Below are 72,089 nucleotides of genomic sequence, written 5' to 3'. Positions count from 1 at the left end.
CATAACAACTTGCCCAATCACTATCTGCGAATGCATGCAAATCCCGTGAAGACTAATCACTATAGAACAGCCCCAAATGCTGCTTGGCCTTGAAGTAACGGAAGGCACACTTCATTACTCGCCAATGCTATGTGCTGGGCTTGTGCATGTACCTGCTTAACTGGGAAATGGCATATTGCAAATCAGGCCGGGTGTGACATAAGTAAATAAGGCAGCCCACAGCCTGCTGAAAAAAAGTGGCATCAAATGGGGCACTCCCATCTTCGAAGGAGAAATGGAAGCTAGGTTCCAATGAAGTAGAAACCGGCTTGGGATCCTCGAATTGGAAGCGCTGCAAGATCTGTCCAATATATTTGGATTGACTCATCATTATGCCCCCTTGAACATTAGCAAAATGGATGCCCAAATCGTAGTGCAACCAGGCCCATATCTGAAATTGCAAATGATTTCTGCAAATCTGCCTTGAAATCTGCAATTTTTTGTGTCTTGCCCAATGATAAGCATGTCATCCACATAAAGACCTAAAATCAGAAATTCTGATTCACTCTTCCGAACATAAAGAGTGGCCTCTATAAGGCTGTTTTGAAATACAAGGCATAGTAAAAAGGAATGTATCTTAGCATACCATGCCCACGGTGCCCGCTTCAAATCATAGAGGGCCTTTCTCAGCCTGTGCACTTGTGTAAACTACTCGGTGCTTTCTATCAATTCAGACAACGGATTTTGCAGAGGCGTTTGATGATTGCGAGTTGCCAAACACATATACTTGAACTTAAGAGTTTGCAATTAAGCTGGAATTAAGACTTATACAGCTTAAACACAAAGTGACATCATTGGAAATTGCAATATGATTGAGGGGCCAAGACACCCCCCCTCCCCTTATCCAAGCTCACTTTATTCTTGAAAATGGAGATACAAGACCAAGGTGCAATGCACCTTCTAAACTGATGAACTCAGTGAAAGCCTAGGACCTAGATACAAGACTCGAGCATATGTACAAGGTAGACAACAAAAAGGAGGACTCCAAGCTCAAGTTTCAACTCTTGGCTTGCCCAATCACAAGGAAGAAGCCTGCAACAATCACCACTTACATCCAACATTAGAGGCAAGCACTAGTTTCTAGAAAGATAGTAGAAACAACATGAAATAATGCTGTAAATGAGATAAACTTGACAATACAAGCTCCCTTCGTGACTTGACCCTTTTGTAGATGAAGTCCTTGATGCCTCTGAAGCTACCTTGGGGGAGGAGAGTGTGGAAATGGGGCTGGAATGAGAACAGCTTTAAAAAAAACAGCTCGTAGGCTAGAGAGAGAAAGCCTTTATGGAGTGATAGCTGTAGAGAGAGAGTGCCAATGCTGATCCCAAGGGAGGGGATGTAAGAGAGGGGCTGCTGCTGTTCCAGAGGTGCACAGAAAGGCAGATTTCTGCAAGGGGAGTGGGCTGGAACAGTAGAGATAGAAATTCTGCATTAGAGAGGGAAAGACTGCAGCAGGAGAGAGAGAAAGAAAGAAAGAAAGAAAGTGTATTATTGTCCACTAAAGGCCAAAATGGGCCCATGGGACATCAAGAACTACAAGATAGCACAAAATCAACGTGCCACAAAGAAGAGGCATCGTCGAATATCATCTAAGTGAGGAGAGAGAGAGAGAGAGAGGCTGATCGGGTGAGGGAGGCTGATCAGGTGAGGGAGGCTGAGCAAAGGGGCTAGCGGGTGAGGGAGGCTGAGGTGGAGAGGCTGAGTGGAGGGGCTAGCGCAAGAGGACTCGCGGGCCTATGAGACACAAGCCAAAAAGTAACTCATACAAACCATAGAGGGCTGAAGCAAAGGGTTTACTAAGACCCTTGCTGAAACATAAGTGCTAAACTAGTGAATCAAGTGTCCAAATACTAGAGTAGCAAAAGAGAAGTATCAGGTGCTCAGAGCTAGCACTCCTAGTACATGCTCAGGTTCCGTATATCTAGGTAACCTAGTGGCTCTCTGATGAGATGTGAGGAGCTCTTGTATCTGTGTCTATCGAGCTGTCTCTCGACGTGGGGGAGGGTGTGGTCTCCTCGATCTTTATATCCGGTGGGCTACGTCAAGGGTGATACCTCATCTCTAGCGGTCAACTCTGAGGAGGGCTGAGATAGACCGAACCTGGATCGTGCGTACTCTGATCCCTCTCAACATCGTACGTGGGGTGTGTGTCCTTGTTTGGCAGCATCGTGGTGGACACTCCCATTGCTCGTCAAGCTCCTCTCCCTCAGTCTCACTGGCGGCGGCTGACTTAGATGCATAGAAGTCTGTAACAAAAGTCTATGATTTGTCAATCTCGGTGACCTGTGGCATCAGTCCCTGCTGCTCTCTGGTCTGTCACATCAATGTGTCTCTCCGTCGTCGCATCTCAATCAGATAGAGGCCAACACAAACCTGATCGTGAAAATGGATCAGCCGTGTAAGTGGACCAAATCCATGTCCCTCCTTAAAGAGATAGTGATATCATCCTCGAATCTCATAATAGACTGGGCAGACACATAGAAAATGCTCCTCCGACTCAATCTCCTCCATCTAGCATAGTGTGCAAGTCCTTTGCTTTCTGGGTATGCCTGCAGCTCTCCTTGCCTCAATCCGTAGCCGATGTGATGAGACTCACAACTCACCGATGGCAACCCTCAGTGCATGTGAGACTCTCCTTTCCTCGAGATACTGAGGTCTGATGACAAGACCGTGCTCTGAGACCCTCAGGAAGTGGTCATGCTAGAACTAGATCTTGGTGGAGAACTCCTCTCCCCCCCAAGCCCTAGATGTATGGAGCTGGAGGAGGTCCAACCGTGTGATACGGTTGATCTCATCTCGTGGGATCATCTCGGGTGGTGCATCCAAACTGTATTGAAAGGGGGAAAGTTTGTCCATCTAAATGTTGACTACCAAACCACGTGGATATCCGTGCATACCATGCCATTTCAACACCACTCTCTGCTAGTCGCCTGGAGGACTCAAACCTTGGTAATCTCCACTGGGGTAAGGCCCAAACTCTATGGAGGAACGTCACTGTCTGAAAGATGGCATCAACCTGGAGAGGGGTCATGGTGAACTCTGCCTGTATAATATGATGGGGGACTGAGGGTTTACTCCAAATCATCTTGGATCCCATAGTCACCTGTAGCCTCTCAAATCTCCGCCACTTTGTCGCTGAAATATCACTCTCCCAGAAAGGTGCTAGATACATGGCAGTTGGTCTCACCAGTGTGTCCAAAAGCCAACCCTTTGTCGGAGGGCCCCAGAAGTGTACCTGGAAGCATCGCCTCTCTAGTCGGGCCAGAGTACCCCGTCCTTGTGTGAGTCGTGCCGTACCTGCATGGATAATCATGAAACCTGGTCCGGTGAACACTATCCCCAAATATGTGTAAGACTGCACTATCTCCACAAGCTCGTCACAGTATGTGAAGCTCTGGCAACAGGGGACTGCTTGCGAGGTATTGAAGATCATAACCTTGGTTTTCCCAAGGTTAACTATCAAGTCTCTCTCTCTGCAAAACATCTCCAGAGCCTCTAGATGTTTCTGCAGTCCCTCTGCTAAGGATGATATGAGGACTATGTCATCGGTGTACAACAACATCTCCACCATCAGGTCAGTTAGAAGCAAACCCTCTCCACCTAGGCGATTGACAAAAGAGGTGATCTCATCGATATAGAGCCCGAAAAGAGTCAGTGATAGGGGGCAACCTTGCTTTACTCCGATAGTGCTCTCAACCTAATCTGATAGGCCTCCTGGGGCATGTACCCTCCCTGTGACGGACTCATACAGACTCATTAGCCCCCAAATCATGATCTTTGGGAGCTGCAACTCCTGTAACCTCTTGATCAGGCGAGAGCATGGGATGGTATCAAATGCCTTACGAAAGTCTATGAAGCAAGTGTAGACTTTCTGATCCTCGACTTCACCAATAATAGCCCTTAGGGTGAAAATGTGTGGTCCAAGGTGGACTGTTGTCTTCGAAAACCTGCCTGCCCAAGTGCCCGCTACCTGTGACCCTCTGTGTGGCTGTTGATCTCCCTCTCTAGTACAGACCCATATATCTTAGCCGAAGTGTGGCCAATCATAAGAGTGCGGTAGTTCCTAGTGTCCATGGGACCACCTAACTTGTGTATCGGTACTATCGTGGTGGCGCTCCAGGTACGTGGGAAGACATGGCATACGGCATGGCTGAATAGATGTGCTAGGATCGGGGTCAAGATCTCTTGCCCATGCGCAAAATGCTCAATGTGTAGTCCCTCATGATCTGGTGATCTCCAGTTATGAAGCGGGAGAAGGGCAGCTCATACATTCCATGCACTAAACAAATGACATGTAATGGGTCTGGGCATAGAGGACATATCAGGTGGTGCCTGACCTGGGACATCATATAGAGAGCATGCATATGTATGCCACACTGCTGGATCTATGATGGAGATGGGCAATTTCCCCTTCGACAAGAGCCCCCATCCTGTAGTAGGGTCTCCTCCGCGAAAGGAGCTGATCACCTCATCCATTCCGTGCATGAAGAAAGCCCGCTTCTTATGCCGTGTCACTCGGCATGAGGTCCGTTGTGTCTTTGGTGAAGTCAAGTGTCCTAGTACTCGCTCACGTGTAAGGTGGGCTCTCATCTCTCTGCACTCATCATCGAACCAGGGGTTTTGGGGTATCTTTCTATCTCGAACACGGTGTCGTGGGAAAGGATCGGGTGGCAACATCCTGTATCACTTAGAGAGAGAGACAGACAGACAGAGAGACAGAGAGAGAGAGAGAGAGAGAGAGAGAGAGAGAGAGAGAGATTATTCTTATTTTTTGGAAGATTTTGTCTCTTGATTTGCTTGTTTATTTTTGCTTAGTCACCTTCTTCCTTTCTTCTTTATTTCTTTACTTTCTCTTTTGTTTATTTGATGTATTTTAGTAGGCACTTGGGTTTGCCCAAGAGACTCCGCGGGTCTTTAGAAACCCAATATAGCTGCTTATGCTTGGGCATTGATGATGACATAAGTGTTGCTTTGCTTGCTAAGTATGTCTTCCAATTTGAAAAAATGCCCATATCCCAGACTAATGCTTGAAGCATGCAAACAGTAGCCACTCCCACCCAAACTTCATCCTACATTGGGTCAGCTCTCGTCTTCATCCATCGCCTGTACTTTGAATGCAAGGGGTCAAACAACAAGCTGAGAAAATGAGAGTACTTGCAAATTGATAATGATAAAGTATATAACTGGTGGCCGATATAGCCCCATAGTCAACCACAAGTGTTGACCAATGAAGTCAACCTGAGGGTCGACTGATCGTCGTCGTAACTAACCTACAAGGCCATACCAAGGCTAAGTGCTAACAAAATTGAAGCCAAAGATGAAGCCGAGAGCCCCAATCAAAGGACAAAGTCTCGAAGGACGAAGGGCGAAGTGGCCAATTGATGCTTCCACCTCACAACTTCTTGGAATGAGTGGCTACATGATCTAGTGAATGTACCAGCATGATGAACCATCCCATCAACTTCACCTTCAAGATCCCAGTCAGGTAGAAATAAAGACACTAGATGGTGGGATGGACGAAATTCTGCACGACGGTGGTATGTCAGAGCTAAGTAAAGGGGCCTGACGCAATAGATGGGCAAATATCAGATTCTTGAACTCATGTAAGGTGGTGGGTAGTCATGGAACAACAAGGAATCAACAAATGAAGCAAAAGAGAGTTGTTTATTCAAGAGTGGAGAGGTCCTTATAAGGGCAACTGATACAATGCATGGGTCCCAAAGGAGAGCATCTCTAGATCCACAAATCACTCCAGTGATTTCTCAATCAGCTCCATGAATATCTCAATCACACCTAATAGAACCTTCTAGAACCAAACTTGGTCACACTAACCACCATGTGGTGACATGCAAACCTTGTACCCCTAGGTACACCCCATTACATCAATTTGTCCTTCATTCCCTCCCACAAATTGATCACCTCATCCTTCAGCAGTAGTATATGGGATGCTCCATGGCTTGCCCACCATCATGTGGCAACACACATGGCCCTAACCTGCGACTCACTCCTAGGACTCTTGGTTTACAACTGGAGGATTGGACAATGACTATGTATGGAAATCCCCATGGGTCCAACAAGGTAAAACCTCAAACAAAGGACTAACAATCATTTAAGGATGGACTATCCATGGCAGAGAACCATTATTGACCACACACACAAACAACTTAGAAAACATATGGGTCATCACCCTTGTCAAGATTGACTTGGGTGGTGAAAGCAGTGAGAACTTTAACATCCTCTGGTTCTTCTTCTTCTTCTGTCTCTGCTTCTTCCACAAGATTTGCTGAACATTTCTTCTTTGCATAGCACTCTTTCTCAAAATGTCCAGGTTTTCCACAAAAGTTGCACTTCATCTTGCTCTTGCTGGTGGATCCCTTGAAGTTGCTTTTGGCCAAATATGCCCCATGTTCTTTGTAGTCACCATGTTCTTTGCAGTCATTCCTCTGTTTGATTTTCCTTTTCTCTTCCAAGAGAGATGTCTCAATTTCCACCAAACTAATCTCTGGTATATTGGTGAGAGTAGTGACAATAGTGCCATATTCCTCAGTTAGGCTTTTGAGTAAAATAGCTATTACAATGTCATTATCAAGATTAAACTTGATGCTAGCTAACTGAGTCAGTATGCTCTTCATGGAGTTTAAATGTGAAGAGATGAATTCTCCTTTATCCAATTTCAGATCAAAAAATTTGATGAGCAAGATAAACTTGGAACACTTCCCCTGTGCTCCAAAGACAAGCTCAAGATGACTCCATGCAGCATGAGCAGTCTCATAGCCATCAATGTGGTGGATAAAAGAATCACTCAATCCAAGTGCAATTATGGCTAGTGCCTTTTCATCCTTAGGGAGCCATAAAGCTTCTCCTTCCCTAGTGGTTGGTTTCTTTTCTTCTCCATTAGCCACATTCCAAATCCCCTTTTTCATGAGAATAAATTTCAGTTTGGTCTACCAAGTATGAAAACCCTCTCCCTCAAACTTATCTATCTTGGTTTTGGAGGCCATAGGGAAGGTCTTACCCCTGATGTAGCAGTGTCTAGTTCCTTATAAAGATAGCATTTAATTTAAAATATATCATAAAAGCATCATGAGCTTTCAAAAAACTGTCAAATTCAGGACAGTGCTCCAAAGGTGAGGCTGAAAAATGCTTTAGATCACTTCAAATGAGCAAGCATCCAAAAGCCCAAAGATTACTGACATAATAATGAAACTTTCTAGCACTTAACCATGTTCAATGGTGTTGGAATATGGAAGCAAGAACTAGAACTAGAAACTGGAAATGAAATAACAAGACTGAAAGACTAGAAATACCTTGAGAAGAGTGTAGACAAGACACAAGCTAGACTGATAGAGTACAATGATGTGACCCATTGAATATATGGGCCAAAATACAAGACATAAAGCAAGAGTGCTTATGGGATAATTATAGGAGTGCCACATGGCACACACTCAAGACATAAAGACTAGACTTAGACTTAGACTTAGACTTAGACAAATGTAGACTAGGAAATAGTACACTTAGTGTGCACTTATCTCCAACACCCTCCTTAAGTGGACACTAGGAGTAAGACAGAAAGACAAGACTAGAAGACAGACGGACAGACTGAGAGACAAGATAGAAAATATGACAGTCAAAAGATCTTGAGACACCCCTCCTCATGTGATATCCTCATATGGGTCCACAAGGGTAGGGACAAGATGGATCTAAAACACAGTCAGATTGATAGATAAATAGACAGACAGACAAGACTAGATAGACAGAAGACTGACTGTAGACAAATAGAAAGACCAAAACACTAGAACCCCTTGACCTACATCATCGGTGGTCAAGGTGGTGGACAAGACATCAGAAAGCCCACTTCTCATCATGTGAGGAAGGAACAGCAGGATCAGCTGATGGAGATGTTGCAGCAACATGGGCTGAGGTAGATGCAGGAGCTGATGTAGAGGTTTTGGAGTAGCAGTCCCTCTCCCGGTGATTATCACGGCCACAAATGGTGCATGGATGAGCCTTGAAACAGTCCTTCTCCACATGATTAGTTTTGCCACAATGGGTGCAAGGCTTTCTTACCTTAGAACTTCCTTTCTTTGCTAAAAATGCAGTGTCAGTTACCTTTCGTTGTTGAGTTCTTTCTTCCTCTTGGAGAGCATTGATGATACCCTCAAGAGAAGGATTATTATGATACTTGAAGGCAGTGACAAGAGCAGCATAGGAGTCAGGTAAGCTTTTGAGAAGCACAGCAATAGCAATATCTTCGGAGATGGGAGACTTGACTGACGCAAGCTGAACCATAAGACTGCGAAGATAATTGACATGAGAGGCTATAGTAGCTCCTTCCTGCATATGTAGATCAAAGAATGAGATCATAAGTGCAATCTTAGAGTTTTTAGATCGGGCTCCAAAAAGAGTGTCCAAAGTGATCCATGCTTGAGAAGCAGACTGTATGTCGGAGATGTGATGAATGTAATCATCTCCAAGGCCAAGCAATATGATAGCATAGGCTTTGTCGTTCTTGGAAGCGACAACTTGCTCAGATGGACCTTCGGGAGCATCGCGGTGAACAATGTCCCAAAGGCCTTCTTTCATAAGATGGCACTTGATTTTGATCTGCCAAGTATGAAAGTTGGACCCATTGAATTTGTCGATAGATATGAGAGAATGAGAGGAAGATGCCATGTGGGAAGGTCTTACCTCTTGCTAGGATGCAAGGGCAGTGTCTATTCCCTTACAATATTGCAGAAAATAAATGAGAAGAAGAGATCCCAGAAGCCGGTTCTCTCACCACTTTGTCAGGGCCATAGCATATGATAGCCCATCGAAGCAGGAGGAACCAGCAAAAAAAGGGGAGACTGTTCAGCAAACTGAAAGAGGCAAAGCTTAGTACCTTAATCCCGGGCAGAAGTAGAAGTGTAAAAAGGATGTAGATCTCCGTGAAGATGAAGCTGAAGAAGTCGTCAGCTTGTGCAAGTACGGATTCCGTACAGTCGTACGGACAGCTGTACGGACTACGTACGGACGACGACGAGCAGAGTACGGGCGACGTACGATCGACGGTGCAGAGCTGTACAGACGACGTACGAAATACGGGCGGTGTACGGACAGCGGACGACGTACGGATAGCAGGACTGTGCAGATCTGGTGTTCAGATCTGTGGCTGAACTGCGCAGATCTGGAGCGCAGATCTGGCGCAGATCTGAAGCAGGATACACACAGATCTGGCGTACACACAGATCTGGAATACACACAGATCTGGCGCAGATCTGGAGCGCAATGACGGGGCAGAAAGAGGGGAAAATGTGAAGAGGGAGAAATCTGAGAAGAGGGCAGATCTGCAGCGGGGAAGAGATCTGAGAAGAGGCAGACTGAGGGGAGAGAAGATGGATCAACCTAGCTCTGATACCATGTTGGAATATGGAAGCAAGAACTAGAACTAGAAACTGGAAATGAAATAACAAGACTGAAAGACTAGAAATACCTTGAGAAGAGTGTAGACAAGACACAAGCTAGACTGATAGATTACAATGATGTGACCCATTGAATATATGGGCCAAAATACAAGACATAAAGCAAGAGTGCTTATGGGATAACTGTAGAAGTGCCACATGGCACACACTCAAGACATAAAGACTAGACTTAGACTTAGACTTAGACTTAGACAAATGTAGACTAGGAAATAGTACACTTAGTGTGCACTTATCTCCAACAAATGGTTCACAGTAGGAGCAAAGATCACTGTTACCCCCAAATTGAACAGTTTGAAGTTGGAGGCCTCAATTGAAGACTTGAAGAGCAGCAAACAAAGGGCTTTCTGGTGGAATGGAAGCCCTGACTGTGGAGAGTATCCAGCATGAAGCAGAGGCGCATTTTCATGCAGCGTTGTCTGTGGGAGTGTTGTCAATTCCGATTGTTTTTTTGCTAAATGCTCAGCAACCACTAGACCAATTGAGCTCAAATTTAAACACAACACTCCTCTAGTAGTTGCCCAGCTTCAGCTCAAAGCATTTGTCGAGATATGGCTCCAGCAGGCGGAATTACGCGAAACTTCGGCTACTGGAAAGCGTGTGAGCATAGGCAAACAATGCAAACATTTGTCAATTCCTCCTAGCCAGGGATTCGCCCCAACACAAGGAAGCTTGGGCTCAGAGGGCACGAAATACTTCAGAGATGGAGGAGAACAAGCCTGAGCAAAATTTGTGGATACCACATGATGGAACAACAGCAAGGAATCAACAAATGAAGCAAAAGAGAGTTGTTTATTCAAGAGTGGAGAGGCCCTTATAAGGGCAATTGATACAATGCATGTGCCCCAAAGGAGAGCATCTCCAGATCCACAAATCACTCCACTGATTTCTCAATCAGCCCCATAATCTCTCGATCACACCTAATAGAACCTTCTACAACCAAACGTGGTCACACTAACCACCATGTGGTGACACACAAACCTTGTACCCCTAAGTACACCCCATTACATCAATTTGTCCTTCAGGTAGTACTCGTTGCCTGTGTCGAATTCACGATTGAGCAAACTCAAGCAACGAGGATGGACTGGTGCAAATTGAAGTAACAAAGATACCGGACTCATGTGCCTTCAAACTCACAACATGCGTGTTGTGAGTAATCTCGATGCAACCGTTTTGTCATCCAGGTGGCTAAGTGTTTAAAGTCCAATGATCTATCATTCGATATTTGTGTTGAATCCCTTTGCAATGAGACCATGTCAACAAACAACATGAGTCTGCCTTCTCCTCCTTTTCATTGTGTATGGTGATCGTGATCATTCAGCTTGCTTATCTTAATTTGTCAGCATCAAGGTCTAAAGGTGCCTAAAGTGTGGTTTTGTATGCTCGCCTAGGGCCCTAGGCTAGTGTCGAATTAACGGGGAGGAGTAGTGTTAAAGGTGGTTGGGAAAGGAATGAAACATGTGATGGAGACCGTGGGTAGCTCAGTGTTTTTCTCGGTGTGCATCTCGATGACCCAACGTGCACCGTGGTCATTGAATGAAACAGACATACAATTGTAAGGTTCAGTTTAAAAATTTTGTGAGGTCAATGTATTGACTGTTTGTGTTCTTGAGAATATAGGGTGTTGCTTTGAGTAATGCATAAAAGAGACTTTTGATGAAAATGTATGCCCCTGATTGTGGGCCATGCTTTGGGCAGTGTTCCCTGTAGGCAGATGAGCTGAAAGGAGCATCGTGCAATCGGTGAAGCATTACAAAGTTGCGTGGTTAGGTCATCTGTAGAGTTGTCTAAGATGGTTTGATTCTTTGTTTCTTTTTTTTTTGGTGAGAAGGCCATGGTTGTTGAATTAATGCCTATCTGATCGAGAGGCCCACAATGTGAATATACTAGTGGGTAATTGTTAGCACTTAGCCCTAGTATGGCCTTGTAGGCTAGTTTGGACTTCGGTCAACCCTCAAGTTGACTTCATTGTCAACTATTTGGTTGAATTTGGGGCCTATATAAGCTACCACATGTGCTTTCCTCATTATACATTTGCAGTACTTTCAGTTCCTTCATTTGTTGCTGCTCCCTTACATTCCACTTGCATTCCATTGCTAACTAGCACCCAATAGTGGCATCATAACAGGTTCTTGCTCCTACCTACCCAACCCCCCCCCCATGCACATATGCTATGGGTTGTTCCTATTCAGCACAATTCTCTTGCAGCTCACAAGCTGCAACAGATTGCTTTATTCGTACAATTGCTCACAGGCGTATCAAGCACCACACACACCTTGCGTTGCATTGCATTATTCATACAATTGCTCATAGGCATATCAGCACCGTACACACCTTGCATTGCATTTGTCGTTTCACATGTCAACCGCCGTACAGAAGCGTCATACAACTAGCGCCATCAGTTTGGAACCTGTCCGTACAATCATCACTAGCCACACAAATCTTATGGACTTTTCCGTACGTTCTATGCCAAGCTTCATTGTACACTCAGTACATAGAGTCTGCTTACAATCATCGTACACAGCCTGCATTAGCATCGTACAATTTTTTGTCAAATTGCACATCTGTATGGATTCCGTCTGTATGACTGTATATAATTCATATGTACGATTTTTTCAAGTCATCCGTATGGCTGTCACAAATCTACCATGCACCTCCTGCACTCATTAGTACAACCTGGAAATATGTTTATATGGCCATCCAAATCCGCCGTACAACTTGAAGAAATTGGCCGGCACAGCTTCCGTACAACTGTAAGTAAATTTTGCACCTGTTTGCAGCATGCATTTTCAGGTGCCATTTTCCTTAAGAAATCGGTTATTTTGAGTACATTGACAGAAATTGCCAATTTGCAAACAATTTTTGGGGCTTTTCCTCAATTTTCCCTTTTTTGTTGTAATTGCCCTTAAGAAACTGAGGCTTTTCACATCGGTCTTCAATTTTACAAAGGATAAGGCTTTTGGCAAATTTGCAGGCACCTTGCCACTCAATTTGAGTAAGATTGCAGACATTTGTTATATTTAGCATTCTAACTTTGGTAGATTTTGGGAATTCTTGAGGCCAGGGGCCGTTTATTGTCAACATCGCATGCATTAACATTGGCTAAAAATTGCAGCACATTGAGTCACATTTGCAAAATTGTAGCACAATGTGGGCCTTGTTCTCATTTGCCTCTTTTTGGCATATTTGCCCTCTTAGCATTTGGGGCTTTTGCCAAATTTGGTGTCAATTGCAGTGACATATGCTTGGTACAGCTCAATTTGGGATTTTCTTGCACTTGCTCTTTGATTTGGGTAATTTGTCCTTGAAATTTTAGGGCTTTTGTATCATGTGCTCCCCATTTGGCACTCTTGCCTTGGGGATTGCTTTACAAGAACATCTAGCCACTATTTGTGGACAGATTGACCTCAGATTTGCATTGGACAGTTTTGCAGACATTTATCTTTTGATTTGGGCTGGTGACTTTTAGAGTCCTGTGTTCTCTTGAGACATTATTTTGTAGGACAGCTTATTGACAGCATTTGGGGGGCAGCCTTCTGCATTTTTGCTCAGTGTTTGTTGAGGCTTTGACATTTGCAAGGCACTCTCTTTTTGGGGTATTTTCATTTTGCAATGGCAAACCATGAGTCATTTGGAATGCTTGCCGCTGAGGAGAGACTTGATGGTACCAACTATCCCATGTGGTCGTACTTGGTGCACCACGCAATGGCACAAACTGCCTCAGCATGATCACTGGAAACATGTAACTGTTGCTCCCAGGTCGTAGATGCTAGGTACTCATCTGGTTTGGTAATGATACACTGGGTTATCTTGGTACAACAATCCAACTGTTGGTACTGGTACATGACTCCAACAGAGGATCTTGGAACAAAAAATCCGATTGATATCGCCTCCAGTGCAAGGTCTACTTCCCTGCATGGGCACCTGTATCTCAGAGCTAGATAGCCCCCTCTGAAGCTCCCTCTCAATTCCAAACTCGTAGACTGTTGCCAGATCAATGAACTGCAGTGCTCCAATGGCAATGGGCATATAACAGCTCACAAGGATCAGTCAACTGTGTCTGGGTTGCCACATTGGCAATCTATTGATCGATCTGGATCTCCAGCACCATCAGACAATAGCTGCAGCAGAACAATAGGAGACCCCCTCTGGATCTGCCAGGTCATAACATCCAAACAAAATAGAAACTGGTAACAAACTACCACCGAAGTCAACGGGAACAACTCCCTGTTCGGTGCATCTGATCGGCAGGTCTAGCTGCCACAAACAAGCAAGAAATCCTCCATTTGGATCCGAAAAGCTTGCTGGCAGCTCCTGCCAAGTGCTACTAAAAGTTTGGAGTAATCGTGCTTGCAACAGTCACAATATTGGCCAATTGGTTACAGGACCCCTCTGCGTTCCTTTGGGGACACTGACACCTTTCTGGCCACATCGGTTACACGTTCGGGATGCCTTGAGAGCTTCTTGTGCCTCAGCTGTCAATTGCTTTCAAAGCCTCAAGCTGACTGTCATAGGTACAATCGACAAAGCGCTCCTCCTGGTCAAGCACCATGGGGACCAACTCCTCCCAGGTCAACTCATTCACCCTACCACCACTGGTGATCAAGGGATGAATAGAACGGCCCGTACTCAGAGGATAACTGGGATAGAAGAGTTATGGCCATGTCCGCTGATGAAATCTGCTTCCTTGCCTGGAGGATCTCTTGCTGGAAGTTCCTGTAACTTGTTGATGTGTTCTTGCATCAATGAAGATTTCTTCGGATCCAACAACCTCATCTCTGGACCTCCAGTGAGACCCTCTTCATGGGAGAGGTTTGGTTATGCATGGACGCCAAATGCTCCCATATACTTTTGGCCACTATCATGTGCTTCACGTGATCAATCACCTAAGGAGTACAGTTAAGAAAGATAAAGGATCTTACCCTAGCATTTACACAGTCCCACAGCTGGGACAGAGTCTCGGCCTCCTTCTGAGCAAGGATGCCAAGATCCTCTACCAGGGGATCTGGTCGGGCAACACCTATCAAGATGAAATCTGCCATGTCGTATGACTGTAGCACAGATTCCATCATCACCCGCCAAACGCCGTAATTGAGCCCATCTAACTGCCGATCAACTGGGAACATGGGCAACACTGGAATTCTAGTCTTGTTGTCTGCCATCTCGGACAAAGTTGTCATGTCAGAGTGAAGAGGATGATGAGCTGAAAGAGAAGATGGATGGTATAAAAGGGAACTGAGGGCAGAAGAAAGGAGAAGGTGAAAGAAGATGATGAAGGGGCTGACAGCCCAGTGTACCTTCACCTCGCTTTCCATCCCTTGGAAACACCTCCTCTCTGATTTGAAAACACCCTTCAAAGTCACCCCTTCGTTGGTCACCCAAACAGTCCACTCCTCGAACACGATCCTCCTCAAAGACACCTCCGAATAGCACCCTAATCCTCCTCTCTGTGTGTTGGCTCAACACTCCCTCCACTCCTCGGGTCTCAAGCCAACCGTGGCTCTGATACCATGTGAGAAGTGCAGTAGAAATGAACGGAAGAGAGAGAGAGAGAGAGAGAGAGAGAGAGAGAGAGAGCACACCTCACACACACACACTGAGAAGGAGAGAAAGGAGAGAGAGGCACAGGAGAACTGCAAGTGATCTTTGGAGAAAACCCCACTACAACTGAGGGGAAAACCTCGGAACCAACAGGCTGCTTGAGAGCTCTGACAAACAGCTCAACAACCACAACAAACAAAGGCACAGAGAGTGGATGAACTGCACCACACCTCTGCCCTAGGACTCCTCTACAGTGCAGGCACAGCTGCTCCAGAACTGCTCAATTGAGCTGGCTATGCTGCTCCACTGGATGTGAAATGAGGGGAGAGGGGAGGCACATATATAGCCCAGCCAGCTACCAATCCCCAGGTGATACTTTTGATCTCTATTTCCTGGCTCTGTCTGAATCTGCTCCCTCATATCTGTTTCCTCATAAAGGACCAATGGACCTGGCTGGGTAAGCCGGTCTACCAAGCCCCAAGTGATGTAACTTTTGACCTCTACTTTTCTGTAGCAAAATGAATTTACAAAGGCCTGTTACCTAAGGCTTGTAGCTTGCTGAGTTAATTTAGCTTCTCAACGAGGCTTCCGTTCATTAGCCGGGGTCGCACAATTGATTTTTCCTCAGCTAGCCTCTGAAACATTTGAGACATCTTATATTATTGCAATGGAGTGAATCTTAACAGTAAGATAACAATATTCTGGAAGGCATTAAAAGTAATTCAGTACTAGCTTTTTGGGACCACAGGACAAGAGTCAACCCATCTGTTGCTTGGGCAGGCTCCTTAGTAGGCAGTAGCTCACTTGGATTCGCTTCATCTTACACACTAGTCCTAAATAACTTGGCGGGCAACTCATCTAGCTTTTCAGGGGTAGTGGGGAACGAGCAACCTTTTGCGTTTCCATTGAACTCATGGCTAGCTTTCTTGTGGTGATGGCTCGCTCTGGCAGGGCTAATATCCTATTTGCTCCAAAGTGATGTTCATAATACTGATCTGATTGTCCTAACCACAATTGTTTCTGCAGCTAAGTGTGCAAGTTTGCAATATGCAAGATTTCTCCTCCCATTTGACCTGTAGGGAATCAAGACTTTGTCTTAATGCATCCCTCTCAACTAGCAGCCCTCTAAGGTTGATTAGAGCTTGGGATGCTTTTAGCTGTAGCGAACTCGTCCTCCAGTTGTTTGATTTGTTTGTTTTGCTACTTACACCAGTGTCTGTAAGCGTCAACTTCCATAAATAAATCCAAGAAATACTCTGCACCCATCATGCTATGCATCTATCCCGGCTAGTCTAAATTTCTCCATTAGAAAAATGATTTGATTCTATAGGCTGATGGGTAGCTCTACTACTTGAATAAGCTCACACAATTTATTTGTGGGCTTTCACAATGTACATAAAAGCTAAGCTACTATATTTCTTTTTGTTAGCTCCTTGTTTCCTCTATTGCTTTGCTCAGCTTGGCGGCTGCTTTCCACTTGCATATTCTTACTGTTGCTTGTTTGTATTTGTTGGTGTCATGCTGCTTCTGCATTGCCTTGCTGTCTGCTGCTTTGTCGCTGCTTCTTTTGTGTGGCCTGTGTATGCTTGGTACTGGCTGTCTGGTGCTTGTACGTCGCTCTGCTTTAGGCTACCTTAGTGTTACCTTTGCTGCAGTTGCTTTGTGCACCATTATGCACTATTGCAATCTAGCTTAGGAACCACTGTTGACTGTCACTAAGCTGTCTTGTTTCTTTTTGCTTGCTCTGCTTTGCTGGTTGCCTGCTCGTCTGCTTGGGTTATCTATATGTCGACTTCTTTGTTTCGTGATTGCAAGGATACATCAATCAAGAAATCACTACAAAGCACAGTATATGACAATGAATCCCTGTAGTTTTTGGGGCCTATAGCAACAAATGTTCATCTGGTAAGAAACCTGAAGCAGCACATTTCAATGGTGCAAACAGAACGCAAAAGGGAAGGGCATGTGTTCATTGGATACAACAGAAGTGTTAGAAACTCACTGTGCCCACCTGTGAGCCCCCGATTTGAGGGGACAAGGGGCAGTGAGAGGTAGGAGGGCTGGGAAAGAGAGACTCAGGCTGGCATCATAGGCAACCAGCACACAGGCTGGTTGCTGCCTGCAACAGCAAAGAAACAGGGGGCCTTGGGCCTCACTTGGAGGCGCCTGCAGCTGCATAGACTGGCTGCACAGGGCACCCTTAAATAGGGGCCTGTGGCAGGCCAAGTCGGCCCAACCAGGGCCACCGACCAGGGCCAACCCTGGTCGGATTTCTAGGGCCATCTGGTCGGCCACCAAACAGGGTACCAACCCTACTGGTCGGTCAACCCAAAGGGCCTGGGCAGTGCCTATAAAAGGCCCACTCCTTCAGTCATTCCAGCATCCAGTGCAAGACTGAAAGCCTCCTTCCAAGGCTGTGCTGTGCACTCAGAGCTGGTTCAGTTTGTGAGAGAGAGTTCCATCAGTTTTCTCCAGCACCTCGCTGAGTTTTGTATTGCTTTCTTGGAGCCAGTTTCTGCCCACCTTCTGGTGGATGAATATACTCTTTCTCTCTCTCTCCGTTTAAGTTATCTCTGAGTGAGTGTTTATTGCATCTGTGATCATCTATCTGAGTTGAGTGTGAGGAAGAGTTGGAGAGATCTTGGGTGGAGGTTTGAGTGATTCATTCCCTCCTATTCTCTAACATGGTATCAGAGCCATAGGCTCTCAACTCTTCTTCATCAAAGCACTCTTTGAAGGAAGGAGTCCCTTAGCAGAAAGGCAATTCTGTTTTCAGCTCAGGCTAGCACGGGAGGTGAGTACATCTTTTTTTTGCTTCAGTTTTTTCAGTTTGCTATTCACTGAGATGGATCAGCGTTCAGAAGCCTCTACACCCATTGCTCGTCCTTCCTCCTTCTCCAGTCATCTTCCTTCTTCATTTATTCCCAATTTTGGTAAAGCTGGAAAGCTCGATGGGACGAACTATCCAATCTGGAAAGTCAAGATCCGAAGCCATCTGTTGGCACGGAAGCTGTGGAAGATAGTGATTGGGACCGAGGAGAAACCGGAGGACATTGTGGACAAAAGAGGTGAAGTTTTAGTTGAAGCAGATGTAGATGAACTCAGTGCATGGGAGGAGAGGGATGCTCAAGCCTTAGCAATGCTTATTGGCACGACAACAGATGCTGTGATTCCTCATATCCAGTTGGCAGAGACGTCTTCAGAGGCGTGGGCCATACTGAAGGAGCTGTATGAAACCGATAATACAGCCCGTATCATTACTCTTCAGCATCAGCTTTATAATCTTGATATGAATGAGGGTGATAGTGTTCATGATCATCTGACAAGGGTGAAAGTCGTGCGAGACCAGCTCGCGGTGGACTCTGAGTCAATTGGCGTTGCTCACACTCCACAAGTTGCCACGGAGTTTCAAAAGTTTTGTGACTACGGTACTCCGCCAAAGAATGCCGAAAGAAGAAGGCAGATCAGAAGCAGAAGAGAGAAGCCAAGAACAAAGAAGAACCTAAGAATGATTCTACCAATGTGACGACTGGACAGTTGTTTTTAATTAGTGAACATTGTTCAGCATATGCAGTCAGTGAAGGTAAAGAGGGTTGGTATGTTGATAGCGGTGCTTCCAAGCACATGTCTAACAGAAGGACTTGGTTCAAAACCATGGAAAGTACACACCCGGATTCCAAAGTTTCTGTCGGGGATAGCCGAACGTGTCCTGTGAAGGGCATCCGTAGCATTCCTTTCATTACAACCGTGGGTGAGGAGAAGGATATCTCTGGAGTACTTGTACCCAACCTTTGCAAGAATTTACTGTCTGTAAGTCAGATGGACAAAAACAACATGGCAGTTCTCTTTCAAGATGGCAAGGTCACCATAACATCCAAAGCAAATGGACAGATGGTGGCTCAAGGAGTTGAAGAGAACGGACTGTACCGTCTCAGTGCAATGTTGGTTCATGAAGACAACGGAAAGTCCAAACTTTGGCATGAGCGCTTCGGTCATGTCAGCTATGGAATCTTGGCTGAAATGTCAAAGTTGACGATGGTGGATGGACTTTCACCAATTACAGGCAAGGATGATGTCTGTAGGGCTTGTCTCGAAGGCAAGCAGCACAGGGAGAAGTTCCTACAAGAGGCCTCATTTTGGGCCAGCAAACCACTTGAGTTGGTTCAGCCGACATTTGTGGCCCAATGTCTACAGCATCGTGGGCAGGATCCAGGTACTCACTTCTCTTTGTGGATGATTTCAGTAGAATGACCTGGGTATTTTGTTTGGCTAAAAAGTCTCAGGCTTTCGAGAAGTTCAAGGACTGGAAGGCCAGAGTTGAAAAGGAGACAGTTCAACACATTTTGTCGCAAGCATGGGATCAAGCGACAACTCACCACAGCACATACTTCTTAGCAAAACGGGGTAGCCGAGAGAAAGCATAGAACCACCACAGAGACAGGGCTTGCTATGCTTCGAGGGAGGAACCTTTCTAAAGCCTATTGGAGTGAAGCTATCAATACAGCCGTACACATTCTCAACAGGACCGAGACGAAGGCCGTCAAGGACAAGACTCCATATGAGGCATTTTATGGTAAGAAACCCTCTATCACTCATCTTCGCATTTTTGGTTCTAACGCATGGGTGCATGTGCACAAGGAAGACAGGACCGAGCTTGATTCCCGGGGCAGAAAATGTATCTTTGTTGGGCATAGCGAAGAATCCAAGTCCTATCAACTCTTCGACCCAATAAAGAAGCAAATCCTTATCAGTCGGAATGTTGTCTTCAAGGAAAAGGAACCTGAACCCCAGGAGGAGCCTCAGATTGAGGAGGAGGAGATTGTTCAACCCCCGAACCCACACCGCCCCAGGTTGACCATCCAAGCGGTGGCAAAATCAAAAGCTGATGTTCCACAAGATACTTAGGAAGAGCAGGATGTTCCAAAAGAAGTTCCAGTTCCTCCTCCCACAGAGAAGCAGAGAAGGTTGCCCCAATGGTACCTACGGACATTGGAAGAGTCTCGGGTCACCGAATTACCTAAGAGTAGCAGTTTCAGATTGCGTCGGTCCCACCGTCTTCAAAAGACCCCATCCGTGAATTTTGCGTTGGTGGCTCAGCTTGACGAGCCAAGGACCTTCGAGGAGGCAAAGGACCATCCAGAATGGCAGGCTGCCATGCAGGCAGAGATGGTGCTATCTTGAAGAACAATACCTGGGACTTAGTGGCCAGGCCCCCGCGACGGAAAGTCATCGGCACTAAGTGGGTATACAAACTTAAATACAAATCAGACAGTAGCTTGGATAAGTATAAAGCCAGGTTAGTGGTCAAAGGTTTTGCTCAAACTGAAGGCATGGATTTTGATGAAACTTTTGCTCCCACAACCCGCATGGTTACTATCCGGACAGTGATTGCCCTTGCTGCCCAATTCCAATGGCCTAATTTTCAAATGGACGTGAAGTCCGCATTCCTTAATGGAACCCTGGAGGAGGAGGTATACGTGGAGCAGCCACAGGGCTTTTAAGATCCAGGGTCCCCATTAAAGGTCTGCAGGTCGAAGAAGGCGTTAAACGGGCTGAAACAGGCCCCTAGAGCTTGGTACCAAAGGATTGATGTATTCTTTCAAAAGATAGGGCTAAGTCGGAGTCCTTCTGAGGCAAACCTTTACTTGTTCATTGAGAAGGGATTGCGACTAGTACTCATCTTCTATGTTGATGATCTTATCTTGACAGGTGATCATGTCAAGAAGATTTCACAGGTCAAGGAGCTACTCATGTCTGAGTTTGAGATGACTGACCTTGGGTTATTACATTACTTCCTTTGGATAGAAGTAAAGCAGGCCAAAGGCAGGATCTTCATTTCACAGGAGAAATATTGCAGAGAACTTCTGAAGAGATTCCAGATGAAGGATTGCAGGACAGTAGTAACTCCCATGGAGGTCGGGCTCAAGCTAAGTGTTCACGACACATCTCAGCCGATCGATACTCCCTTGTACTGACGATTGGTAGGAAGTTTGCTTTACCTTACCAATACTCGACCTGATATTTGTTATGCAGTTGGGCTATTATGCCAGTTCTCTGCTTCTCCTAGGAAGAGTCATTGGGATGCAGGTTTACGGGTGCTGAGGTATCTAAAGGGTACTTGCACCTATGGGATCACCTACACCAAAGGCATCGAACTAGGCGGGTTCTGTGACAGTGATTGGGCGGGTGATGCTGACACCAGAAGATCGATAACAAGGTATTGTTTCTTACTTGCATTTGGTGCCATCTCTTGGCTAAGTAAGAAGCAACCCACAGTGGCCCTTTCATCTACAGAGGCAGAATACAGAGCCGCGTGTACAGCAGCTTGTGAGACACTGTGGTTGAGGTGGATTCTGGAGGACATAGACGTGTGTCAAGAGGACGCAACAGTGCTGATGTGTGACAATCATAGTTGCATAGCCATTGCCAAGAATCCAGTGTACCATGCGCGGACCAAGCACATCGAAGTTCATTACCACTTTGTTCGAGAGCTCATCATCAACGACGTGATCGAGCTTATCTACTGCCCGACTAGCCGCCCGACTAGCCGACAACTTGTCCGACCTCTTCACGAAGGCACTCCCTCGAGAACAGATGGAGCACCTCATCAAACGCATGGGGATTGGCCCACAGTTGTGACATTGAAGGGGGGTGTTAGAAACTCACTGTGCCCACCTGTGAGCCCCCGATTTGAGGGAACAAGGGGCAATGAGAGGTAGGAGGGCTGGGAAAGAGAGAGACTCAGGCTGGCATCATAGGCAACCAGCACACGGGCTGGTTGATGCCTGCAACAACAAAGAAACAGGGGGCCTTGGGCCTCACTTGGAGGCGCCTGCAGCTGCATAGACTGGCTGCACAGGGCACCTTTAAATAGGGGCTGTGGCAGGCCAAGTCGGCCCAACCAGGGCCACCGACCAGGGCCAACCCTGGTCGGATTTCTAGGGCCATCTGGTCGGCCACCAGACAGAGTACTGACCCTGCTGGTCGGTCAACCCAAAGGGCCTGGGCAGTGCCTATAAAAGGCCCACTCCTTCAGTCATTCCAGCATCCAGTGCAAGACTGAAAGCCTCCTTCCAAGGCTGTGCTGTGCACTCAGAGCTGGTTCAGTTTGTGAGAGTCTTTGGATCCAGTCTCTCTCTCAGCTAGAAAAACAATGTCTGGATCATTTTCAGCTCCTTTTTTCTCAGCCATCTTCTTCTACACCTCAGGTCGCATTGGCTCGTAACAGATTTACTGAGCTTGTTTCTCCCATTGTCTCCTCGCAAAAAGCCTCAATGCTGGAAATGTCCTTTTCAGATGATGAATTGGATGAAGCCCTTAAGCATTTGGGTAAACATAAATCCCCTGGCTGGGTCTGACGGTTGAATTTTTTGAAGCCTTTTGGCCTGAATTGAAGGGTCCAATTCTGCAGTTTATTAATGCAGCATGGCAGCACCAACATCTTCCCTCAGCTTGGAAGCATGGTCTGGTTAAGCTTGTGCCCAAAAAACTTCTTTGTGAGACTATGGATGACTGGAGGCCCATCACTTTGATGCCAGTATTATACAAACTGATTGCCAAAATGTTGGTACACCGGATAAAGGATATCCTTCATGATGGACTTCATCCCAGGCAATATGGTTTTGTTCCAAGATGGCACATACATGACAATATCTCTAACACTCTTATCGCAATGGAATCTGCTAAATATTCAGATCAAGATGTGTTGGTCATGCAGGTGGATGTGGCGAAGGCATTTGATACAGTACAGTGGGATTATGTCTCTCAAATCATGCTAAAACTTGGTTTTGGGCCAAAGCTAGCTAATGTCATATATTGGCTTTACTCAAATTCCACTGCACAATTCTTTATAGGGAAACATTTGTCTGAGTCTTGGACTCTCGAACGTTCAGTTCGACAAGGATGCCCTCTCAGTGCCTTGCTTTATGCCATTGCTTCACATCCTTTGCTTCTTTATATGGATCACATGGTTGATATGGGACAGCTAGAGGGGCTTCAGATTTCTGGTTCACGACCCTTCATAGCACAGGCCTATGCAGATGATTCATTCTTCATGCCAAAGAACAGTCCATTGGAGATTCGCCTCTTGATGGATACCCTTTCAGATTTTGGGTTGGCAGCTGGTCTTAAAATTAATTTTCAGAAATCAAAACTCTTGCCTCTCAAGCATTGTGATTGGCATGCTATTCTGTGGCCAGGCCAGATTATTCAACCGGAAAATATAGTAAGACATTTGGGCTATCCTATTGGCTGGAAAATCAGCAATAAGCAACAAATGTCGTGGGTGTTTAACAAAATTCAGGACAAATTAGAATATTGGAAGATCTCCACTTGGCCTTTGCATGTACGGCTTCGAATTGTCCAGTCTATTGTTCTAGCTTATGTCCAGTTCTACCTTCCTCTATTACATTGGTCATCTCGAGATCTCACATCTTTTATGTCTCAAGCCATGGAGATTTTTTGGAAAACTAAGCTTCATAAAAAAGCTTTACGGTTGCTCAAAATGGACTTGCTTTGCTCACCCAGAATGCATGGTGGCTTGAATATAATAAACATCAAATATCATGTGTTGGCAAGAAAGATCACTATGCTCAAGACATTCTTTCAACAAGAGCAGCCTTGGTCTATTATGCTAGCAATTTTGTGTGGTCAGATGCGCACACATGCTTATGGACATTGGCTAGTAGATCCATCGGAAGTAGTACTTGGAAAATTTCAAGGTAAAATCCCTGGTTGTCCATTTTCTAATTCCTTGATTCAGGATTGGAAGCAAGTACTCTCTCACATCAAATGGTCTCCTCATCCTGCTTCTCTAGCATCTTCACTCAGATTGGAAAGTATTCATTGGAGTGCTGTGTTTTCCTCTCCTCTTGCTGTTCAACAACCCATCAGAGCTTACAATCTTATGAAATTGGGTATCCGGTTCATTGATGACGTTGTAGATATGCAAGGAAATATTCTCCCTTTTCCAGTAGCATGTCGACAATACAACCTGGGAATGCACCATAGACCTATTTGGAAAGCTATTGCTGATCTCCTACTTCCTCTGGTTCCGATTCCGACATTGAATGTCAGTGACAAGCTTCAAGATTGGCACCTTCAGCCTTCAAGTCCAAGCATTTCCTCTAAGCCTTTGCAGTTATTGACTTCTATACAGGCTTATCGATTGATATTACCTCCTCCTTGGATTGCCCATCATGCTAATTCTCTATGGCATCTGAACAAATCATTAGCCTGGTGGAAAGGAAGATTGCAAATGATATGGAAGTTGAAAATTCCATTGAAGCAACGACTATTTCTATGGAGATGTATTGTTGGTATTCTTCCAGTGGGAGTGAAATTGGCTAAACGACGGATAGCTTCACCTCTTTGTCCAAGATGTCACCTTACATCGGAGAGTATTCCGCATTTATTGTGGTTTTGTTCATATTCCAGAGACCTTCTAGACAGAATCTCCTATTTTTTATCTCTCAGATTTCCAGCACACAGGTTCTACAGGTTTTTCTGGATGTATGGCAAACTATCAGCTTCTTTGTCACAGTATTCTCTCTTCTTCCACTGGATCAGATACTGGGCCTTATGGACCCTCTGGCTGCAGCGCAATCAAGCATTTCTGAATTCTCCCCTTCAACATCCTTATGAGTTTTTCAGAGCCTCATTAAGGCAGTCTTTATATGATGCCTTACATGAGGAAGATTTGGATGTTTCTTGTATTCAACTTTTCTTTTACTGCTTCTGATGGATAGGCTGTAGCTCTATTTTGAGCACTGCCTGGATGTAAATGAACGTTTCATAATATAAGTATCTCGGTTTTACAAAAAAAAAAAAGTGTGTGTGTGTGTGTGTGTGGAAATTAGAAAAGTGAAAATGTTTACAAGTAGCCTCCTGGCTTTACCTATGGGTGTACCTGTGGCTCTCCCTACCTCAATCCTCAGTTGATGGAATGATACCTGCATCTATCCGATGGCTATCCTCCGAGCATGTGAGACTTGTCTGTCATCCAAGTACTAGGGTGTGATAATGACGCCATCCGCCGATGATCTCGGGACGTAATCATGGTAGAATCGGACCTTGGTGGGAAACTCCTAATCCCCCGAAGTCCATGACGTATAAAGTTGGAGTAGGTCCAACCGTAAAATATAGTTGATCTCATCCCATGGGATCAAATGATAAGGGGCATCTAAGCTATACTAAAAGGGGGGGAGACAATCCATCTGGATGCCTTGGCTGCGAAACCATTTGGATATGCATGCATACTAAGCATGCTAACCCCACTCTCAACTAGTCGTACAAACGACTCTAGTGCCAATCTCGGTAATCTCCCTCTAGGTAAGGCCCAGACTGTGGAGATTCGCAAGCTCTCCTAGACTATATCATCATTGTTGATTGTATCTTACAAATCATGCATTACTTGATATGGACTATTCATGCCTCTTTCATCGTTGTTTATTTGTTGTATTTGTTAGCAACAAATTGGATAGTTTGAGTTTGTAAGTTACAAGGACGTAAATTTGGTAACCATGACTAGCCTTGGCTTGGGGGACTAGCCTCAGGGAAAGTGATACTTCCCAAAAGTCCCAACCAAGTCCTGAAGGTGTGTAGCTGCAGGAGATTCCTCTCGAATGACCTAGTTGGTGTGTGGCCCGATCGGGATGGTGGGTGGGAGTACCGGAGGAGCATCTAAACTGTACTGAAAAGGAGGTATCCTATCGATGTGGAACCCTAGTCTCACAAACCATCTGTGAGTCTGTGCATACCAGCATCGCTCGTCTCCCTCTGCTGCCAACCTCATGGAGGAATCGAGAGCCAACCATGGCAACCTCTGTCTCCCTGATGTGCAATCCCCATATGATCTAACCCGGTGTAGATATATAATGGTCTGGAAGGCTGCATCTAGTTGGAGTGGAGAAGCACCAAACTCGGCCTGAATCATGTGATGTGGTACAGACGGTTTCCCCCGGATCATCCGTGAGAGCATGAGGATCTGCAAGGGCTCCACCTGTGTCCACTCTATCGTTGACATGTCAGGCCCCCAACAAGGGCTGCCATACATACCGGTGATAGGACAAAATTTATATCAAGTTTTTGAGCACTGTATATAGCTGTGGGTAGGCACATAGTTGTACACATCTAGGCTAGGTGTGGGCTTTTGGCATTTGTGGATTTTTCTTTCACAAGCATGATGGACTAATGTATAGTTTTTTGAGACAATAAAGTATGTTTTGCAGGGACTTCATGGGAAATGATGAAATGCAATGTGGTTGTACCAGACTTCCAGAGCAAGGGTGTCTAGTGTGTGGTCAAGTGAAATGTTTTTGGGGTCATGTAAATCAAGTCATGAAGGGTTTCTTTATTTTATTTTTATGAGTCAATGTGCACTTGCATTCTACGGGAATTTGACATGTTTTGGTGCCCACGTCAAGGGGCTTTTCATGTGTGTGTATAGGGGTGCATGCAAGCTTTAATGTGCATGCTAATGTGTGTGGGAATTGTGTGACTAAAGGTCCAAAATGTGCATTTAATGTGCCTTGGGGGGATATTTGCATTTTTTTAATGGGAGAGTGGTAAAATGTCACTGATGAGGTGGCAAATTAGGCTGAGGTGGCTGGACTGATTGGGAAGGCATCCTGCACATACAAGGTGGCTACGTGAAAGGATGAAGCAGAGCTTTTGGACTGTGAGCTGGAGCTATGTGATGGTGGCTGGGAGATGATTCGGTTTTACGCTAGAAGGATCTATGATGCAAGGGGGGCTCCTTGAAGAGAAGGCGGGACGACCAGATTTGGAGAGTCTGGTAGATGAAAGAGAGGGTGTGCATAAGCGAAAGGCTGTGTGAAGGTCTACGTACGTGACGGGATGAGGAATTTTGACTGCATGCTTGGCATAGATGGATTCCAGGTGCTCCGTGATGACGAGCTCTGTGGTACAGTCAGCGCTTACTGAAGTCTTGTAAAGACTTGGCTGTAGTAGATGATGCGGGCTGGGGAAAGGACTTTGGGCGACGGATAAACATAAAGCACGGTGGGTTCTTAGTTATGTGGGGAAGCGTCGCTACTACCATGGAGGCTTGGGCAGAATATCTCGAGTGACAGAGAGCATGCGCTGTGAGCAACAAAGAAAGAGAGGTTGTGGTTCTTGTGAAGACAGAGAAGAGGGGGTGGTAGCACTATTATGCAGCATGGAGTATCCTCAGCGACAGAGACTTCATGAACTCCATATGCAAAGAGATAGAGGGACGAAGGAATTGCAGGCTAAGGCAAAATGGAACGTGACCTTTCATCGATGATGGTTGTCCTAAAGGAGCTGGGCACTCTTTGTGGAAGAACGTGAGATTGATGCTTGCTGCAGATGTTCGTCAATCACTGATCTTCTGCTTTGTGAGGGAAGAGAAGCTATCCTAAAGGATTTGGAAGCTTCTTTGACGTGGTTGTGATCTTATGCTGATTTGATCGTGGGAGATTCCTGGGTACTGATAGAGGAGAGGAGGTGGCACTGCAGCTTTGGGGAGAGTTACGTGCTGTTGTCCTTGATGGAAGCTTAGGAGTGTGGGCTGTGGGTTCATAGTATTCTGAGGCTGACTGTTCTCTGAGTTTTGGGGGGAAGTTCAGTTCTAAGTTTATCTGTTTCGGGCTGTGTAGTCTTTTGGCTCTCTTTGACTCTGTGTGATCCATGTTCAGTCAGTTTTTGTGGGGGGTTTGTCTCGGTGCCTAATACAAAGACACCTGCTCTGGAACTTGGTTCATAAGCTCATCATCTACGAGCCCACAGTGCAGCTGATCCCTATGAAGTCTCAGGTATCTGATGTGGTGAAGTACATAACTCCTGGTTGTCTTTCCTTTTTTTTCCTTATCATCTTTTTGGCGATCCTGCTGGGGACAGGAGGAGTTTTGAATTGAGATTGGGTACTCAAGACAGAACGGCCCAGAAGATTGGTTGGGGAATGTTGCTTGAATTTCTGTGTGGTTACGGATTGAAACTATGAAGACAAAGCCTCGCATGAGAGTGATTCATTGTGAGTTATGTGGGGAGTGTGGACACAGGATAGATAGATGCCTTGATGTTGAACTTCGGGTGATACGTCTCGGTGCTAACATTCAAAAGGCTTTGAAAGTGATTGCTCTTAGGAAGAAGAATGCCAGTCAGATGCAGGGTAAGTTTTCTTCAGTAGAGTGATCATTTTGTTTTCTTCCCAGAAGAGGTTGGGTGGTATTTCTGGTTGGGAGTGTGTTTAAGATAAGTTAGTCAAGAGGAGAGATGGCTCATGAATTTCCTCGATTTCACGGGTTGCCCAATGAAGACCCAGAGAGGTTTTTAGAGTGCTTGGAGTTCACAGCTCTTATTAAAGACAAGAATGCTTCAGAAGTCCTTCTTCAGATTCTATCCTTTTGTCTATTGGGAGAAGCGAGAACTTGGCTGCAGACTTTATCTACAAGGATGCGTGATGATCAGGGTGCTCACAGAAACCCGACTTATCCAGAGGTGAGGACAGCTTTCCTGGACAGGTTTATGTGCGTTAGAGATCCTGATGGCATTTGGAGAGAGCTATGTTTATTGCAGCAATAGCCGACTCAGCTAGTAGAGGACAGGTGTTACCAGAAGCTTGCTCAACAACAATCGAAGGATCATGCCAGTTGGGTGGCATCCACCACTAGTGATGATGCAGACGAATAGTTGTATATTTCTTTCTCGTATTATTTCATTTCCATTATGCTTTCCTAGTCTTGCTTCTTAATCTTTCTCTCCAAGTTTCATTACCCATAACTCTTCCAAAACTCCTTAGCCCGCCAAATTGAAAGAAGAAGGTGTCGAGGAGTTCGAAGTTCTACATTGAGAAAAACGGAAGAAGTGGGATTGAAGGATTGTGAATTGAAAGAAAGCGAGAAGGCGTGGATCGAAGAAAGCGTGAAGACGAATCCAACGCCTCGAACAAACACCAGGAAAGTGGGCATCACATTTTTCTCTTATATAAAGCGCTTTGCTTTATAATTTCTGAAAAATATACGTCTTTAAAATGACAACTCCAGAAAGGGATGATATGATTAGGAAGGCCGAGGAAAGCGCTAGAAAGGGAAAAGCAATAGTTGGAGAGGAAACACATGAGGAGGTGCAAATTGAAAATCAAGAGGACAACGGGGAAATGGAGGATATAGACCACTGTGATTATGGAATTCCCTATACGGAATTCACTAAACTTGAAACTCGAACGTAAAATATAGAAACACAGCTAGGAGTTATCAGTGATATATTGAAAACCCTAGCTGCAGCTATAACAAAGATAGCCGATTCTCAATCGGTATCTATTACGGAAAAATCACCGGTTTCTCCTAATTAAGTTGAGAGGTCCACCTCTCGACTTAGAGAAACCTTGAACATCCTTAAGGACTTAAACCGCCAATTTTCAATGGGGAAGAAAAGGAGCGTAATAAAGATGCGATTAATACGTTCTTGCAAAAGTGGCAAGAATTCCACCGACTTAGGAATACACCTCCTGAAAATCAAGTCGTGGAAGCAAGTCTTTCCCTTGGAAATAAAGCCTATAAATGGCGGATGAGCCTCAGGGAGAGTGAAAGAATTCCTAGGTATTGGACTAAGTTTGAACAAGCCTTCCTAAAAGAGTTTTTATCGGAAAATGAATTAGAAAGAGCGTGGGAGGCTTGGGACAATTGCACTATGGGTAAAAACACTCTAGTCCAATACATAGCGAACTATAGGGAGGCAGTCCTTAAGCTAAAGGGAATTGATGAATTCCAAAAGATAAGGGGTTTCGTGAGAGGTCTCAAAGACACTTATAAGATTGAGCTGAAAAGAAATTCTCCTAAAACCTTAGAGGAAGCCATTAAGTATGCCCAAATATACGATGATACGACGGGGAAATTCAGAGTTGGAACTTCAGAGCAAACAGGTTTTGTTCCAAAGTTAAATAAATTTTCCAATTTGAAAAGGAAGGGGCACTTTAAGAAGCAGGTTCCTCAGGCACCACCTTAGAAACCTCAAATAGAAAATTATCCTCTCTTAAAGAAATAGAATTATGAAAGGGCCAGACAAGAAAATCTTTGCTTTAAATGTTTGGGCAAAGACCATGCTGCTTGGAACTCCCCTTAAAAAAAACCAGCGGGAGCTAAAGCCCCAAATAGACCTTTAAAAAAGTGGAGGCACTACTTATATGGTGCAAAATTTGAGATCATCTTTGATCAGGAGAGCATTAAGTGGATTTGTAATCAGCCAGAGCTTAAAGGTAGAAAAGCTAGATAAGCTGAGTTAATGCAAGAGTTTAATATACAATTGACATATAGGAAAGGGAAGTTCAATGTGGTAGCAAACTCTCTTAGCCAAATGCCAATTGTTAATAAATTAAGTTTTACTCAATTTCAGAATGATTTCCTAGAGTCTTTAAAGGGGAAATGTGAGTTTGATCCTCACTTCTCTGAAATATGAAAAGCCATTAAAAATAGGGATCCAACTAATTAAGAGGCTTTCACTAAGGAGTCGCATGGAAATGGCGACACACCACAGGTTGGTGATAAAGGACTCAAGTGGAAAAAATATACTATTGAAGATGGCTACCTGCTCTACAAGGGTGCAATATGCATCCCGGATAATAATGACATTAGGCGCCAAATTCTTTTTGAATGTCATGATAGTCCGAGTGCTGGACACCCGGGAATTCAAAAGACATGTGCTTCTGAAAAGACAATTCTTTTGGCCTGGAATAGGTAAGGACGTCCAAAATTATGTATTGAAGTGCCAAAAATGCCAGGTCAATAAGGTTGAACACCTTAAGATAGGAGGTCTCCTATACCCATTGGAGATTCCATCTGGTAAATGGGAAAGCATCTCCATGGATTTTATTGTGGGGTTATCTAAAACACAGAGGGGGGACAACTCTGTGTGGGTGATTGTGGATCGGTTGACCAAGATGGCTCAATTTTATTCTTGTCAGTGAAGATGTTAAAACTCCAGAACTAGCTAGGCTATTTGAGGAGCATATCTATAAACTGTATGGGCTACCAACCAGTATTATTAGTGATCATGATAGCGAATTTAACAACCATTTTTTGAGGGCTGTGTTTAAGAGGTTGGAAACTTCATTGAATATGAGCACCGCGGATCATCCACAGATTGATGGTCAAACTGAAAGGGTCAATCAGATCATTGAGGATATGCTTCAAGCATATGTAAGTAAACGGCAAAGTAATTAGGAAGAGTATCTGCCCATATTAGAATTTGCATATAACAGTGCTAAACATTCAGCTACAGGTTTTAGTCCATTCATGATGATGTATGGATTTCAACTAAGAGCCCCAATGACAGTGGGACTCGAGAAAGAGAAGGTTCAAGCGGCCAAAGACTTTCTTGAAGATATGAATCAAACGCTTAAGTTAGCTAAAGATGGCATAAGAAGAGCTCAAGATAGAGCATGAAGTTATGCAAACTCCCACCATAGAAAGTTGGAGTTTAAAGTAAAGGAGAAAGTCTACCTTAAGGTACCTGAATCTTCAGAATCTCTAAAGACAGGTAAATGTCTGAAGTTGTCTCCTAGGTATTGTGGACCATTCACAATACTTACGAGGATTGGAGAACTTGCTTACAAATTAGCCTTACCTAAGGGATGTAGAGTACATCCAGTTTTTCATGTTAGTAGTCTAAAAAGAAAATGAGGAGATGATGATCATCTCATTGGAAATGAAGTCCTAGTTGAACTCATTGAACCTGCATCTTTACCACATGAACCAGAAAGAATTTTAGATAGACAAGAAAAAAGAACGCGACATACTATATGGCAAGAATGTCTGGTTAAGTGGAAAGATAGATCTGAAGAGAGTTCAACATGGGAAAGGGTAAGCAGTCTCCAAAGGAGGTTTCCCAATTTTGTTTTCAAGGATGTAAACCATTCTTAAGGGGAAGGAAATGTTACGTCAGCCATAATCCCGGTATTGTCTGGTATGGTTACGGTGAAGGGGGAAACCAAAGGGCTCGACAGTGCTTGCATCAATAGGAAGTGCAATATTAAGGCCTAAAGGGTAGTAAGGTTCTAAGGTCCATTATGGACATGTGGCACTCAATTGGGCTCCAAGTGGCAAGCACTGGGTTCAGGGGAGATTCTAGAGGGAGGCTCCACGAAAAGAGAAGGAATTCAGGGGTAAGAGTTCACGCATGTAGGCGGCAGGGAGTACTATGGAATCGTGGCTGGGTGGAGAATCCAAGAGAGCCCTTTATGGTCTTGTTACAGTTAATCACACCTCTAATAAGGTACTAGTGGAAACCAATGCATATGATGAGTTATTCCTGCAATATCATGTGGCTTGTGTTCGTCATGAGTAGAGTGGGCTCCTTCCGAGTGAGACAAGGGTCCCATTGGGACTCCTAGTGTCTCTAAAACAGATGTAAGCATCCTCAGCTCCTCAATGAGATGAAACCCATGGACAATTTGAGGCAGCTTGACATCATGATGCAGCACTAATGGTGCCACAAATTGGGAGGGTAGTAAGTGTGTCCACTATCCTATTTACCTAGCATCTCTGAAACTGAAGGTGATGGTCATGTTCTCCCAGTAACTTCTTGCCCTATGAAGAACTCAGTGATCTTCTACAGATCTGGACTGTGGGCCTCATGAATCTAGATCTGGTTAAAGTTTCCTCGTGTATAAAGAGTATAGGGCACCTCTAATCAGGATAGTCACGGCTCTGCTCATATATTCATATTGTGAGTGAAAAGATAATGATATCTCATGATCTCATAATATCTGGGGCATTGCATCAAGATATGCTCTTGTATCTCTACCTCTCGTGTCATATAGTTGCAGAGCCTCAGGTCTTTATGTTGATCTTGTGTTTAGTCTCAATCTAGAATCTATGGGATGAGGTACTGAGCTAGCCCATGGTGACTTGTTCCCTGTCGAGTAGATCTATGGGTGTCTTAGAGCCTAGATGAACATCAAAACATAGATGAAAGAAGTGCTTCCTGTACAAAGACAATTTCATTGCATATGGCTACCTGGGGGAGACCGGAATGTAAGTGTTTCATAGGTCATCATGAATGACCTGGTGGATCTCTTGCTACTGTCAGATGCAAGGGGGGAGCATCTAGGCAGTACTGATATAGAGGTAAATGATCGATCGGCATGGCCTATGACTAGAACCATCTGGTGGCCCTTGCATATCAACATTGCCCATTTCCCCCAGATGCAGGCTGCATAGATGGCGAGAGAGCTCTCCAAGGTGGCCTTGCATATCATCATTGCCTATTTCCCTCAGATGCAGGCTGCATAGACGGTGAGAGAGCTCTCCAAGGTAGTTTCTGTCTATCCATGTCTATCATGCCTACTGTCTAGTTCAGTCCAAGTATGTGATGATATCAAATAATGCATCTGTCTGGAGAGTTCTTGTGGCGAACTTGGTCGAGATAATGTCATGTGGAGTGTATCTCTCCCCCTGAATCATACAGGAGAGCATCATGACCTGTAATCCCTCAAAGCCAGTCCACTCATCCTCTATAAGATCCACCGTCCAAAGGTCAGACTAGTGAACTGAAGAGGAGGGATTTCATGGTTTTGTGCTGAAAGGGTGACTGGAACACTCTCTCTCTAGTATTGAGAATGAGGGATGGCCTTGTTCAAACATGCATGTGCGGCTGGTCTCAAAGTAAATTGGGACCCGTGAAAATGCATCCCAAGTATACACGGGATCAAACTATCTCAATCGGCTCCCTTGCAAGTGTGAAAGCCTCACACTAGAGCTAGGCTTCATTGGTATTGAATTCTGCTGATGTTGGCTACAAGGTACTTCCACTCACAATTTTGAGCTCAAAACACCGGAGTGACAAGAGATGTCTAGCAATAAGAATGTCTATTTCTTCTAGCTCTTCTGAAATCGCAGTGACTTTGTCTATGTTAATGCCATCTATACTCGGTATCCATATCATTAGGGTCTCCCATCCCTATTTTTTTGAAAGGAATTCACTTGCCTTTCTCTTCTTCTTTTTTTTGCTTTTCTCCCACACTTTCTCATTCTTCAAGTATGCTAACATGCCTTTGTTTCTTGCTTCCTTTACTTTGTCAGGTTCCATTCTTCTTGAGAGGGATTGCTCTTATGTTAGATTCTCATGAATCATATCTTTTGCCCTTTTAAGTTTTGCTTGTGTTTAAGGACTTGAAGCTTATGGGCTTGGTCCTTCAACTCAATAACTACCTGTCTGGGTGTGTCTTGGGCATCTTTCCCCACTCTAAAAGCTCCACTCCATTGTTGCTCTGAGATTTTCATATCTTCTTTGAAGAATTTGTTTAAGGTAGCTTCTAGCTCTTCCCTTTCTTCTTCCATAAGCCCCACAGCCCTAAGATTTAATGCTTGTTCTCTTTGATGGAGCTTGATACTCCTTCCATTTTCAATGATACTAGTTCTTCCAGGGAGGACATGGAGACTTTTCCTTGAACTGCAGTTAGAGCACTTTCCTGTAGCATTTGTAACTTTGTTTTCCATCATCTTGTTCCCTCTTGTAATTGTTTGCATCCCTTTACCACTTTCTCTTCCACCTCTTCTGTCTTGCAATTGTGTTATATTCCTTTTTAGCATAATGTGCTCTGTTTGTAAATCTCTGATTATTTCTTCAATGGGTCCATCTTTGTTATTTCTTTTTGACTAGGTTTTGGTTAGGCGAGTCATCAATTTCAAAGGAGTCCTCTTTATCATTTCTGTATGCTTGTGACTGTGACTGCCCTGTTCTTTGAGACTGTCCTGTTCTGATTTGCCTGAGACTTCTTGTACTTCTCTAACGTGACCTGCTGCTTCTGTACTTTACTGTTGCTGAGATGCTACTACAGAAGAGTTTCCAATACCTTGAAAATAGCAGCCACTGCTCCAACTATACTAGGTACCAAGAAATGCCTAGCGCAGCTGAAATAGCCCCTTGCATCCATGTCGTGAAGCTTTCCAAACCTGCTCCAATATATGTTTTCAGCCCACTTTAATCTCAATTCTGAGCTTGAATTAATTTTTGGTCAACCTGCCCTGTTTGTTCCACACTGGTGTTGTTTTCCTTGCTGCTGACCTCCGTCTAATGATCGTCTTATGCAAGTCTTTGGCATGAGGCTCCCAAAAGTTACCTTAAGAGTAGTTATTGAGCTTGCATGAGGCACCAGCTCATTTAGAAGTCTTAAGAGTAGTTACTGAGCTTAACTTCAGAACAACAAAAAATCTAAATTTGTATAATTGGATATATTCTAGTCTTACTAAGGTATATATAAATTTAGAGAAAATGTACTAGATGTTCTATTTCTTAAAGATTCAAACCACGATGTCATTTTTTGCAGGTTTGTTTGTGTACACATTTGACAAGGCAGCTGCTAGGTACTCGTTATCGTCTCCATGAGCTTTGCATTGTTTGGATCCTCTAACTTGTGCCTTTTTTGTCTCTTGCCCTGACATTCCCTATCCTCTAAAAAACTTTTTACTTTCTCTTGTAGTAATTTGCAGGAGCAAGAAAAGTTCTTGATAATAGGAGATTTGGGAGGATGGGGTATGAAGAACATGGACATCCGAGGATATTTGGCTGTGCTTGACATATTACAAGTTAGTCGAAAGCTCCATTAAATTTCGCAATAGAGTTTTTGTTTGTCTTAATATAGTTTTAAAAGACTCACTATGGGTGGTTTGTTTGAAAAAGGGGTAGGGATTCAAAAGATGACCTCTTAGTCTAGCCAAGAGGGGCTCACTTGATAGCACCCTCGACACCCCCAGCCATTCCGATCTCCCTTTGTCCATAGCACAAACAATAGCTATTCTCTCCCTTTAGTGGTGGGGCGGATGATAGGTTCGAAATTGGTCCAAGTGAGTTTGGCCCTAGAAGGTGGCCGCATTTAGAATGTCATCTATGAGAAAGGGGTTTTCTACTCCAGCTTCGCTCCTTGGATACCACTCAGCCCTAGTGGAGCAAAGCCCAATTTACCTCATTCGGTTTTCGCCATCTGGAATTAGGTTTCACAGTGGATGATATGGAAATGACAAATCATGTTCCAAGGTATCCCATTATGCTTGTTGAACCCCGCGATTCAATCGTGTTAGGTGCAGGCAGTAATGGAATGGAGATGGAATGCAAGGGAGAAAACAACAAGCTGAGGAAATAAGAGGATTTGCAAATGGATAATGAGAATGTATAAGTGGTGGCCAATATAGGCCCCAAAGTCAACCACAAGTGTTGACCAATGAAGTCAACCTAAGGGTTGACTGATCCTAACTAGCCTACAAGGCCACACCAGGGCTAAGTGCTAGCAAGGCCCCCTCCATGGTATGGCTGAAGTATTCAAGACATCCCAAGTACACCGGAAACTATATCATGGTTGCACATATTTGTCCAATATGGATATAGCAACCTATGATAGTACAAAGAGATCAACATCGAGGAATAAATGGTGCCAAGTGTAAGGCATGTTGAAAAGCCTCAAACTTGGGTCGTGGTAGAGCCTTCATGAAGAGATCTGCTAAGTTATCCTCTGTGGAAACATAGGACAACTGTATTTCTCCAACTGACAGGCACTCTCGAACATAATGAGAGTGCACCTCAATGTGCTTGGTACGCGCATGAAAGACAAAATTATGCACAACGGCCAAAGCACTTTGTCTGTCATTGTAGGTAATCATAGAAGTGTCCCGGCTGACATGAAGATCTAAGAGTGACTTAAGGAGCCAAGCAAACTCTAATGTAGCTGTGAAGATTGCCTTGTACTCAGCTTCACAACTAGATGGAAATTGTAGGCTGCTTCTTGCTGAACCAAGAGATGCATGAAGAGCCAAGCATGAAATAGTTGCCACTGTGTGACACGCGGATGTCATAACAACTTGCCCAATCACTATCTGCGAATGCATGCAAATCCCGTGAAGACTAATCACTATAGAACAGCCCCAAATGCTGCTTGGCCTTGAAGTAACGGAAGGCACACTTCATTACTCGCCAATGCTATGTGCTGGGCTTGTGCATGTACCTGCTTAACTGGGAAATGGCATATTGCAAATCAGGCCGGGTGTGACATAAGTAAATAAGGCAGCCCACAGCCTGCTGAAAAAAAGTGGCATCAAATGGGGCACTCCCATCTTCGAAGGAGAAATGGAAGCTAGGTTCCAATGAAGTAGAAACCGGCTTGGGATCCTCGAATTGGAAGCGCTGCAAGATCTGTCCAATATATTTGGATTGACTCATCATTATGCCCCCTTGAACATTAGCAAAATGGATGCCCAAATCGTAGTGCAACCAGGCCCATATCTGAAATTGCAAATGATTTCTGCAAATCTGCCTTGAAATCTGCAATTTTTTGTGTCTTGCCCAATGATAAGCATGTCATCCACATAAAGACCTAAAATCAGAAATTCTGATTCACTCTTCCGAACATAAAGAGTGGCCTCTATAAGGCTGTTTTGAAATACAAGGCATAGTAAAAAGGAATGTATCTTAGCATACCATGCCCACGGTGCCCGCTTCAAATCATAGAGGGCCTTTCTCAGCCTGTGCACTTGTGTAAACTACTCGGTGCTTTCTATCAATTCAGACAACGGATTTTGCAGAGGCGTTTGATGATTGCGAGTTGCCAAACACATATACTTGAACTTAATAGTTTGCAATTAAGCTGGAATTAAGACTTATACAGCTTAAACACAAAGTGACATCATTGGAAATTGCAATATGATTGAGGGGCCAAGACACCCCCCCTCCCCTTATCCAAGCTCACTTTATTCTTGAAAATGGAGATACAAGACCAAGGTGCAATGCACCTTCTAAACTGATGAACTCAGTGAAAGCCTAGGACCTAGATACAAGACTCGAGCATATGTACAAGGTAGACAACAAAAAGGAGGACTCCAAGCTCAAGTTTCAACTCTTGGCTTGCCCAATCACAAGGAAGAAGCCTGCAACAATCACCACTTACATCCAACATTAGAGGCAAGCACTAGTTTCTAGAAAGATAGTAGAAACAACATGAAATAATGCTGTAAATGAGATAAACTTGACAATACAAGCTCCCTTCGTGACTTGACCCTTTTGTAGATGAAGTCCTTGATGCCTCTGAAGCTACCTTGGGGGAGGAGAGTGTGGAAATGGGGCTGGAATGAGAACAGCTTTAAAAAAAACAGCTCGTAGGCTAGAGAGAGAAAGCCTTTATGGAGTGATAGCTGTAGAGAGAGAGTGCCAATGCTGATCCCAAGGGAGGGGATGTAAGAGAGGGGCTGCTGCTGTTCCAGAGGTGCACAGAAAGGCAGATTTCTGCAAGGGGAGTGGGCTGGAACAGTAGAGATAGAAATTCTGCATTAGAGAGGGAAAGACTGCAGCAGGAGAGAGAGAAAGAAAGAAAGAAAGAAAGTGTATTATTGTCCACTAAAGGCCAAAATGGGCCCATGGGACATCAAGAACTACAAGATAGCACAAAATCAACGTGCCACAAAGAAGAGGCATCGTCGAATATCATCTAAGTGAGGAGAGAGAGAGAGAGAGAGGCTGATCGGGTGAGGGAGGCTGATCAGGTGAGGGAGGCTGAGCAAAGGGGCTAGCGGGTGAGGGAGGCTGAGGTGGAGAGGCTGAGTGGAGGGGCTAGCGCAAGAGGACTCGCGGGCCTATGAGACACAAGCCAAAAAGTAACTCATACAAACCATAGAGGGCTGAAGCAAAGGGTTTACTAAGACCCTTGCTGAAACATAAGTGCTAAACTAGTGAATCAAGTGTCCAAATACTAGAGTAGCAAAAGAGAAGTATCAGGTGCTCAGAGCTAGCACTCCTAGTACATGCTCAGGTTCCGTATATCTAGGTAACCTAGTGGCTCTCTGATGAGATGTGAGGAGCTCTTGTATCTGTGTCTATCGAGCTGTCTCTCGACGTGGGGGAGGGTGTGGTCTCCTCGATCTTTATATCCGGTGGGCTACGTCAAGGGTGATACCTCATCTCTAGCGGTCAACTCTGAGGAGGGCTGAGATAGACCGAACCTGGATCGTGCGTACTCTGATCCCTCTCAACATCGTACGTGGGGTGTGTGTCCTTGTTTGGCAGCATCGTGGTGGACACTCCCATTGCTCGTCAAGCTCCTCTCCCTCAGTCTCACTGGCGGCGGCTGACTTAGATGCATAGAAGTCTGTAACAAAAGTCTATGATTTGTCAATCTCGGTGACCTGTGGCATCAGTCCCTGCTGCTCTCTGGTCTGTCACATCAATGTGTCTCTCCGTCGTCGCATCTGAATCAGATAGAGGCCAACACAAACCTGATCGTGAAAATGGATCAGCCGTGTAAGTGGACCAAATCCATGTCCCTCCTTAAAGAGATAGTGATATCATCCTCGAATCTCATAATAGACTGGGCAGACACATAGAAAATGCTCCTCCGACTCAATCTCCTCCATCTAGCATAGTGTGCAAGTCCTTTGCTTTCTGGGTATGCCTGCAGCTCTCCTTGCCTCAATCCGTAGCCGATGTGATGAGACTCACAACTCACCGATGGCAACCCTCAGTGCATGTGAGACTCTCCTTTCCTCGAGATACTGAGGTCTGATGACAAGACCGTGCTCTGAGACCCTCAGGAAGTGGTCATGCTAGAACTAGATCTTGGTGGAGAACTCCTCTCCCCCCCAAGCCCTAGATGTATGGAGCTGGAGGAGGTCCAACCGTGTGATACGGTTGATCTCATCTCGTGGGATCATCTCGGGTGGTGCATCCAAACTGTATTGAAAGGGGGAAAGTTTGTCCATCTAAATGTTGACTACCAAACCACGTGGATATCCGTGCATACCATGCCATTTCAACACCACTCTCTGCTAGTCGCCTGGAGGACTCAAACCTTGGTAATCTCCACTGGGGTAAGGCCCAAACTCTATGGAGGAACGTCACTGTCTGAAAGATGGCATCAACCTGGAGAGGGGTCATGGTGAACTCTGCCTGTATAATATGATGGGGGACTGAGGGTTTACTCCAAATCATCTTGGATCCCATAGTCACCTGTAGCCTCTCAAATCTCCGCCACTTTGTCGCTGAAATATCACTCTCCCAGAAAGGTGCTAGATACATGGCAGTTGGTCTCACCAGTGTGTCCAAAAGCCAACCCTTTGTCGGAGGGCCCCAGAAGTGTACCTGGAAGCATCGCCTCTCTAGTCGGGCCAGAGTACCCCGTCCTTGTGTGAGTCGTGCCGTACCTGCATGGATAATCATGAAACCTGGTCCGGTGAACACTATCCCCAAATATGTGTAAGACTGCACTATCTCCACAAGCTCGTCACAGTATGTGAAGCTCTGGCAACAGGGGACTGCTTGCGAGGTATTGAAGATCATAACCTTGGTTTTCCCAAGGTTAACTATCAAGTCTCTCTCTCTGCAAAACATCTCCAGAGCCTCTAGATGTTTCTGCAGTCCCTCTGCTAAGGATGATATGAGGACTATGTCATCGGTGTACAACAACATCTCCACCATCAGGTCAGTTAGAAGCAAACCCTCTCCACCTAGGCGATTGACAAAAGAGGTGATCTCATCGATATAGAGCCCGAAAAGAGTCAGTGATAGGGGGCAACCTTGCTTTACTCCGATAGTGCTCTCAACCTAATCTGATAGGCCTCCTGGGGCATGTACCCTCCCTGTGACGGACTCATACAGACTCATTAGCCCCCAAATCATGATCTTTGGGAGCTGCAACTCCTGTAACCTCTTGATCAGGCGAGAGCATGGGATGGTATCAAATGCCTTACGAAAGTCTATGAAGCAAGTGTAGACTTTCTGATCCTCGACTTCACCAATAATAGCCCTTAGGGTGAAAATGTGTGGTCCAAGGTGGACTGTTGTCTTCGAAAACCTGCCTGCCCAAGTGCCCGCTACCTGTGACCCTCTGTGTGGCTGTTGATCTCCCTCTCTAGTACAGACCCATATATCTTAGCCGAAGTGTGGCCAATCATAAGAGTGCGGTAGTTCCTAGTGTCCATGGGACCACCTAACTTGTGTATCGGTACTATCGTGGTGGCGCTCCAGGTACGTGGGAAGACATGGCATACGGCATGGCTGAATAGATGTGCTAGGATCGGGGTCAAGATCTCTTGCCCATGCGCAAAATGCTCAATGTGTAGTCCCTCATGATCTGGTGATCTCCAGTTATGAAGCGGGAGAAGGGCAGCTCATACATTCCATGCACTAAACAAATGACATGTAATGGGTCTGGGCATAGAGGACATATCAGGTGGTGCCTGACCTGGGACATCATATAGAGAGCATGCATATGTATGCCACACTGCTGGATCTATGATGGAGATGGGCAATTTCCCCTTCGACAAGAGCCCCCATCCTGTAGTAGGGTCTCCTCCGCGAAAGGAGCTGATCACCTCATCCATTCCGTGCATGAAGAAAGCCCGCTTCTTATGCCGTGTCACTCGGCATGAGGTCCGTTGTGTCTTTGGTGAAGTCAAGTGTCCTAGTACTCGCTCACGTGTAAGGTGGGCTCTCATCTCTCTGCACTCATCATCGAACCAGGGGTTTTGGGGTATCTTTCTATCTCGAACACGGTGTCGTGGGAAAGGATCGGGTGGCAACATCCTGTATCACTTAGAGAGAGAGACAGACAGACAGAGAGACAGAGAGAGAGAGAGAGAGAGAGAGAGAGAGAGAGAGAGATTATTCTTATTTTTTGGAAGATTTTGTCTCTTGATTTGCTTGTTTATTTTTGCTTAGTCACCTTCTTCCTTTCTTCTTTATTTCTTTACTTTCTCTTTTGTTTATTTGATGTATTTTAGTAGGCACTTGGGTTTGCCCAAGAGACTCCGCGGGTCTTTAGAAACCCAATATAGCTGCTTATGCTTGGGCATTGATGATGACATAAGTGTTGCTTTGCTTGCTAAGTATGTCTTCCAATTTGAAAAAATGCCCATATCCCAGACTAATGCTTGAAGCATGCAAACAGTAGCCACTCCCACCCAAACTTCATCCTACATTGGGTCAGCTCTCGTCTTCATCCATCGCCTGTACTTTGAATGCAAGGGGTCAAACAACAAGCTGAGAAAATGAGAGTACTTGCAAATTGATAATGATAAAGTATATAACTGGTGGCCGATATAGCCCCATAGTCAACCACAAGTGTTGACCAATGAAGTCAACCTGAGGGTCGACTGATCGTCGTCGTAACTAACCTACAAGGCCATACCAAGGCTAAGTGCTAACAAAATTGAAGCCAAAGATGAAGCCGAGAGCCCCAATCAAAGGACAAAGTCTCGAAGGACGAAGGGCGAAGTGGCCAATTGATGCTTCCACCTCACAACTTCTTGGAATGAGTGGCTACATGATCTAGTGAATGTACCAGCATGATGAACCATCCCATCAACTTCACCTTCAAGATCCCAGTCAGGTAGAAATAAAGACACTAGATGGTGGGATGGACGAAATTCTGCACGACGGTGGTATGTCAGAGCTAAGTAAAGGGGCCTGACGCAATAGATGGGCAAATATCAGATTCTTGAACTCATGTAAGGTGGTGGGTAGTCATGGAACAACAAGGAATCAACAAATGAAGCAAAAGAGAGTTGTTTATTCAAGAGTGGAGAGGTCCTTATAAGGGCAACTGATACAATGCATGGGTCCCAAAGGAGAGCATCTCTAGATCCACAAATCACTCCAGTGATTTCTCAATCAGCTCCATGAATATCTCAATCACACCTAATAGAACCTTCTAGAACCAAACTTGGTCACACTAACCACCATGTGGTGACATGCAAACCTTGTACCCCTAGGTACACCCCATTACATCAATTTGTCCTTCATTCCCTCCCACAAATTGATCACCTCATCCTTCAGCAGTAGTATATGGGATGCTCCATGGCTTGCCCACCATCATGTGGCAACACACATGGCCCTAACCTGCGACTCACTCCTAGGACTCTTGGTTTACAACTGGAGGATTGGACAATGACTATGTATGGAAATCCCCATGGGTCCAACAAGGTAAAACCTCAAACAAAGGACTAACAATCATTTAAGGATGGACTATCCATGGCAGAGAACCATTATTGACCACACACACAAACAACTTAGAAAACATATGGGTCATCACCCTTGTCAAGATTGACTTGGGTGGTGAAAGCAGTGAGAACTTTAACATCCTCTGGTTCTTCTTCTTCTTCTGTCTCTGCTTCTTCCACAAGATTTGCTGAACATTTCTTCTTTGCATAGCACTCTTTCTCAAAATGTCCAGGTTTTCCACAAAAGTTGCACTTCATCTTGCTCTTGCTGGTGGATCCCTTGAAGTTGCTTTTGGCCAAATATGCCCCATGTTCTTTGTAGTCACCATGTTCTTTGCAATCATTCCTCTGTTTGATTTTCCTTTTCTCTTCCAAGAGAGATGTCTCAATTTCCACCAAACTAATCTCTGGTATATTGGTGAGAGTAGTGACAATAGTGCCATATTCCTCAGTTAGGCTTTTGAGTAAAATAGCTATTACAATGTCATTATCAAGATTAAACTTGATGCTAGCTAACTGAGTCAGTATGCTCTTCATGGAGTTTAAATGTGAAGAGATGAATTCTCCTTTATCCAATTTCAAATCAAAAAATTTGATGAGCAAGATAAACTTGGAACACTTCCCCTGTGCTCCAAAGACAAGCTCAAGATGACTCCATGCAGCATGAGCAGTCTCATAGCCATCAATGTGGTGGATAAAAGAATCACTCAATCCAAGTGCAATTATGGCTAGTGCCTTTTCATCCTTAGGGAGCCATAAAGCTTCTCCTTCCCTAGTGGTTGGTTTCTTTTCTTCTCCATTAGCCACATTCCAAATCCCCTTTTTCATGAGAATAAATTTCAGTTTGGTCTACCAAGTATGAAAACCCTCTCCCTCAAACTTATCTATCTTGGTTTTGGAGGCCATAGGGAAGGTCTTACCCCTGATGTAGCAGTGTCTAGTTCCTTATAAAGATAGCATTTAATTTAAAATATATCATAAAAGCATCATGAGCTTTCAAAAAACTGTCAAATTCAGGACAGTGCTCCAAAGGTGAGGCTGAAAAATGCTTTAGATCACTTCAAATGAGCAAGCATCCAAAAGCCCAAAGATTACTGACATAATAATGAAACTTTCTAGCACTTAACCATGTTCAATGGTGTTGGAATATGGAAGCAAGAACTAGAACTAGAAACTGGAAATGAAATAACAAGACTGAAAGACTAGAAATACCTTGAGAAGAGTGTAGACAAGACACAAGCTAGACTGATAGAGTACAATGATGTGACCCATTGAATATATGGGCCAAAATACAAGACATAAAGCAAGAGTGCTTATGGGATAATTATAGAAGTGCCACATGGCACACACTCAAGACATAAAGACTAGACTTAGACTTAGACAAATGTAGACTAGGAAATAGTACACTTAGTGTGCACTTATCTCCAACACCCTCCTTAAGTGGACACTAGGAGTAAGACAGAAAGACAAGACTAGAAGACAGACGGACAGACTGAGAGACAAGATAGAAAATATGACAGTCAAAAGATCTTGAGACACCCCTCCTCATGTGATATCCTCATATGGGTCCACAAGGGTAGGGACAAGATGGATCTAAAACACAGTCAGATTGATAGATAAATAGACAGACAGACAAGACTAGATAGACAGAAGACTGACTGTAGACAAATAGAAAGACCAAAACACTAGAACCCCTTGACCTACATCATCGGTGGTCAAGGTGGTGGACAAGACATCAGAAAGCCCACTTCTCATCATGTGAGGAAGGAACAGCAGGATCAGCTGATGGAGATGTTGCAGCAACATGGGCTGAGGTAGATGCAGGAGCTGATGTAGAGGTTTTGGAGTAGCAGTCCCTCTCCCGGTGATTATCACGGCCACAAATGGTGCATGGATGAGCCTTGAAACAGTCCTTCTCCACATGATTAGTTTTGCCACAATGGGTGCAAGGCTTTCTTACCTTAGAACTTCCTTTCTTTGCTAAAAATGCAGTGTCAGTTACCTTTCGTTGTTGAGTTCTTTCTTCCTCTTGGAGAGCATTGATGATACCCTCAAGAGAAGGATTATTATGATACTTGAAGGTAGTGACAAGAGCAGCATAGGAGTCAGGTAAGCTTTTGAGAAGCACAGCAATAGCAATATCTTCGGAGATGGGAGACTTGACTGACGCAAGCTGAACCATAAGACTGCGAAGATAATTGACATGAGAGGCTATAGTAGCTCCTTCCTGCATATGTAGATCAAAGAATGAGATCATAAGTGCAATCTTAGAGTTTTTAGATCGGGCTCCAAAAAGAGTGTCCAAAGTGATCCATGCTTGAGAAGCAGACTGTATGTCGGAGATGTGATGAATGTAATCATCTCCAAGGCCAAGCAATATGATAGCATAGGCTTTGTCGTTCTTGGAAGCGACAACTTGCTCAGATGGACCTTCGGGAGCATCGCGGTGAACAATGTCCCAAAGGCCTTCTTTCATAAGATGGCACTTGATTTTGATCTGCCAAGTATGAAAGTTGGACCCATTGAATTTGTCGATAGATATGAGAGAATGAGAGGAAGATGCCATGTGGGAAGGTCTTACCTCTTGCTAGGATGCAAGGGCAGTGTCTATTCCCTTACAATATTGCAGAAAATAAATGAGAAGAAGAGATCCCAGAAGCCGGTTCTCTCACCACTTTGTCAGGGCCATAGCATATGATAGCCCATCGAAGCAGGAGGAACCAGCAAAAAAAGGGGAGACTGTTCAGCAAACTGAAAGAGGCAAAGCTTAGTACCTTAATCCCGGGCAGAAGTAGAAGTGTAAAAAGGATGTAGATCTCCGTGAAGATGAAGCTGAAGAAGTCGTCAGCTTGTGCAAGTACGGATTCCGTACAGTCGTACGGACTACGTACGGACGACGACGAGCAGAGTACGGGCGACGTACGATCGACGGTGCAGAGCTGTACAGACGACGTACGAAATACGGGCGGTGTACGGACAGCGGACGACGTACGGATAGCAGGACTGTGCAGATCTGGTGTTCAGATCTGTGGCTGAACTGCGCAGATCTGGAGCGCAGATCTGGCGCAGATCTGAAGCAGGATACACACAGATCTGGCGTACACACAGATCTGGAATACACACAGATCTGGCGCAGATCTGGAGCGCAATGACGGGGCAGAAAGAGGGGAAAATGTGAAGAGGGAGAAATTTGAGAAGAGGGCAGATCTGCAGCGGGGAAGAGATCTGAGAAGAGGCAGACTGAGGGGAGAGAAGATGGATCAACCTAGCTCTGATACCATGTTGGAATATGGAAGCAAGAACTAGAACTAGAAACTGGAAATGAAATAACAAGACTGAAAGACTAGAAATACCTTGAGAAGAGTGTAGACAAGACACAAGCTAGACTGATAGATTACAATGATGTGACCCATTGAATATATGGGCCAAAATACAAGACATAAAGCAAGAGTGCTTATGGGATAACTGTAGAAGTGCCACATGGCACACACTCAAGACATAAAGACTAGACTTAGACTTAGACTTAGACTTAGACAAATGTAGACTAGGAAATAGTACACTTAGTGTGCACTTATCTCCAACAAATGGTTCACAGTAGGAGCAAAGATCACTGTTACCCCCAAATTGAACAGTTTGAAGTTGGAGGCCTCAATTGAAGACTTGAAGAGCAGCAAACAAAGGGCTTTCTGGTGGAATGGAAGCCCTGACTGTGGAGAGTATCCAGCATGAAGCAGAGGCGCATTTTCATGCAGCGTTGTCTGTGGGAGTGTTGTCAATTCCGATTGTTTTTTTGCTAAATGCTCAGCAACCACTAGACCAATTGAGCTCAAATTTAAACACAACACTCCTCTAGTAGTTGCCCAGCTTCAGCTCAAAGCATTTGTCGAGATATGGCTCCAGCAGGCGGAATTACGCGAAACTTCGGCTACTGGAAAGCGTGTGAGCATAGGCAAACAATGCAAACATTTGTCAATTCCTCCTAGCCAGGGATTCGCCCCAACACAAGGAAGCTTGGGCTCAGAGGGCACGAAATACTTCAGAGATGGAGGAGAACAAGCCTGAGCAAAATTTGTGGATACCACATGATGGAACAACAGCAAGGAATCAACAAATGAAGCAAAAGAGAGTTGTTTATTCAAGAGTGGAGAGGCCCTTATAAGGGCAATTGATACAATGCATGTGCCCCAAAGGAGAGCATCTCCAGATCCACAAATCACTCCACTGATTTCTCAATCAGCCCCATAATCTCTCGATCACACCTAATAGAACCTTCTACAACCAAACGTGGTCACACTAACCACCATGTGGTGACACACAAACCTTGTACCCCTAAGTACACCCCATTACATCAATTTGTCCTTCAGGTAGTACTCGTTGCCTGTGTCGAATTCACGATTGAGCAAACTCAAGCAACGAGGATGGACTGGTGCAAATTGAAGTAACAAAGATACCGGACTCATGTGCCTTCAAACTCACAACATGCGTGTTGTGAGTAATCTCGATGCAACCGTTTTGTCATCCAGGTGGCTAAGTGTTTAAAGTCCAATGATCTATCATTCGATATTTGTGTTGAATCCCTTTGCAATGAGACCATGTCAACAAACAACATGAGTCTGCCTTCTCCTCCTTTTCATTGTGTATGGTGATCGTGATCATTCAGCTTGCTTATCTTAATTTGTCAGCATCAAGGTCTAAAGGTGCCTAAAGTGTGGTTTTGTATGCTCGCCTAGGGCCCTAGGCTAGTGTCGAATTAACGGGGAGGAGTAGTGTTAAAGGTGGTTGGGAAAGGAATGAAACATGTGATGGAGACTGTGGGTAGCTCAGTGTTTTTCTCGGTGTGCATCTCGATGACCCAACGTGCACCGTGGTCATTGAATGAAACAGACATACAATTGTAAGGTTCAGTTTAAAAATTTTGTGAGGTCAATGTATTGACTGTTTGTGTTCTTGAGAATATAGGGTGTTGCTTTGAGTAATGCATAAAAGAGACTTTTGATGAAAATGTATGCCCCTGATTGTGGGCCATGCTTTGGGCAGTGTTCCCTGTAGGCAGATGAGCTGAAAGGAGCATCGTGCAATCGGTGAAGCATTACAAAGTTGCGTGGTTAGGTCATCTGTAGAGTTGTCTAAGATGGTTTGATTCTTTGTTTCTTTTTTTTTTGGTGAGAAGGCCATGGTTGTTGAATTAATGCCTATCTGATCGAGAGGCCCACAATGTGAATATACTAGTGGGTAATTGTTAGCACTTAGCCCTAGTATGGCCTTGTAGGCTAGTTTGGACTTCGGTCAACCCTCAAGTTGACTTCATTGTCAACTATTTGGTTGAATTTGGGGCCTATATAAGCTACCACATGTGCTTTCCTCATTATACATTTGCAGTACTTTCAGTTCCTTCATTTGTTGCTGCTCCCTTACATTCCACTTGCATTCCATTGCTAACTAGCACCCAATAGTGGCATCATAACAGGTTCTTGCTCCTGCCTACCCAACCCCCCCCCCATGCACATATGCTATGGGTTGTTCCTATTCAGCACAATTCTCTTGCAGCTCACAAGCTGCAACAGATTGCTTTATTCGTACAATTGCTCACAGGCGTATCAAGCACCACACACACCTTGCGTTGCATTGCATTATTCATACAATTGCTCATAGGCATATCAGCACCGTACACACCTTGCATTGCATTTGTCGTTTCACATGTCAACCGCCGTACAGAAGCGTCATACAACTAGCGCCATCAGTTTGGAACCTGTCCGTACAATCATCACTAGCCACACAAATCTTATGGACTTTTCCGTACGTTCTATGCCAAGCTTCATTGTACACTCAGTACATAGAGTCTGCTTACAATCATCGTACACAGCCTGCATTAGCATCGTACAATTTTTTGTCAAATTGCACATCTGTATGGATTCCGTCTGTATGACTGTATATAATTCATATGTACGATTTTTTCAAGTCATCCGTATGGCTGTCACAAATCTACCATGCACCTCCTGCACTCATTAGTACAACCTGGAAATATGTTTATATGGCCATCCAAATCCGCCGTACAACTTGAAGAAATTGGCCGGCACAGCTTCCGTACAACTGTAAGTAAATTTTGCACCTGTTTGCAGCATGCATTTTCAGGTGCCATTTTCCTTAAGAAATCGGTTATTTTGAGTACATTGACAGAAATTGCCAATTTGCAAACAATTTTTGGGGCTTTTCCTCAATTTTCCCTTTTTTGTTGTAATTGCCCTTAAGAAACTGAGGCTTTTCACATCGGTCTTCAATTTTACAAAGGATAAGGCTTTTGGCAAATTTGCAGGCACCTTGCCACTCAATTTGAGTAAGATTGCAGACATTTGTTATATTTAGCATTCTAACTTTGGTAGATTTTGGGAATTCTTGAGGCCAGGGGCCGTTTATTGTCAACATCGCATGCATTAACATTGGCTAAAAATTGCAGCACATTGAGTCACATTTGCAAAATTGTAGCACAATGTGGGCCTTGTTCTCATTTGCCTCTTTTTGGCATATTTGCCCTCTTAGCATTTGGGGCTTTTGCCAAATTTGGTGTCAATTGCAGTGACATATGCTTGGTACAGCTCAATTTGGGATTTTCTTGCACTTGCTCTTTGATTTGGGTAATTTGTCCTTGAAATTTTAGGGCTTTTGTATCATGTGCTCCCCATTTGGCACTCTTGCCTTGGGGATTGCTTTACAAGAACATCTAGCCACTATTTGTGGACAGATTGACCTCAGATTTGCATTGGACAGTTTTGCAGACATTTATCTTTTGATTTGGGCTGGTGACTTTTAGAGTCCTGTGTTCTCTTGAGACATTATTTTGTAGGACAGCTTATTGACAGCATTTGGGGGGCAGCCTTCTGCATTTTTGCTCAGTGTTTGTTGAGGCTTTGACATTTGCAAGGCACTCTCTTTTTGGGGTATTTTCATTTTGCAATGGCAAACCATGAGTCATTTGGAATGCTTGCCGCTGAGGAGAGACTTGATGGTACCAACTATCCCATGTGGTCGTACTTGGTGCACCACGCAATGGCACAAACTGCCTCAGCATGATCACTGGAAACATGTAACTGTTGCTCCCAGGTCGTAGATGCTAGGTACTCATCTGGTTTGGTAATGATACACTGGGTTATCTTGGTACAACAATCCAACTGTTGGTACTGGTACATGACTCCAACAGAGGATCTTGGAACAAAAAATCCGATTGATATCGCCTCCAGTGCAAGGTCTACTTCCCTGCATGGGCACCTGTATCTCAGAGCTAGATAGCCCCCTCTGAAGCTCCCTCTCAATTCCAAACTCGTAGACTGTTGCCAGATCAATGAACTGCAGTGCTCCAATGGCAATGGGCATATAACAGCTCACAAGGATCAGTCAACTGTGTCTGGGTTGCCACATTGGCAATCTATTGATCGATCTGGATCTCCAGCACCATCAGACAATAGCTGCAGCAGAACAATAGGAGACCCCCTCTGGATCTGCCAGGTCATAACATCCAAACAAAATAGAAACTGGTAACAAACTACCACCGAAGTCAACGGGAACAACTCCCTGTTCGGTGCATCTGATCGGCAGGTCTAGCTGCCACAAACAAGCAAGAAATCCTCCATTTGGATCCGAAAAGCTTGCTGGCAGCTCCTGCCAAGTGCTACTAAAAGTTTGGAGTAATCGTGCTTGCAACAGTCACAATATTGGCCAATTGGTTACAGGACCCCTCTGCGTTCCTTTGGGGACACTGACACCTTTCTGGCCACATCGGTTACACGTTCGGGATGCCTTGAGAGCTTCTTGTGCCTCAGCTGTCAATTGCTTTCAAAGCCTCAAGCTGACTGTCATAGGTACAATCGACAAAGCGCTCCTCCTGGTCAAGCACCATGGGGACCAACTCCTCCCAGGTCAACTCATTCACCCTACCACCACTGGTGATCAAGGGATGAATAGAACGGCCCGTACTCAGAGGATAACTGGGATAGAAGAGTTATGGCCATGTCCGCTGATGAAATCTGCTTCCTTGCCTGGAGGATCTCTTGCTGGAAGTTCCTGTAACTTGTTGATGTGTTCTTGCATCAATGAAGATTTCTTCGGATCCAACAACCTCATCTCTGGACCTCCAGTGAGACCCTCTTCATGGGAGAGGTTTGGTTATGCATGGACGCCAAATGCTCCCATATACTTTTGGCCACTATCATGTGCTTCACGTGATCAATCACCTAAGGAGTACAGTTAAGAAAGATAAAGGATCTTACCCTAGCATTTACACAGTCCCACAGCTGGGACAGAGTCTCGGCCTCCTTCTGAGCAAGGATGCCAAGATCCTCTACCAGGGGATCTGGTCGGGCAACACCTATCAAGATGAAATCTGCCATGTCGTATGACTGTAGCACAGATTCCATCATCACCCGCCAAACGCCGTAATTGAGCCCATCTAACTGCCGATCAACTGGGAACATGGGCAACACTGGAATTCTAGTCTTGTTGTCTGCCATCTCGGACAAAGTTGTCATGTCAGAGTGAAGAGGATGATGAGCTGAAAGAGAAGATGGATGGTATAAAAGGGAACTGAGGGCAGAAGAAAGGAGAAGGTGAAAGAAGATGATGAAGGGGCTGACAGCCCAGTGTACCTTCACCTCGCTTTCCATCCCTTGGAAACACCTCCTCTCTGATTTGAAAACACCCTTCAAAGTCACCCCTTCGTTGGTCACCCAAACAGTCCACTCCTCGAACACGATCCTCCTCAAAGACACCTCCGAATAGCACCCTAATCCTCCTCTCTGTGTGTTGGCTCAACACTCCCTCCACTCCTCGGGTCTCAAGCCAACCGTGGCTCTGATACCATGTGAGAAGTGCAGTAGAAATGAACGGAAGAGAGAGAGAGAGAGAGAGAGAGAGAGAGAGAGAGAGCACACCTCACACACACACACTGAGAAGGAGAGAAAGGAGAGAGAGGCACAGGAGAACTGCAAGTGATCTTTGGAGAAAACCCCACTACAACTGAGGGGAAAACCTCGGAACCAACAGGCTGCTTGAGAGCTCTGACAAACAGCTCAACAACCACAACAAACAAAGGCACAGAGAGTGGATGAACTGCACCACACCTCTGCCCTAGGACTCCTCTACAGTGCAGGCACAGCTGCTCCAGAACTGCTCAATTGAGCTGGCTATGCTGCTCCACTGGATGTGAAATGAGGGGAGAGGGGAGGCACATATATAGCCCAGCCAGCTACCAATCCCCAGGTGATACTTTTGATCTCTATTTCCTGGCTCTGTCTGAATCTGCTCCCTCATATCTGTTTCCTCATAAAGGACCAATGGACCTGGCTGGGTAAGCCGGTCTACCAAGCCCCAAGTGATGTAACTTTTGACCTCTACTTTTCTGTAGCAAAATGAATTTACAAAGGCCTGTTACCTAAGGCTTGTAGCTTGCTGAGTTAATTTAGCTTCTCAACGAGGCTTCCGTTCATTAGCCGGGGTCGCACAATTGATTTTTCCTCAGCTAGCCTCTGAAACATTTGAGACATCTTATATTATTGCAATGGAGTGAATCTTAACAGTAAGATAACAATATTCTGGAAGGCATTAAAAGTAATTCAGTACTAGCTTTTTGGGACCACAGGACAAGAGTCAACCCATCTGTTGCTTGGGCAGGCTCCTTAGTAGGCAGTAGCTCACTTGGATTCGCTTCATCTTACACACTAGTCCTAAATAACTTGGCGGGCAACTCATCTAGCTTTTCAGGGGTAGTGGGGAACGAGCAACCTTTTGCGTTTCCATTGAACTCATGGCTAGCTTTCTTGTGGTGATGGCTCGCTCTGGCAGGGCTAATATCCTATTTGCTCCAAAGTGATGTTCATAATACTGATCTGATTGTCCTAACCACAATTGTTTCTGCAGCTAAGTGTGCAAGTTTGCAATATGCAAGATTTCTCCTCCCATTTGACCTGTAGGGAATCAAGACTTTGTCTTAATGCATCCCTCTCAACTAGCAGCCCTCTAAGGTTGATTAGAGCTTGGGATGCTTTTAGCTGTAGCGAACTCGTCCTCCAGTTGTTTGATTTGTTTGTTTTGCTACTTACACCAGTGTCTGTAAGCGTCAACTTCCATAAATAAATCCAAGAAATACTCTGCACCCATCATGCTATGCATCTATCCCGGCTAGTCTAAATTTCTCCATTAGAAAAATGATTTGATTCTATAGGCTGATGGGTAGCTCTACTACTTGAATAAGCTCACACAATTTATTTGTGGGCTTTCACAATGTACATAAAAGCTAAGCTACTATATTTCTTTTTGTTAGCTCCTTGTTTCCTCTATTGCTTTGCTCAGCTTGGCGGCTGCTTTCCACTTGCATATTCTTACTGTTGCTTGTTTGTATTTGTTGGTGTCATGCTGCTTCTGCATTGCCTTGCTGTCTGCTGCTTTGTCGCTGCTTCTTTTGTGTGGCCTGTGTATGCTTGGTACTGGCTGTCTGGTGCTTGTACGTCGCTCTGCTTTAGGCTACCTTAGTGTTACCTTTGCTGCAGTTGCTTTGTGCACCATTATGCACTATTGCAATCTAGCTTAGGAACCACTGTTGACTGTCACTAAGCTGTCTTGTTTCTTTTTGCTTGCTCTGCTTTGCTGGTTGCCTGCTCGTCTGCTTGGGTTATCTATATGTCGACTTCTTTGTTTCGTGATTGCAAGGATACATCAATCAAGAAATCACTACAAAGCACAGTATATGACAATGAATCCCTGTAGTTTTTGGGGCCTATAGCAACAAATGTTCATCTGGTAAGAAACCTGAAGCAGCACATTTCAATGGTGCAAACAGAACGCAAAAGGGAAGGGCATGTGTTCATTGGATACAACAGAAGTGTTAGAAACTCACTGTGCCCACCTGTGAGCCCCCGATTTGAGGGGACAAGGGGCAGTGAGAGGTAGGAGGGCTGGGAAAGAGAGACTCAGGCTGGCATCATAGGCAACCAGCACACAGGCTGGTTGCTGCCTGCAACAGCAAAGAAACAGGGGGCCTTGGGCCTCACTTGGAGGCGCCTGCAGCTGCATAGACTGGCTGCACAGGGCACCCTTAAATAGGGGCCTGTGGCAGGCCAAGTCGGCCCAACCAGGGCCACCGACCAGGGCCAACCCTGGTCGGATTTCTAGGGCCATCTGGTCGGCCACCAAACAGGGTACCAACCCTACTGGTCGGTCAACCCAAAGGGCCTGGGCAGTGCCTATAAAAGGCCCACTCCTTCAGTCATTCCAGCATCCAGTGCAAGACTGAAAGCCTCCTTCCAAGGCTGTGCTGTGCACTCAGAGCTGGTTCAGTTTGTGAGAGAGAGTTCCATCAGTTTTCTCCAGCACCTCGCTGAGTTTTGTATTGCTTTCTTGGAGCCAGTTTCTGCCCACCTTCTGGTGGATGAATATACTCTTTCTCTCTCTCTCCGTTTAAGTTATCTCTGAGTGAGTGTTTATTGCATCTGTGATCATCTATCTGAGTTGAGTGTGAGGAAGAGTTGGAGAGATCTTGGGTGGAGGTTTGAGTGATTCATTCCCTCCTATTCTCTAACATGGTATCAGAGCCATAGGCTCTCAACTCTTCTTCATCAAAGCACTCTTTGAAGGAAGGAGTCCCTTAGCAGAAAGGCAATTCTGTTTTCAGCTCAGGCTAGCACGGGAGGTGAGTACATCTTTTTTTTGCTTCAGTTTTTTCAGTTTGCTATTCACTGAGATGGATCAGCGTTCAGAAGCCTCTACACCCATTGCTCGTCCTTCCTCCTTCTCCAGTCATCTTCCTTCTTCATTTATTCCCAATTTTGGTAAAGCTGGAAAGCTCGATGGGACGAACTATCCAATCTGGAAAGTCAAGATCCGAAGCCATCTGTTGGCACGGAAGCTGTGGAAGATAGTGATTGGGACCGAGGAGAAACCGGAGGACATTGTGGACAAAAGAGGTGAAGTTTTAGTTGAAGCAGATGTAGATGAACTCAGTGCATGGGAGGAGAGGGATGCTCAAGCCTTAGCAATGCTTATTGGCACGACAACAGATGCTGTGATTCCTCATATCCAGTTGGCAGAGACGTCTTCAGAGGCGTGGGCCATACTGAAGGAGCTGTATGAAACCGATAATACAGCCCGTATCATTACTCTTCAGCATCAGCTTTATAATCTTGATATGAATGAGGGTGATAGTGTTCATGATCATCTGACAAGGGTGAAAGTCGTGCGAGACCAGCTCGCGGTGGACTCTGAGTCAATTGGCGTTGCTCACACTCCACAAGTTGCCACGGAGTTTCAAAAGTTTTGTGACTACGGTACTCCGCCAAAGAATGCCGAAAGAAGAAGGCAGATCAGAAGCAGAAGAGAGAAGCCAAGAACAAAGAAGAACCTAAGAATGATTCTACCAATGTGACGACTGGACAGTTGTTTTTAATTAGTGAACATTGTTCAGCATATGCAGTCTCAGTGAAGGTAAAGAGGGTTGGTATGTTGATAGCGGTGCTTCCAAGCACATGTCTAACAGAAGGACTTGGTTCAAAACCATGGAAAGTACACACCCGGATTCCAAAGTTTCTGTCGGGGATAGCCGAACGTGTCCTGTGAAGGGCATCCGTAGCATTCCTTTCATTACAACCGTGGGTGAGGAGAAGGATATCTCTGGAGTACTTGTACCCAACCTTTGCAAGAATTTACTGTCTGTAAGTCAGATGGACAAAAACAACATGGCAGTTCTCTTTCAAGATGGCAAGGTCACCATAACATCCAAAGCAAATGGACAGATGGTGGCTCAAGGAGTTGAAGAGAACGGACTGTACCGTCTCAGTGCAATGTTGGTTCATGAAGACAACGGAAAGTCCAAACTTTGGCATGAGCGCTTCGGTCATGTCAGCTATGGAATCTTGGCTGAAATGTCAAAGTTGACGATGGTGGATGGACTTTCACCAATTACAGGCAAGGATGATGTCTGTAGGGCTTGTCTCGAAGGCAAGCAGCACAGGGAGAAGTTCCTACAAGAGGCCTCATTTTGGGCCAGCAAACCACTTGAGTTGGTTCAGCCGACATTTGTGGCCCAATGTCTACAGCATCGTGGGCAGGATCCAGGTACTCACTTCTCTTTGTGGATGATTTCAGTAGAATGACCTGGGTATTTTGTTTGGCTAAAAAGTCTCAGGCTTTCGAGAAGTTCAAGGACTGGAAGGCCAGAGTTGAAAAGGAGACAGTTCAACACATTTTGTCGCAAGCATGGGATCAAGCGACAACTCACCACAGCACATACTTCTTAGCAAAACGGGGTAGCCGAGAGAAAGCATAGAACCACCACAGAGACAGGGCTTGCTATGCTTCGAGGGAGGAACCTTTCTAAAGCCTATTGGAGTGAAGCTATCAATACAGCCGTACACATTCTCAACAGGACCGAGACGAAGGCCGTCAAGGACAAGACTCCATATGAGGCATTTTATGGTAAGAAACCCTCTATCACTCATCTTCGCATTTTTGGTTCTAACGCATGGGTGCATGTGCACAAGGAAGACAGGACCGAGCTTGATTCCCGGGGCAGAAAATGTATCTTTGTTGGGCATAGCGAAGAATCCAAGTCCTATCAACTCTTCGACCCAATAAAGAAGCAAATCCTTATCAGTCGGAATGTTGTCTTCAAGGAAAAGGAACCTGAACCCCAGGAGGAGCCTCAGATTGAGGAGGAGGAGATTGTTCAACCCCCGAACCCACACCGCCCCAGGTTGACCATCCAAGCGGTGGCAAAATCAAAAGCTGATGTTCCACAAGATACTTAGGAAGAGCAGGATGTTCCAAAAGAAGTTCCAGTTCCTCCTCCCACAGAGAAGCAGAGAAGGTTGCCCCAATGGTACCTACGGACATTGGAAGAGTCTCGGGTCACCGAATTACCTAAGAGTAGCAGTTTCAGATTGCGTCGGTCCCACCGTCTTCAAAAGACCCCATCCGTGAATTTTGCGTTGGTGGCTCAGCTTGACGAGCCAAGGACCTTCGAGGAGGCAAAGGACCATCCAGAATGGCAGGCTGCCATGCAGGCAGAGATGGTGCTATCTTGAAGAACAATACCTGGGACTTAGTGGCCAGGCCCCCGCGACGGAAAGTCATCGGCACTAAGTGGGTATACAAACTTAAATACAAATCAGACAGTAGCTTGGATAAGTATAAAGCCAGGTTAGTGGTCAAAGGTTTTGCTCAAACTGAAGGCATGGATTTTGATGAAACTTTTGCTCCCACAACCCGCATGGTTACTATCCGGACAGTGATTGCCCTTGCTGCCCAATTCCAATGGCCTAATTTTCAAATGGACGTGAAGTCCGCATTCCTTAATGGAACCCTGGAGGAGGAGGTATACGTGGAGCAGCCACAGGGCTTTTAAGATCCAGGGTCCCCATTAAAGGTCTGCAGGTCGAAGAAGGCGTTAAACGGGCTGAAACAGGCCCCTAGAGCTTGGTACCAAAGGATTGATGTATTCTTTCAAAAGATAGGGCTAAGTCGGAGTCCTTCTGAGGCAAACCTTTACTTGTTCATTGAGAAGGGATTGCGACTAGTACTCATCTTCTATGTTGATGATCTTATCTTGACAGGTGATCATGTCAAGAAGATTTCACAGGTCAAGGAGCTACTCATGTCTGAGTTTGAGATGACTGACCTTGGGTTATTACATTACTTCCTTTGGATAGAAGTAAAGCAGGCCAAAGGCAGGATCTTCATTTCACAGGAGAAATATTGCAGAGAACTTCTGAAGAGATTCCAGATGAAGGATTGCAGGACAGTAGTAACTCCCATGGAGGTCGGGCTCAAGCTAAGTGTTCACGACACATCTCAGCCGATCGATACTCCCTTGTACTGACGATTGGTAGGAAGTTTGCTTTACCTTACCAATACTCGACCTGATATTTGTTATGCAGTTGGGCTATTATGCCAGTTCTCTGCTTCTCCTAGGAAGAGTCATTGGGATGCAGGTTTACGGGTGCTGAGGTATCTAAAGGGTACTTGCACCTATGGGATCACCTACACCAAAGGCATCGAACTAGGCGGGTTCTGTGACAGTGATTGGGCGGGTGATGCTGACACCAGAAGATCGATAACAAGGTATTGTTTCTTACTTGCATTTGGTGCCATCTCTTGGCTAAGTAAGAAGCAACCCACAGTGGCCCTTTCATCTACAGAGGCAGAATACAGAGCCGCGTGTACAGCAGCTTGTGAGACACTGTGGTTGAGGTGGATTCTGGAGGACATAGACGTGTGTCAAGAGGACGCAACAGTGCTGATGTGTGACAATCATAGTTGCATAGCCATTGCCAAGAATCCAGTGTACCATGCGCGGACCAAGCACATCGAAGTTCATTACCACTTTGTTCGAGAGCTCATCATCGACGACGTGATCGAGCTTATCTACTGCCCGACTAGCCGCCCGACTAGCCGACAACTTGTCCGACCTCTTCACGAAGGCACTCCCTCGAGAACAGATGGAGCACCTCATCAAACGCATGGGGATTGGCCCACAGTTGTGACATTGAAGGGGGGTGTTAGAAACTCACTGTGCCCACCTGTGAGCCCCCGATTTGAGGGAACAAGGGGCAATGAGAGGTAGGAGGGCTGGGAAAGAGAGAGACTCAGGCTGGCATCATAGGCAACCAGCACACGGGCTGGTTGATGCCTGCAACAACAAAGAAACAGGGGGCCTTGGGCCTCACTTGGAGGCGCCTGCAGCTGCATAGACTGGCTGCACAGGGCACCTTTAAATAGGGGCTGTGGCAGGCCAAGTCGGCCCAACCAGGGCCACCGACCAGGGCCAACCCTGGTCGGATTTCTAGGGCCATCTGGTCGGCCACCAGACAGAGTACTGACCCTGCTGGTCGGTCAACCCAAAGGGCCTGGGCAGTGCCTATAAAAGGCCCACTCCTTCAGTCATTCCAGCATCCAGTGCAAGACTGAAAGCCTCCTTCCAAGGCTGTGCTGTGCACTCAGAGCTGGTTCAGTTTGTGAGAGAGAGTTCCATCAGTTTTCTCCAGCACTTTGCTGAGTTTTGTATTGCTTCCTTGGAGCCAGTTTCTGCGCACCTTCCGACGGATGAATATACTCTTTCTCTCTCTCTCCGTTTAAGTTATCTCTGAGTGAGTGTTTATTGCATCTGTGATCATCTATCTGAGTTGAGTGTGAGGAAGAGTTGGAGAGATCTTGGGTGGAGGTTTGAGTGATTCATTCCCTCCTATTCTCTAACAAGAAGAACCTCACCATACTGATTGTTTGACCCTATAGGGAGGAGGATTGCAAAGCCCACACCACGGTTTTGATCAAGAGAACCCCCAAGGCTTTCGACAACAAAAGATCTGCAGAATGAAGCTCTGGTTCTGCTTAGAGACATTGCTGAAGACAAGAGTCAAATAAGAAGGTGACTTACCCGAGGATGCCAAGGATTATTAATAGACACACGAAGAGGATGATTTGCACAAAGCTTAGGCCGACTTGGGACTGAGACGGTAGACATGGAACAGAAGGATCCCAAGCCACTTTGAAGACATGATCCTGCTGGGCAGTGACAATCGTGGCTGACAAGTAAAGTTGGTTAATGCTCCATGCAAGCTTGCACAATCGTGGCTGGCAATCCTCTGGCATGGTATAGGAGCCAAAGGCTCAATCTTGTGATCTCCATCAACAGTTGTAGCAAGAAGACCTGCATGCGACAAAAGGAGGCTCTGATTGATTGAATATTCCCTCTTGAATATTGGAAGCATGTTATTCAGTTTAAATTTATTTCATTCTCATGCCTCTACATTTCCTAATCTACAAATTTTCTTGAAGGAAGAAAACTGGATGGTACAAACTATCAACTTGGAAGTTGAAGATTTGGGGCCATAGAATGGCATGGAAGATCAGGAAGGTCACCACCATAGATACCACGATCAAACCAAGGAACATTCAGTACAAAAGAGAGAAGCCTCATATACAGCTAGCGGAGATGGCCTTTGAATCGTAGAGTATCTTGTAGGACACCAATGGGATGAGCAACTCCAAGAGGGTACTAAAATCTCCGGGTTCATTTGTACACAATGAGGATGGGGGAAGGTGACACAGGGCATGCCAAGGTAGTCAGGGAACAGTGGGATGGAGTGATGCCAAGGTGCATATCAATGCACGTTCCATGCTCTTGTTCTGCAGAGTGATTAAGGCCTCTCATGTTCGAGGAGATGGTAGCCATGTTATTACAAGAAGGGATTGGAGCTCACAAGGGCACTTTAGGGTAGGAAGGGTGGAGGATTGAGGGAGAGTGGTTGCAATATTATCTAGGCTGACTGAGTGATTCAATGGACTCAAAAGATTTCAAGAGATGTTTGGTAGAGCTGAATTCATTTTCTGTGCTTTGTGGCCCCGATTGGAGCTTTCAATAGGAAATGGTCTTGAATTGTACAGAAGCACCGGTGGATATAGTATATAAATCATTTTAAATGAGAAATGAACAGCTTTTGAGTGCAAAACACTGTGCAGCATGCCTTCTAGCTCCTCTCTTTGCTGTAGTTCGTTGTCACACCTCTTTGTCAATAGCACAAGCATTACGTGCATCATGTGCACTCTAGTTAGCATTGCTACTGTTGTACGCAGGAAGTGCGTAGTCGCGAGGGCTTATAGCACTGCATGATATTTCCAAATCTTTTAACCTCTCATGAACCTGTGGCTTGTCACCCACCTATGAACATCTTTGACGGTAGTCAATGGAGTTCCATGGTCTGTTCTTCTGCCTTCACAAACCTAAGATGCAGTCAGATGACTTATTTGCTCCTCAACAACTTCAGCAAGGCAGCAGAAACGTCTGTTTACAACCTCTCAACTCACAGTGACACAGTACTCAGATGGCAGTAGCAGTACTGTGTTCAATGGTGTTCACCGTGTTTCTCCTTTAATAAAGTTGATGGTTTGTAATTCCTCAACAGCTTTGAAAGACACTGCAGCAACCTCAGATCCCACTGACCTCATGATAGTAATCAGAATGCACAGCACCAGCACAGAAACGTCAGTTCACAGCAGCAAGCTGAGAGAGAGAGTTTAACATGCACAATTTTTAGCTGGCCCGCTTAGTGTAAAACATTACCAACCTTAAGTACTAAATGCTTTCATTACAAAAGTTCTGAAAGAAACAATAAGACTAGATGAAATTATATGCAACTAAGGATTTCCTATTTTTCAATTTGTGGCCCTGAATGCAGAACCACTACCCTGAACGTCTCCAAAGACTGTATTTACTGCATGTGCCATACTTGTTCTGGGCAGCATGGAAAGTCGTGTCTCCTGTAGTAGACAAAGTCACAAGGGAGAAGGTGAGCCTCATCTGCACTACTTTTTATTCTTGAAAGAAAGACATGGCCATGCAAATAAGCGTATTCACAAATGTGTATGCATTGTGCAATATTGACATTAAGTGACCCAATCCACAAACGAGTATGCATTGTGCAATATTGACATTAAGTCACCCACAATGAGGTAAAAGAACTTCAGCTGAAATCTCAAGACTCAAACCCCATGCTACTACTATCAGGGTATTTCAATGTGAGCTCGTTTTCTATATGTAAAGAAGCTTAGAATTCTTTATTGATTAGGATGTCTGACATATTATGGACATCTCATATTGTAGATAGTTTTTGTACAAGACGAGAGGCTACATGAGACATTACTGGAGGAAATTGACAAGGATGAACTGCCAGATATTTATGGAGGTCAGATGGAGCTCGTTCCAATACAAAACTCTGGTACTCCAAATTGGCCACCTGCCATGAGCACAACATAGTACTTTCTTGGGTGTTTGTTTGAAAAAAATGTCTATATGTTCATTTGATAGTGCATATCAGATGTCCATTTGTATGTGTGAAAAAGCCGCTTTCTCACAAAGCGCAATTAAAGAGATCAATGCTGCAAGGATCTTATTTACTAACATCTGCTAAACGAAAAGATGAATTTCTTGAACTTTTGTACACCATGCAGCATACAAGCTGGGATCAAAGTAGCCAGCTATCCTTTCTCACAAATAACCAGCACATTCCCCTAGAGAGCGTCAAAAGTTCGAATGCTCTGTTGCTTGTATTTTTACATTCATTGACAATAATTTTGGCATACTTTCTATAACATTTTAAAATCATGGCTTAAGTTAGAATGAAGACTGTTAGATGCGATTACTAGAAGCGAAACTGTCCTCGGAAGATAAGTTAAGCTAAATACAGTGTGATAAACAGAGACCTCGTTTGTTAAACCAGTATTGCAACATAAAGTGGAAGACTGACACTTTTTCAACAAAACATCTGTTTTTATGTTCACAAGCATTGGTTCTTGTTACTCTGAAACTTACGAATATGTTGGAGCAATTTTCCCATCTTCACATTCAAGGAAGAAGAATAAATCTGCGAAAATGGGTAAATTACTGCAACATATAACAGTTAATGATCTGTAATCACAGTGAGACCTTCTTTAAACCTTAATGCAAATTCGTCTTTGTGCATGCATTACAAAGAGGGGGGAGAGAGACAAGGGTTTAGAGTTAGAGAGTCAACAACTGATAGGGTCTTTGTACCCATTGAGGCTCCCCTCCCCCAACATAGGGGAGCATTTACTTTCAAAAGACACTCTTCTAGAGCGCATGGAAATGCGACTCTGAAGAGAACACCTGTGAACACGTAGAGTAGACCCAAACCTGAGAAACTCCAGCCAACAACCACGACCTCAAATGCTGCCCACATTGACGTTTTAGACTACTCTGCAAAGCTAGTGATGAGGCTAGTGCTGTCCACGAGCATGCAGGTTTACAGCATGAGGAACTGAGAGAAGCTGAGTGAAAACGTAGAGATAAGAGCTAAAAGATAGACTGAAAGAGCTGCTGAAATGGAGAACCCAAACCTCTAATCCTGCTTGCTGTCCAAACCCTGCTGTAGCCTGCGTGGAGACTTCTCCTTCAATTGTGAACTTGTACTGCTTGCTGTATGGCTGACATACGGCGGTCTAATGCGTTGCACAAGGGGCTGAAGAAAGGATGGAGGCTAGGGAATGAATGAGGCTGAAGGGGGGTCAAAGGCACCTTATATAAGCCACCAAATCAGCCAACTGGCCAGCCAAACTGGCTGACCAGTGAGGTCGATTGGCCGACCTGGTTGGCTAGCTGGTAGGGCCAGCACAAGTGATCCCTACTGGCTGGCTTGGGAGCGACTGAGGCTGTCTATAAAAGGTGTCTGGTCTAGTCCCTCTCTATGTCATTGGCCAGCCTTTGGGGTTCTTTCTAGGGCTCCTATCCTAGGCTAAGACCTAGACCTAACTAATCCTAAGATGGAAAACTGAGTTCTCCCATGGGTGCAAGTGAACAAGGACTGACTGACTGACCTATTGGCTGAGAGATTGACCTACGTAGTTTGTGCCTGACTGTCCCTGGACCCTAGGCTCACATTGGGGTCATGGCATATATAAATTTCAACTTCTGTTCATAAGCACTTGATGATGATGTCAGTGTGTCACAATGCACCCTAGTGTAGGGGTGCATGTGACATTCCCTCCTCCTTCACTCGGCGGTAACTGCATTGCTTCCAATAGTCTGCCAAAACTTGGAAACTCTTGGAAAACGGTCTCGTCTAACCATACTACCTCATGGGTTCCTCCATCTCGAAACTTGGTGTAGAGCTCCCAGATGCATCGTCCTGACCCATGCTTTCACTTATGGATTCTTCTCCATTTTGGCTCTATCATTTATGCATCGTCTATCACTTCGTGTTGTGGCTCATCTAAGATGTCACTGTTTGGACGGATGTCCACCATATGTGAAAGACATTATTCGTAGTCTGGTAACCATAGCTTTATGGAGACATCGTTGATCTCCTTAATGATAGGGAAGGCTCCAAAGCTCCTGAAGGAAAGCTTGGGGCATTGCTTGCCCACCTGCTTAACCTTTACTTGATAATTCGTAAATGAACCCATTCAACTTCCCTGAATGTGACATTTCGTTGAGACTTGTTTACTTGCATGTGCATGCTGGTTGTGCTTTAGGTAGGCTGTCTTTGACTGAATCCATAATCCCTTCCATAATCTCTATCGTCATATTGTCTTCGAGAGATGGAGAAATTATCCTGGTAAGGCGTGATGAGAACCTACTGCTGAAAGCTGCTTCGGATGCAACCAATACTTGACGAATGAATGTCATTAAGAATGGCTCGGATTAATGGAAGATAATGCTCCCACTTTGAGTGGGTGTCATGACAATATGCCTTGAGCACGTCAAACACTAGCTGATTGTAGATCTTTTGTCCCTTTGTCCGTGGGTGAAATGCACTAGACAACTGTAATTTGGTGCGAAAATTATCAAACAAGGACCTCTAGTGAGAGATAAAGTTTGAATCGTTGTCTGATGTAATGGTCTAAGGTAAATCCTCCAATGGATAACAATATTGTATAAAAAGGAACTACATCTTCTACACTGGCCGTCTATTTACAAGGTACAAGCATGCAAACTTACTAAAGCGATCAATAATAGTTAAGCACTGTGTATTGCGTGTACTTGCTACTATCGGAAGAGGTTCCACGAAATCCATGGCTTTGTTTAGGAAAGGATCTTCTAGAGTAGGCAACACCATAAGCAAAATGGCCATCTTTTTGCAAAAAACCTCAACTTTTTGGCATAGTTGACAGCTCTCAACATAGCTGCAAACATCCTTTTGCACAGTGGGCCAATAAAAGTAGGTTTCTAACTTCTCTAATGTATTATTGATGATGCGATTGCCACCTGCCAAGGAGTCGTGGGCATCATAGAGAAGCACCTAATGTCTATCTTTAAGAATACATGGTCGTCTGTTTTTGCATAAAAGCCGCCCATCTTGAACTAAATAGTGGTCGGGAGCAAGAGTGGTGGCTACTGCAAGTAATAGATCTACTCTTGCGAGTTTGGATTGATCCTCCTCTTTTGAATCTTTGCATAGGGGGAAGGCGATGGGAGGGTTGCAATGGTTGAAGAGACCTTGTCCGGTTGGAGTCGAGCCAGAGGTCTTGACCTTGGTGGCTTGGGCACCCCCTTGTTACAACTAACCCTTGAGTTGGGCTAGGGGTCAACCCAACTCAAGGTTAAGGAGGAGTTGACCAAATTAAACCTGTGAATTGAGGTGAACTAAGGTGAAGTGAGATAAAAGGCGATTGAACTAGAGGCCACCTATGTCCAATTTGCAGCATTAAATCTAACTACTCTCTTCAGATCTTGTATATTAATCTATACTTTCACTGGAGGAATTGGTAGATGGCACAAGGATCTTTTTGTATTCACTAAACTCTGATTGCCACAATCTAGGGTTTGGTGAGACTAGTAGCTAATAGTGGAGGAGGTTTGGTTCCTACTCATCTAAAGGAGCTTATATCACCTCAATAGAAGGGTTCAAAAAAGTTATCAACTTCTTGCTATAGTAGAGTATTCATATTGGCGTATACAGTGATGCCATTGTGATCTCGAGTAAAGCAAGTTTCTTTTATGGTCCAATCAAGGTCTATTCTATTTTGAGTCGAAGAGACTTTCTTTGAGTGACTAGTGTGGTCGGTGTGCACTCAACAAGAGGTTTGAGGTGGGCAAGGGAAGGGGATGAGGTGGTGTAGGAGGGGGTGGAGGGAGGGAGGCGAGGGGAGGGGTTGTGGAGGTGGAGGTGGGAGGCAAGTGGTGGAGGCAGGGGGGAGAGGGGGGTTTGGAACCTTGGAACTTTGGAGCTTTTGTAAACATCTTATTTGATTACAAACGAATTGCAACGATGGTTGGGACATGATTGGGAGGAGCGGACTATGAGGGAGTAGATTGTGAGAGAGAGAGGTTGAGGGAGCTATGAGCTGAGGGAACTATGAGTTGAGCGGCTGTGAGGGATGGAGAGGAGCTGCCTGTGCAGGGAGAGGACTATGTGAGAGAGAGTTTGAGTGAGCTATGAGCTGAGCAGATGAGAGGGAGAGGAGCGGATTGTCAGGGCTGAGCAACACACGCACACACACAGACCTCCCCTTGGGGACCCTTGTGACCCCAAGTGTGCATGATGGGTCCACATGACTTTTATGCTACGGCCCCTCACATCGGTATGGGAGAGGAGTATCCTGGCACTTGTTCAACACTTTGATGACCTTGGATATTACTATTGAAAGTTGGAGAAAAAGGTGCCTTCACTTGGTTGGATTTTCTGGTCATTTATGTATACTATGAGATTTGGTAAATTTGGGTAGAGATTTATATTGAAGAAAGGGAGTGAAGGTATGGGGTAGAGATTTATATTGAAGAAACGGAGTGAAGGTATGGCATGGAGGGAAGAGATCACATACTGATACGCTTTAAATATTATGAAAAAAACTTTTTGTACTTGAGAAGTCACAGTTTTACTAGTGTGCTCTATTGGGGAATTGATTGCATGGGGATGTACATCTTCCCCTCCCTCCCAACCTCGAAAAACCCCAAGAGCACTTCCCTTTCAACCTCTATTTTGGAAGCGAACACACTTTCGTAGCTCCAACGACTTACCAAGCTCCAATGACCTACGACCTACCAAGCTCTGGCACGACCTCTGTGGCTTACAGAGCTTTGGCAAACTGCTGACTTCAGTGACTTGCTGCTCAGTATATCGGGCTCAGCAGCAGAAGACCTGGAGCATCACGAAATGCCACTTATGAATTGTGGACAATGGAGCCCCGTGTCCCCGGTGTGGCAACTATTCTATTTTCGTATCTTCTTGCCTCTCGACCCGCGTAGCTAGGAGTCCACTTTACAGAACACATTACTCCTCTAAGATCCTGGTAGCGTAGAGCACGGTAGCCAGGCTCATTGTGCTAGCCCATAGTTGGAGATACGTTTTGCTATTCCGTAGTTGGAGATACGTTTTGCTATGGGCAGTTAGGTAGATTTTTGATGGTTTTATCGCTCCACAGACAGATAAGTGATACTACGGGGTTGTCGCCCCACAGAGAGATACTAAGCTTGCTTTACGTGCATCTTAGTCTAAACCTCATGGACGTCTGGGAAAGTTTTGAGCCAGGAACTGCATGCTGGCGCACTCACTACACAGATTATGTACTTCCAAGCTTTACGAATTGCCTTTCATTATATTCAATTACATAGACTACGGGCACTGGTTCGTGGACCGAGCTCACGAGATCCCTATATGCCAGTAGATTACAATCAGCCCAGCCCAAAATCTGTGGGAACTCCTTTATGCTAGATGAAGGGAGCACGGCTGAGTGGTTTTAAAGGCTGAAGGGACCCGTGCTAGGTTTAGCAACACGCGACCCGAGATGAGTAGCCCTCCGAACGACCCAGGCTTGTGCTTGAGATGCAACACTCACTAGCGAATGATGCTGTACCGGCCCCTGAGTGAATAGCCTCTGAACGACCCAGGCCTCCACTGATGTTTGATTGAAGACATTCACAGGACTTGCGTTCATACCTGAGTTTATTTTGCCGCCCTACAGAACACCAAGCTAGTAACAAACTGTGCTACGATTATTAGCTGCCCCTCATCGTTTAGCTCTATATTTGGGCATTAGACGTGCCTGCTCTCCAGCCATATCCCACAGCTTTGCAGATGAAGAGACGAGTTCGCGGGATCACTATACTATGCTTTTGTAGCACATACAAAGCCCATTCCTCTGATTTTCACTACTGTTACATGTTGAGACCATACGAAGAAAAAGGGACACGGCCAAATGCTTTTTCTGTCTTCATTTGTCGTATTTCGGTGAGTATAAGACCATTTTCTATCTTCATTTGTTGTATATAATAGCTCGCTCCGGTTAAAGGTGAAAGCAAGGGACATGATGCTCATTTGTATATAGTATTCACACATGATTTGATGTAGCCAAGCATTGAACAGTCCCTTACGGATCATACTTGGATGTCTTGACAACTCTAGAACTTATTAGCCTCTAGTAGTCCATCTTTCCCTTCATTAGATTTTGACTGTTTATTTATTCCAGTTCTAGACCTGTTTGATGAAACCTTTATAAGGAGATTTGACCATTAGAAGGGTGATTTACATTCCATACTAATCCTCATAGCATGGATTAATGGGAAGGCTAGGATTAATGCATATATTGCATACTAATCTTCTTACCATGGATTTACATTGCATACTAATCTTCATACCATTGGCCCCTTGAATTTTATTACATGGTCTTGGGTTACCCTAGTTAATTATTGATTGCGGGTCATCCTTTTTCAAGTTCTCAAATATATATTGCTAGATTCACTTCTTTTTTACCCATCAAGTACAGAGTTTTTACCCATCAAGATTCCCTTTTTTCACACATAACTATCCCTTTTTTCCTTTTGACCATACTAAGTTACTTTTCCTTCCCTTTATAATCCTTTGAAAACCCTTTTAAACTACCTCTCCCTAGAAGTATTCCCTCACTCTCTCTCTACCCTTCTCTCCCCTCTCTTTCTCCTAAAATTCCCTGTTTACCATCATTTTTCTATTTTCTCCTTAATTTCTTAAATTAAACATTTTTCCTTATAGCCCTCTCCCTAAGTTCCCTTATTTTCTCCCTCCTAATTTTCCCTAATTTTCCCTAATTTCCCCAATTCTTTCCTATTTTATGCCCAATTTTCTCTTTTATTTTTCTGACTTTTTCTAATTTTCTTCCTAATTTTTTCTCCTAACTTTTCATATTTTGCCTATTTCCTCCCTTTTTTTCCTAAGTTTTCCTTTCCTTAAAATTTCCTAAGTATCCCCTATTTCCCCCTAATTTCTTCTTAAATTATCCTCTTTTTCTCTAATTTGTTCTAAGTATCTAGTTTCCTCTTAAATTCTCCTAAGTTCCTAAATTTTGTCCCAGTTTCTAAATTTCTTCTAATTTTGTTCTCTTATTCTCTATTTTGTTTTTATTTTTCTCAGTTATCTTTTCTTAATTTCTCTTAATTTTTTAATTATTAATCTTAATTATCTCCTATTTTTACTAATTATTTCCTAGTTTCTTCTTAAATTTTCCTAAATTTTCAATTTCCCCTTCTTTCCTTATTTTCCCTAATTCTCTGATCCCTAATTCTCCCTATTTTTCTCTCCCTATTATCCTTGAATTCGTCCCGTAACTTTCCTTACCTTTTCTCCCCCCTCCCACCCCCCCCCCTTTTTTCCTAATGTTTCTCTCCCTATTTTCCCAAAAAAAAACTCCAAACTTTTTTCTATTTTCCCCCCCTTTTTTTCTTGGAAAAAGGGAAACCCTACCTAACCTAACTACACTCCCTAACTACATAGACAAACTAGCTAAACCTCCTAACTACCTCGACTCCCTAACTACCCCCGTCTCTTTGGCTACCTAGCCTTAAAACCCCACCTCCTTCTCCCACCTGCTCCTGCTCATTCACAACCCCTCTTGCTGTCCTACTTTGACTGTTGCGCTCCCAATTCTATGCACTACGCAGCCTCCATTTCTCCCCGCCTCGTGTGTTGCGCCTCCCCCCGTCTCAGTTCATCCACTAATCTTTGTGGTACCCTTGAGACCTCGTAGTTCGCGCCTTGTCTCTAGTGGTTTGCCAAGCCTGCCTGTTGCCTCTGCTCGCAAACACCTTCGACTCCAAACCCCACGTGGCTTGCATACCTGCCACTTGCATTCTCCCTACAGACTGGCTTTATACACTCAAACTTCGACAACTTTGGCTAAAGCCGCTCATTCGTCGCTGCCTTTCGCTTTGGTCTTTGAGCCTCTGCTTCCCCGTTCAACTTCTTCTGACTCGGTTTTCGACTAAGCTTCGCCTTTTCCTCTACGTAATGGTCTCACAGGTCTTGTTTCCACCCCCACATCCCCCCGCCCCCCCTCGCCCCTCTACCTCACTCATTAAATCCACTTAAACTCCCCTCTCCATTTATATAAATTCCCTTTGCAACCCCCCCTCACACACACCCCCCTCTCTCTTTGCCCTTGAAATTCCACTCCCCCTACCACATGCCCCCCCCCTTTCCCTTTTTTCTATATATATAATTTTCCACCTCTTTCCCCCTTTATATGTCTACATATATATTTCTCCCCTCTCTCTCTCTCTCTCTGTGTATATATATATATATATATAATATATGTATGTTCCCCCCTTCTCTATACATATATTTTTCTCCCTCCTCTATATACTCTTTCTTTTCTTCCCCCCTCTCAATTTAATTATCTTCCTTCCCCCTTCCCTATATACATATTTTCATCTACAATTATTCTTATCTTCCCTCCCCCTCCCCCTCCCCTTACTCCCTTTCATATAAGTTCCCTTTTAAAAACCTCCCTTAAATTTTTCTTGTAGTTTTTCCATTATTTTACCACTTGAACATGTCCCTTTACAATATCCCTTTATAATCTCCCTTCAAAATTTCCCTTAATAAAAACCCCCCTATAGTCACCTACTTTACCTCCTTAATCTATCTTTCATTTCCATTTTTCTTTTACTTCTATTCATAAGCTTTTTTTCACCCTACTCCGATAAAACCACTTTTTTCACTTACATTTCTACATTGTGCTGGTCACGTTTGTGGTTAAGCTTCTATTTTATTGTGACCCTGATAACAAGGGAGGGGTGTTTATGACACCTGTCTTCCCAATCAAAGTTAACCTGATTCTTACCATGTTTTCTTGTTGGATGGTGGCACGTAGGCAGACTCCCCTCTTCAATAAAAGTGATGCTTGCCAGGACTTATCCAAGCTCTACTTCTATACAGTTTCCATAAAGTCATTGCTAGTTTCCTTTATAAATAGGGATTCACCGACTTATACAAACTTTTTCGTAAATGCAATTAGTCTTATTCCATTGTCTTGCTTCACTCTTTTGTCTTTTCACTATGCAAAGGGGTGTTGTCAAATCTTCCACACACAGGTCGTTTCCCCTACAGCTCTAGACGGTTGCACATAGTACACTTAAATCATTAAGGCCTTTTTTTTTGCTTCTTGACTTCCTTCTTTAAACTTGTTCTTTATAAGCTTTATTTTTTCTAATAAACATCTTTATAATCCTTCTCTTGTCCTTAAAGAATTATTCATCAGATGTCTCATTCCAAATCCAAAACTCTCAACAGCTCACCCCTGATTCCGGCTTTCACCTCCCAAACAATACATTTAAGTCATCATGGCTTTTTGGCCTTTTGACTCCTTTGAGCAATACTGTTTTATTATACTTACCTCATTAGTGTTTTCCCTTTTTATATTAAACTCTTCTAACCTAGATTGTTGTCATAATTGTCCACTTCCTTTGCTTGCCTAATATTACTAAAACCACAACTTACCCATATATCTATTAAACCAATTTTCTCCCATACTATTTACCTACCTCACTCAAGTACTTCTCTTCCATTCCTTTTCCATTACTTTAAATTGCACTTCTCAATACTTCTTATTCTCTTCGGGTAGACAGTACGTCATCACACTAGGTGATGACCTATTGTCTCAACTAGTGTGTTGTATCCTACTTGGGCAAAGGTGGGTACACACACACACACACACACACACAACTATCCTTTTTTTCCTTTTGACCATACTAAGTTAATTTTCCTTCCCTTTATAATCCTTCGAAAACCCTTTTAAACTATCTCTCCCCATAATTATTCCCTCACTCTCTCTCTACCCTTCTCTCCCCTCTCTTTCTCCTAAAATTCCCTGTTTACCATCATTTTCCTATTTTCTCCTTAATTTCTTAAATTAAAAATTTTTCCTTATATCCCTCCCCCTAAGTTCCCTTATTTAGAACCCTCCTAAATTTCCCTACTTTTTTCTAATTTCCCCCAATTGTTTCCTATTTTATGTCCAATTTTCTCTTTTATTTTTACTTTTTCTAATTTTCTTCCTAATTTTTTCTCCTAACTTTTTATATTTTGCCTATTTCCTCCCTTTTTTCCTAAATTTTCCTTTCCTTAAATTTTCCTAATTATTCCCTATTTTTTCCTAATTTCTTCTTAAATTATCCTCTTTTTCTCTAATTTGTTCTAAGTATCTAGTTTCCTCTTAATTTTTCTCCTAAGTTCTTAAATTTTCTCCCAGTTTCTAAATTTCTTCTAATTTTGTTTTCTTATTCTCTATTTTATTTTTATTTTTCTCAGTTATTTTTTCTTGATTTCTCTTAATTTTTTTTATTTTTAATCTTAAT

General features: G+C 44.5%; 1 protein-coding gene across 1 annotated transcript; it reads left to right on the top strand.

Moving 5' to 3' along the window:
- Positions 1–35,327: 35,327 nt before the first annotated feature.
- LOC147897904 (uncharacterized) lies at positions 35,328–62,125 on the top strand. The gene is made up of 4 exons (XM_087380145.1): positions 35,328–35,380; positions 35,497–35,602; positions 61,204–61,314; positions 61,629–62,125. Exons 1-4 carry the CDS (start codon positions 35,328–35,330, stop codon positions 61,779–61,781), a joined length of 423 nt encoding a protein of 140 aa, XP_087236271.1. The 3' UTR covers positions 61,782–62,125.
- Positions 62,126–72,089: the final 9,964 nt, after the last annotated feature.

Source organism: Dipteris shenzhenensis, chromosome 10 (genome assembly GCF_047967505.1).
Source record: "Dipteris shenzhenensis isolate YYH24624 ecotype China chromosome 10, Dip_SZ_1.0, whole genome shotgun sequence".
In the NCBI taxonomy this organism is placed as follows: Eukaryota; Viridiplantae; Streptophyta; class Polypodiopsida; order Gleicheniales; family Dipteridaceae; genus Dipteris; species Dipteris shenzhenensis.
The sequence above is the reverse complement of the archived record's forward strand: the minus strand, read 5'-3'. Positions and strand labels throughout refer to the sequence as shown.

Excerpts from the sequence above, each read along its gene's own strand:
- LOC147897904 (XM_087380145.1), top strand. The coding sequence starts at position 35,328 with ATGTCATTTTTTGCAGGTTTGTTTGTGTACACATTTGACAAGGCAGCT. Across the intron at positions 35,381-35,496 it reads TTTGACAAGGCAGCTGCTAG|TAATTTGCAGGAGCAAGAAA; the intron begins GTACTCGTTATC and ends TTTCTCTTGTAG. Across the intron at positions 61,315-61,628 it reads ACAAAGTCACAAGGGAGAAG|ATAGTTTTTGTACAAGACGA; the intron begins GTGAGCCTCATC and ends CTCATATTGTAG.